The sequence below is a fragment of the Meriones unguiculatus genome, chromosome 1 (genome assembly GCF_030254825.1).
Source record: "Meriones unguiculatus strain TT.TT164.6M chromosome 1, Bangor_MerUng_6.1, whole genome shotgun sequence".
In the NCBI taxonomy this organism is placed as follows: domain Eukaryota; kingdom Metazoa; phylum Chordata; class Mammalia; order Rodentia; family Muridae; genus Meriones; species Meriones unguiculatus.
This window is the reverse complement of record NC_083349.1, coordinates 2,201,139-2,273,227: the sequence shown is the minus strand read 5'-3', so window position 1 is coordinate 2,273,227 and position 72,089 is coordinate 2,201,139. Positions and strand designations below refer to the sequence as shown.

The 72,089-nt window shown below is 42.8% G+C and overlaps 1 protein-coding gene across 1 annotated transcript; it reads right to left on the bottom strand.

The window, feature by feature from the left end:
* Positions 1-50,674: 50,674 nt before the first annotated feature.
* Positions 50,675-71,332, bottom strand: Glipr2 (GLI pathogenesis related 2). Its single transcript, XM_060378670.1, has 5 exons — positions 70,980-71,332; positions 59,844-59,952; positions 59,399-59,502; positions 57,411-57,488; positions 50,675-51,243 (listed from the first exon to the last, which is right to left on the bottom strand). Exons 1-5 carry the CDS (start codon positions 70,990-70,992, stop codon positions 51,083-51,085), a joined length of 465 nt encoding a protein of 154 aa, XP_060234653.1. The 5' UTR covers positions 70,993-71,332; the 3' UTR covers positions 50,675-51,082.
* Between the last annotated feature and the right edge of the window lie 757 nt (positions 71,333-72,089).

Genomic DNA, 72,089 nt, shown 5'->3' with positions numbered 1-72,089 from the left:
GAACTGAGCTGTAAGAGCAAGCAATATATTTGATTATAAGGGTGAAAAAAAATAGGTAGCCTTTTCCTGATTATCTTAATATCTTTTGAATGCCAAGGATTCATGCGCTAGCTTTCACTTTTGAGAGCAAACTTGACAGGTGGCCTGTCTCAGTCAGAACCTGTGATCCGCAGGCATCTGACATCTGGATAGGGCACGTCATGATTTCCCCTGCCATATGCTTGAGTTCTTATTGGAATGAATAACCACATATTTCAAATGGCCTGAATTCTGTCCAGGCACTGCTTTTTATCAGCACAGTTGGCAGAAATATGACTCTATACTCTATACAGCATCACTCTATACTTCATCAGCATAGAAATACTCTGCAGTAAGTGTCTGCGATGGGATAATTAATCTACAGTGAAGTAATGTCATATGGCTCAGGCAGAAGTCAGAGTGATAAGTCATCTGGTTAAGGTAACGCTGATTCGATTTGGTGTGTGAGGCACCTTATCTCTGTAATTTTCTATCCAAAAAAATGGATCGTCAGAAAAACCATAAGGAAAATTCACACAAACACGATGTGAAATACACACAACAAAAGGGCTAATCTAGTATTACAAAATTGTCAAGAATATAGCAACCAATGTCTTAAGAAATGACATCCTTTAGGAATATTTGCGTGATCTGTATGTCTAATTATTGTTGATGGGATCATGGAAAAGTAAAAGTACATTACATGTCAGTTTACTTAATTAATTAATTAATTGTTATGGCGCAATGAATTTAACCTAGGGACTCGAGCATGCTGGGGAAGGTGCTAACCCTGGTCTGCAGCAGCATCTGAAGCTGTCTTTAATTCTGTCCCTTTGAGAACAGACTGCTGCGCTGAGGAAAGTATAGCCAGAAACATCAGTGCAAACCAGTCATATGTGATCTTACAAATTCTAGTAAATATAAAAACTATTAATAAATGGGTTAAAATACATTTTTCCATTGAAATTAATATTAAAACTTCAGTGTTTCCTCATATTTCTAGACTTCACATTCATCTGCATAAAATCTTTTTAAATTATTATTTTTTTATTTTTTGAGAGTATAATTACATCATTCTGCATTCAACTTTCTCCCTCCAAACACTCTCATATACTTCTTTCTCTCTTTCAAATTTGTGACCTCTTTTTTTCGTTTATATATATTAATAAAAAACAAATATATATATATTCCTAAATACATAATACAACCTGCTCAGTCTGTATAATATTACTTGTGTGTATATGTTTTTCAGGGCTGGCCATTTGGTTTTAGATAATCAATTAGTGCACTCTTCTTAGGAAAGGCTATTTCCCTCTCTCTCAGCATTTCTCTTTATAGTTCTTTAGGTAGGGTAGAAGCCTCATGCTCTTTCTCTCACCCACATCAGTATGTCTCTTGGCATCATCCTTATTCACTTCATATTTAGGCAGTGATCTTGGTGAGAGTTTATGGGTATAGCTTCTGATGTTATTAGAAGACACAGTATTACAGCAAACTCCCTGCTCCTATGGCTCTTACGATCTCTCTGCCCCCTCTTCTGCAATGCTTCAGCTTTATGTGTGGAAGTTGTGCTATAGATGTGGCCATTAGGTCTAGGCTCCAGAGCCCTGCATTTTGGTTGGTTGTGGTTTTCTGTATTGGTCTCTGTCTGTTGCAAAGGCAAGTTTCCTTGATCAGGTGTGAGATTTACACTTCTCTATGGGTACAAGAACAAATATTTATGTGGTGGCTAAGGATTATGTTGATTTAGTAAAGTGATGGTTGTAGTGTCTTCTCCCAAGATTCATGACTTCACTAACCCTGGGTAATTAATGCCAGGTATGGTTTTCCTCTTATTGCATGGGTCTTAAAGGACTTAGTAAATCATCATTAACTGCCAAGGTATGTTTGCCACTACTGCATCTGTACTGTTACTGTGAATGGATGTCACTGTTGTGGTTCATAGGCCCTGTTCAACTAATACATCAGTGACCCGTCCCCCAGGTCAGTCGAATGAGACCCTAAGAGAGGGGGCGAGAATGGGGTGGGACAAGAGACACCAAGAATGGAGACAAGAGGAATCTGATCAAGTCTCATTTAATGAAGGCAAAGCATACACTTATATGGCAAAGAGTCACAAATGAATCTTCTCATAGTATCAGTATTTGTGTCAACTGGCAAGGTATCCAAGAATTCACTCAGGGCTACACAAAAATTATTCTCCGGCTCCCAGGCTTGCACGGAACTTGCTATCTAGTTCTCAGGAACAGAACACCCCTCTCCCAAGAACTGCCAAGGACAGTCCCGGAATTCTAGGTTAGACCCCCATCTACCACGGCCAGGAAGCAGAATTCAAAGTACCACACTCCTAAAGTTTCCCACGGCAACAGCCTGTCATCTAATTTATGGGAAAGTCCTTGCTGGCAGAGAAATAGGAACTAAAGCTTGGTTAGTAAAGAAAATGGCAACAACCTCTAAAATGACTGAGCTAGAGTCAAGCCAGAGTAGCCATGTCAGAAGGAGCTTCCCACTGGTCCCCCCTCTTTTTTATTTTTTCAAAAGAACAAAAATGCCGTGAGGTGATTTTAAAAAGAGAGGTTTTGGGGGGTATGTGCCTGTCCTAGGTTGGAGCCCAGGGTCCCAAGCCCTTCTTACCCGTCATTGGAAAGTCCAGCAGATTTTTAGGCTGGATTCCTGTCTTAGGTTGGAGGGGTGCATATGGAAATTTTTAGCTCTCTTACCCCTTGTTGACTAACCAGTCCATCGCCTCAAAACAAGAGAAATTAATGCATGCAATATCAGCATGACCTCAATAAAGGTGAATACCTCTAAATCTCCCCACCGGTCATGTCCAGTTTGTGATAATGGACCTAAATAGGCTGCATTTTAATGGCATCTAATTGTTGCTTTAAAAAGGTCATGATTTTATTAAAGAGAAAAGGTCCTAGTGATAGCAAAATCAATAAGCCAACTAGAGGTCCTAAAAATGGGAGGAGGTAGGGCAGAATCCCATTTAATCCACTCCATAGTGGATTGTCAAACAGCTCTTTTCTTCTCTTTTCCAGGTCATCTTGTAGCTTCTTTATCTTGTCTCTGACAATGCCAGATTTATTGGCATAAAAGCAACAACATTCCTGTAAAACCAAACATATTCCTCCCTGTTCTGCAGTAATCAAATCCAAACCTCTTCTATTTTGCAAAACTACTTCAGCTAAAGAATCTACCTGATCCTGTATACCCTGAATAGTGCTAGATAAAGTTTGTACATCATCAACCAATCCTGCTGACCCGGTAGCCATTGCTGCTGTTACACCTAAACTAGCTAAGAAAGGAAAAAAATTGAACTACTCTTTTATGTCTACCAACTATATAACCAAGGCTGGGTACCGGCACAGGTTCATCCCCTGGTGTCAATATTAGGGAGAAGAGAGGCTAAAATACATAACCCTGTCCAGTTAGAGGGTAAAAACATATAAGCCCTATTATTATCACACACAAAAACGGAATTATTATAGGCACATAAAGAACTAGATACATTAATTAATTCTACACAGTTGGCAAAAGTAAGTACCCCTAAATCAACTTCAGCAGTACTATCAATAAAAGACTGTGAAAATAAACAAGAAGAATTTCCAAAATTTATGGGTTGTACTTGTAAAGGGGGAATAATCATACAAGAGGGTCTATCACTATAGGTACTATTAGGTGCAGGAATAGCAATGCCCTTGGCTCATACAAAGCCAACACTCTTGAGCAAGAAGTGGATTAGAATCATTAAGCAACGTATAAGTAGCCTAAAGAATATCAAAGGTTTGGGGATCAATAGCCATACTTTCTCTGGACTTAGGCAAGGCCAAAGGATGATAATTAAACTGAGGAAACAAATTTTCTGTTAAATCTTCTATTTTCTTTTGAACGATGGCTTGTCTAACCTGATCTTGAGGTCCTCCTCCATCAGAAATATGTATGGGAGGTATCAAATTCCAGCATACTGGCTGACCTGGAGTGCCAAAACAGGGTGATTGGCTGTACTTGTTGGTACTATCAAAAACTTGGGGTACAACTAACCAATCACCTCCAAATGTTATAGTATAGGTCCTAGTTAAAATAGCAGTAAAATAGGTTTTGTTATTATTTCCAGTACATTGTTGCACAAAGGTGTAACATGAGCTATGCATAGACTGATAAAAACTGGAACAAGGACAAGGCCCAGGATGACCATTGACCTTAGGTATAACTTTTGGCTCATCTACACATCTTTATCTGGCACCATTTTGAGGATCTTCCGAATGGCCTAAGAATTGATAGGCCGTATAAGTGGGAAAATCCACAGTTTTAAAACTTCTGGCTGCAGAAATACCTGCCAATTTTCCTCCTTTGCATTCACAGGGTTTGCTGTAAATATTGCCTGTGCTGCTTGAGGACTGAAGGGTTCACCATGAACATGTATCAGCTGGACGCAAAGGATCACAGTCCATGGAAACAGTTGTTTCTGTTCCATCATTTCTGTGAACAGGGTAATTCTTCTACCCTGGACTGATGAGTATTATTATTACCTATATGCTTTATTAATCATTCCGGCAACCATCTGGCTGCATCCATCTTTTTAGAATAGATGCAAACTGCTCCTCTGCTCCATATCAGGACAGGATCTGGACCATGCCATTTGTTGTTCAAAAGATCTTTCCATAGGACAGTAGCAAACTGTGTTTGTGTATCCATGTGCCAGAAACGTTCCGCAGCTTATCCTTATTTCATCCTTATCCAAATTTTAAAAATTTAAAATAAAAAGTATATGGGATATAAAATTTCTAGGAGACCCTTTGATGGGGTACCACTCCCTCTCTTTTATTTTTTAATGGTATTTTTTATAGATAAATGTGCCCTTTCCACTATTTCTTGTCCTTGTGGATTATAAACTATACCTGTAATGTGTTTAATATTAAGTTGTTGACAAGATTTTGAAAACATATTTTCAACATAGCCAGGGCCATTGTCTGTTTTAAGTGTTGGAACTCCCAACACAGCAATTGCTGATAGCACACAAGCAATAACATTTTTTTCCGGCCTCACCAGTTTGGAGTGTGGCAAATATAAACCGACTCTAAGTGTCAACACAAACATGAACGCATTTTAAATTTCCAAATTTAGGGATATGTGTAATATCCATTTGACAAATAGCGTTAGGTTCAAGGCCACAGGGATTGACCTTAAGATGGGGAGTAGGCAAAAGGACAACACAGGAAGGACACTGTTTAACAATTTGTCGTGCTTGTTCTCTGGTGATTTTAAACATAAGTCTTAGAGTATGAGCATTTAAATGATGGAGTTGATGGGCTTGAGTGGCAGCAGAAATACCTGTTGATAAATCAGAGGTAACATTACATATAATTTTTGTAGCCAAATCAGCTTTATAATTACCTTTGGTTAAAGGTCTTAGAAGGTTAGAATGAGCTCGTAAATGTCCAATGTAGAAGGGATAAGATCTTTTTTTTTTTTTTTTTTTTTTTAATAAGCATTTGTAATTGTTTAAATAACAAGGCTGAGATATTCCTGATTCATGTTTTCCCAAACCTTTTCCTGGTCTAAACCCCTGAGAAAGCATTTCAGCTGTAACTATATCATTAGGGCTGTACATAGTAAGCCCTATTTGAAAAAGTAAATCCCTACCACAAAGATTAATGGAAAGTCCCTTGATAACAAAGGGTTATATGAATAGTCCCTTGATTTCTCTCTTTATCTTTTCAAGTTAGAACCTTTGTGCTTTTTTTTTCCAGATTTTGACTTTGGCCAATACCTTTTAAATTAGTTAAAGTAGGAGAAAGGGGCCAATCGGATGACCAGGCTTCTTTTTTAATAATAGTAACATCAGCTCCAGTATCTATTAAACCTTGAAATTCTTTCAAGGGTCAATATGGGTTTGGTAGAAGAAATAGATTGTACCCAATATGCATCAGAAGAGCCAAAACCTCCTGAGCCACGATTAACATATATCTTATTATTTGTAGGCAATAAGGAAAGTAATAACAATTGTGCTATTCGCTGTCCTGTGGGTACAGTGGTAATATTTTGAGGAGAAAAAGCCATAATTTTTATTTCACCCTGATAATCACTACCAATTACACCTGGAAATATTTGAAGTCCTTTTACTGTAGAACTACTCCGCCCTATTATTAAACCCAATGTGTCTAGAGGTAGAGGACCATAGACACCAATTGACAATGTCTGAACTCCCATTTCAGGGGTTAATACTGCGTGGGTGGTGGAACAGAGGTCCAATCCTGCACTTTCTAGGGTGGCTTGGCAGAGGTCAGAAATGGATTGCTGTTTACTTGACCAAATCTGACTGGCCATAAACCTGCTTGGGTTTGGGTGCCTGGGGCTGGCCCTGATTCCCTTTTCTCTGAAGACGTGGCAAAACCTGTCTTTGAGCGTCAGTTTTGGATTTACATGCAGTAGCCCAATGTTTTCCTCTATGGCATCTTGAACACAGTTTAGGAGGAGAATTTTTGGCTCCTGCCTGTTTGTTACTTCTACAACCTTTTTGCAAAGTGCCTAATTTCACCACAATTAAAACATCTTCCTTTATTTTGTTGAGTTAAGAATTGTTTGACTGTATATTCTTGTAGGGTGGCAGCCATAGCTAGGCCTTATTGATAGGCAGCCCCAATATCAGAGCATAATCTAATATAACCTGATAAATCTGTCTTTTTTCTATAAGGCCGAATTGCTGCTTGGCAGGCTGCATTAGCATTTTCATAAGCCAATTGGAAGTCCACTCTGAGTGAATACCCTTTTTGTATTACAGTAAAATTAGCATTATTATTATTACCTATTCCTTAGATGCATGTTTTAAAACCAAATTTTAAGTAAATCCATATAGGCAAACTTTATAGTTACCCATCCTAGGCTTATCCTTAAAAACAAAACAAAACAAAACAGATAAAAAAAAACTTAAACAAAAAGACTAGGTAAGGCTCAATCTTATACTCAACTGCAGTCCTTAGCATAACTTTAAATCTGCTCTATCTAAACTAAATTCAAAGCAAAACTTTTAATCAGACACAGTTAATAAAGGGGCTAGCAAATCTTATTAAACCTACCATATTGCATTAAAACTTAACAGCAAAAAAATTAAAGGACAAAAGTTTAATTTAGCATTAAACAGAGAACTAAACTTAGCCTGTAGTCCTCAGTAAAGATGGACTATTCTGGCCATACCAAATCTATAGGTCAGAAAGAAACAGCATTAAATCATTTATTTAGGCACTGGCAGCCAGGCATATATTTTATATAATGGTTAACAATTATCTGAATATAACCCTGCATAACCCTGAGCTAGCTTGGAACTGCAGTCCTTTTTTCCCTTTAAAAGAGCATAAGAGAACATTTTGCATTAAAAAAAATCTCTAGCTGTTTAAATGAAAAACATATTTTACAGTTCTTTTTCAAATCATAAATGCCCTCTGGCTTTTTATAATACACTAACCTTTTGTAACATTTTTATATACCTTTAGGTTTCTAGCTTTATTTTTCTGTTTTAACCAGACATTTTTATTTTAGACATGCTATTGCTTTTTTTTTTTTGTTAATATCCCTTCTCTTTATTATTTTAGGTTTTTTTTTTCCTTCTCTCTTGCTTTTTAGATAACATAAAGACTTTCATTAAAATCCTCTTGTGGTTTCTTTCAGTAGGCCAGAATATACTAAATCATTTTATGGGTCTTTACCATCCTGACACGATACCTTGTAATAACTATAGTTTTCTTAATTGGCTCAAACGGCATGGCTTGTTTTCACTTGGCAAATAAATAAATTAATAAAATAAATACCAAGGGTTTTTTTTCCCTCCAAATAAGAAACTGTTTCAAGTTTTTTGTTAGACTGACCAAGGGTTATTATTTTAAAGTACCCGATAACTTTTAAAATGTTTTATAGAATTTAACTCCAATGGTCCAGGACCAAACTCAGAGGTGTTGATTTAAACTGTCTCATGTCCAAAAATTTCATCAGTCCAAGTCCACAGAGAAACATACACACAAGAAACAAAAATTTCTGCCATTGCCACTGTCGGAGTAACCAGAATACCCAGATACCAGGACTTGACCAACCCCTACCGGACACAAGTCCCTCAGATTCCAGAAGGAGTGGACCCCTTCATGGGCACCCCCCCCCCCCCACACACACACAGAGAGATTCCAGAAGGAGCAGAACCCCCATGGCCCTGTCCACAGCTTCCAGATGGAGAGCAGGCTCCAGCAGCCCTCTTTCCATACAGAGCAGGGTCCCAGTGACTCCCTCCCCAGGTCCCAAAAGGAATAGAGCCTTTATGGGCCCCCTGGGGCCCTCTCTTGGCCCCCTCCCCGGGAATTGGAGCGTCCTCCAGATTCCCTGACCTGATTGGAAACTCTCCGAGCTTCCCCAGACCTAGCGAGCAAACCGAAACCAGAAACCAGAACAGACAGCTGGCAGACAAAAGCGAAGACAGAGACAAGGACAAGAACAACTGTGGTACCTGCTCCAAAATCATTTTCTGCTCTCAAATTGCATAAATCTCCTTGAACTCCCACATGAACCTTAGAAATACTTTTTTCTGCCTGTTTAGCTGCTCTAATTTCCACAAGTAATTCTTTAGCTTGTAAGATTAATTTTTTTTTTCATTTTAACCTTTACTCCTCACATCTTTAAAGCATCTTTTAATCCTTCTATAAAGGTCTCATGCTTACTCATTTCTTGTCTCATAATCTATGATCACTTACTGGACTGTACCTGTGAGGCAGGCTCCTACACAGTTGTCATTTTTCTCATCTATTTCTGGCCGCCTTCTCTATCAGCGTTCTTCACCAAATCCCTCATGTTCAGGTCCCACTTGACCTGTCCCGCAGGTCAGTCGAATGAGACCCTAAGAGAGGGGGCGAGAATGGGGTGGGGCAAGAGACACAAAGAATGGAGACAAGAGGAATCTGATCAAGTCTCGTTTAATGAAGGCAAAGCATACGCGTATATGGCAAAGAATCCCAAATGAATCTTGTGTCAACTGGCAAGGTATCCAAGAATTCACTCAGGGCTACACAAAAATTATTCTCCGGCTCCCAGGCTTGCACGGAACTTGCTATCTAGTTCTCAGGAACAGAACACCCCTCTCCCAAGAACTGCCAAGGACAGTCCCGGAACTCTAGATTAGACCCCCATCTACCATGGCCAGGAAGCAGAAACTCCTAAAGTTTCCCACGGCAACAGCCTGTCATCTAATTTATGGGAAAGTCCTTGCTGGCAGAGAAATAGGAACTAAAGCTTGGTTAGTAAAGAAAATGGCAACAGCCTCTAAAACGGCTGAGCTAGAGTCAAGCCAGAGTAGCCATGTCAGAAGCAGCTTCCCACACATCAGACTCACCCATTAAATAATGCGTGCCCCACATCCCTCTAAGCAATTGATATTTTCTGATTGGAAACTCCTAACACAGGCAGCAACAACAAATATGAGATTGCTTTCTAGGGCTTTATGTCACGGACACACTGAAGTTACTTTTTGGCATTTTCTTATTTATTTTTTATTTCTTTCTTTTGCATCCCAATTATAGACCCTCCTCCCTTCTTGTCCCACCCTCTCTCCCAGAGTCACCTTTCTTCCCTCTCCTACTCCTCAGAAAAGGAACACATCTACCCCAGCACATCAAGTTGCATCAGGACTAAGTGCATCCTCTTCCCTTGTGGCCTGGTGAGGCAGCCCCACCAGGAGGAAGTGATAGAAGAGCAGGCAGAGTCTATGTCAAAGACAAAATTGGCATTTTCTTTATCACAGCACAGTACATTCATTCACATAGCTTTTTCCATATTACATAAGTATACATACAATAAAATAGACTCTGAATTCCATTCTTCAGATATCACCACTTCCTAATCTCACCATCTAACTACTTTTGTCATTACTGCCTCCAAATACAAACTTATTTTTGATGTTGATCTCTCCATATGAAATGGATGCACAGGTATTCCCGAGGAAATGTAGAATTCTACACATTGAACGTGTTTTTCCTCTCTTTCATTCATGAAAATTTTTTTTTTTAATTTATGTTCTTACAGTGTTGTGGAGAGCCTCTTGTTTGTCAGGATGCTTTCTTATTGAGCTCTCAGTGAAATAAACATGCTTTCACCCTGGCCTTCACCTGGAGACAGGGATAGACAGGATATTTTGCCAAGTTCACTTCCTTTTGTTTGTGTGAGGATCACACAGACAGGTGGTGAAGGTAAACAAGTTTGACCTCTCAATGAACTTCATTGTATCAAAGTGCTTTGCTCTGACTATAAAAAGGAACTGTGGAATAAACCCGGGTGCCTAGTTTCTAGTGGAAGCCCTCTCAAACAGATCCCACATGTAGTGTTTTGTTTTTTAAATTTTTCTTTCAATTCTCACTCCCCACTCAAGAACTGTTGGACTCTGATGGCGGGCTCCAGCATAATGTAAATTCTAACTCATTAAATTAGTCTCATTTTCTATGAGTCACCTTTTGTTCTTAATGATATAATTAATTAAATTATGATGCTTATTTTTAAAATGTAATTTCAGTTAGAAGTTGACAAGGACATCAAATTTGAAGGCTTTAGGAAAAATATTATGATTTGAATGTGATTGAACTCTTTCCCCATGGTTCATGTGACTGGTGATTGCTTGTCAAGATGGTGGCATTCGAATGTTTTCTGAAAGTTCTGGTAGGCAAAACTTAAGGGCTCTGGTCTCAGAGGTTGGTTAGTATTTAAAGTCTTGACTGCTCTTGCAAAGGACCTTGGTTCATTTCCAAGTGTGTAAGTTAACTCACAACCACACAGAATTCCAGCTTGAGAGGACCTGATGCCTTCTATTCTGTTCAGGCACCTGAACTCTTGTTCGCATATCTCCACACAGTCACACACACATACACATAGTTTTAAATTAATCTTTTAAAAATGACTATATATCGATGCTGAATGTGTTTAGGAAATTATTTATGATATCCATTAAAAGTGAAATAAAAACAAAAAAGGAACACAATGAAACACTAGAATAGGTCCACTAGAATATAAAAACACTGATAGCACCAACTTCTGCTGAGAAGGTACAGCAGAATACAGTGAGTGAAGAAAAAAACAAAACAAAACTTAGGTACTTATAAAGCCAGGTAAAAGTTTCTAAAAGCACAAAAGATGCTTATTATAAAGCACAGTTGCCAAGTTATTTAGAATTCATAAAATTAATTTAAAAATCCACACTCTGTCTATACCTTTTCAAAAGCAACTTAGCTGAAGCTCATTCACAGAGTGCTTACCTAGCATGTGTAAGGCCCTGGGGTCAATCATTAGCACCTCAGGAGCACTGGAAACAAAAGCTGACAATACCGACTCTCTCTGTCATGTCTAGAAGTGCACACGTTTTGATGGGGATTGTGTTGAATCTGTAGGTTGCTTTTGGTAAGATGGCCATTTTTTCCCCAAATAAAAGATTTTTACTATGACAACATGTTGTGTAAGTCACACACTAAATTGCTGTATACGGGGAGACATCACAGTCCAGGAGCCATGGCCATGCTGCTGCAAGGAGGCCTTCAATAGTGCTGTAGCTTCTTGACAGGGTCCAGACAAACACTAGTAAATCATCTGTTTTAGCTTCCTGGGCAAGCAGATTAAATCAACTTGACATTGCAGCCTTACAAAGCCAACTTGCCATTGACAAACCACTTTTAAAAGGGAAACTTTCGTTGATCTTCCACGTAGGCCATCCACAATCTCCGAAGAATTGTCCCCTTGTGACAATTCTTTGTGGTCCAAGCTTATTTGCAACCAAGAGATGTCCCTCCCCAACTAATTTCACTCTCTCTCCCAGCCCCCCCTTTCTTACCCTTGATCCCCATGCCCGTACTCCTTCCCACCACCAGCCCCCTTTTCCCTATTCCTGATCCCTATTCCATACCCTCCACCTCTCCTACCCACTCCCTCCCTCCATTTACTTCAGACGTCTATTTTCATTCCCCTTCTGAGTGAAATTCAAGCATCTTCCTTGGGCCCTCCTTGTTACTTAAAGGCTTCTTTGGGTCTGTGGACTGCAGGATGGCTTTCCAGTACTTTATGGCTAATATCCATGTATAACTGAGTACGTGAATGTCTTTCTGGGTCTTGATTACCTCACTCAGGCTGATATTTTTTAGTTCAGTCCATTTGTCTGCAAATTGCATGATGTTTTGTTTTTAACAGCCGAGTAGTGTTCTATTTTGTAAATGTATCACTTTTTTTTCAAGACAGGGTTTCTCTGTGTAGCCTTGGTTGTTGCTTTGTAGAGCAGGCTGGCCTTGAACTCACAGATATCTACCTGCTTTTGCCTCCCTGAGTGTTGGGATTACAGGTGTGTACCAGCATATTCATTGTACCACACTTTCTTTACCCATTCTTTGGTTGAGGGACATCTAGGTTGTTTCCAGTTTCTGGCTATTATGAATAAAGCTGCTATGAACAGTTGAGCAAGTGTCATAGTAGTATGCAAGGAGCATCTTTTGAGCATATACCCCGGAGTGAGTGGTACAGCTGGGTCTTGAGGTAGAATTATCCCCAATTTTCTGAGAAACATTTAGATTGTGTTCCAAACAATCCAAACTTGGTGGTACAAGTTTGCATGCCCACCAGCAATGGAGGAGTATTCTGCTTGCTCCACTTTCTGCCAACATGTGCTGTCACTTGAGTTTTTGATCTTAGCCATCCTGACAGGTATAAGAGGGAATCTCAGAGAATTTTTTCTTTGCATTTTTTACAATAACGAAGGACACTAGACATTTCCTTAAGTGTTTCTCAGATGCTGATGATACAATTGCAGAAGCCCATACATCTTTCAAAGAAAACATCAAATCAGAAAAAATTCTGATACAAAACATCCAAGAAATCAAGGATACCACGAAATGAAGAAACCTAAGAATAATAGGAATTGATGAAGAAAAAGATTCTGGTCTCCAAAACCCAGAAAATATTTTTGAGAAAAATCATATAAGAAAATTTCCCTAACCTTAAGAAAGAGATGCCCTTAAACATACAAGAGACTTACAAAATATCAAATAGACTAGACCAGAAAAGAAATTCCTCCTACCACATAATAATCAAAACACTAAATCTACAGAGTAAAGAAAATGTATTAAAAGCAGCAAGGGAAAAAGGCCAAATGACATATAAAGGTACACCTATCAGAATCACTCCAGACTACTCAAGAGAAACTGTGAAAGCCAGCAGGGCCTGGATGGATATAATTCAGATAGTAAGAGACCACAGATGACAACCCAGACTATTATACCCAGCAAAACTTTCAATTAACATAGATGAAGAAAACAAAATATTTCATGACAAAACTAAATTTACACAATATATTCACAGCAACCCAGCTCTACAGAAGATACTAGAAGGAAAACTCCAACCCAACATGATCAAATCCACCCACAAAAACACAAATTCACAACCAAAAAGCAAAAGAAGACAAGCACACAAACACACCATCACCACCAACATCCAAAAGGAGGCTAATATCCAAAATATATAAAGAATTCAAGAAAATAAACTCCCCCCCAAAAAACCCAAATAATACAATTAAAAATGTGGTACAGAAATAAACAGAAAATTCTCAGCAGAGAAATATCGAATGCTTGACTTGAGAGGCATTAAATCTGAGTGGAGGTAATGCATCTCCAGTTGATATAAAGCCATCCAGCACATGTGACTGCCCTTCTTCATCACTGTTCATTATTGGATGAAGTAGGACAGGAACTCAATCAGAGCAGGCACTGGAGGCAGGAGCTCTGATTTAGAAACCACAAGGGTTTCTAAATGCTGCTTATTGGCTTGCTCATTGTTGGTGGCTAAGCCTGCTTTCTTATGGACCCAGGACCACCCGCTCATTGGTGGCCCCACCCGCAATTATCTTGGCCCTTCCACATCAGTCAGTGATTATGGAAACCCTCTACAGGCCTGCATATAGCTAGATCTTATGCATCTTCTTCCTCTCCAGTGACTCTAGTGTGTGTCAAATTGACATAAAACTATCCAGCACACAAAGAAATATGAGACAAAAAGTTTACAAATGTTTTAGACAATATGAAAATGTTCAGAAATTGATAATAATAATTTAATTAAAGTATAATACAATATTTGCTCAAAAAGTCTCTAATGGTTATTAACAATATCTCATTAGGATAATGATAGTAATATAACATGCAGGCAAGTCAGTAGGAAAGATCAGAAATCTGAGAAATTTCTTGTATTATTACCAAAGGTCTACTGCATCAGCAAATTTACATTGAAAACCAGAGAATACTTAATTACTTATTTAATTAGTATTCTAAAGTCGAAACATTATACAAGTAAATAATCTCCTAATCTATGAGTTTAGAAGAAAAGTAATTTGCAAAGGTCTGAATTTATACCTATTTCTCTGAGCGTTTCAGATACACGGTAAAAAAAAAAATCTCAACAGTGCTGACAATGACTTCCATTTGTCCTCACCATGTCCAGCCCTGATCGAATTTATTGTATCAGAGAGGTTTGTGTGCAGTTGATAGGCTGCTTGTGTTGGCATTCTGGTGGGGCTAGTGACTACCTCTGTACATTACATTATCTTATTAATTGTCCTGATAAAAGAGGAGCTAGCAAACACAGAGAGATCATTGGGAACTGAAGAGCAGACTCCAAAGATGTACATTCTCCGTTAAATGAATGCAGGCCAGATAACTATAGACCTCCATAAAAGGATTTAGAGGACACTCAGTGGCCATTCTGACTGTGTACAAAGAAAAGATCACAAGTTCCCATTCATGGAAATAGAGACCTCAACTCTAAGGTCACAGGCAAGAGTGGAGAAATATGCTCAAGATCAGGATACAGCTAGGAGTAGAACCATTTTCACTACTGACATACAAAAGAATAAAAATGGAGAAAACAATTCAGGATGATTGTTAGACACCAGAACAGTGTCTTAGAAAACTTACAGTTGCTCCATTTTATCTATTTTTTTTAATCCAGAAAAAAATAATACAAATTTGTTTAAGTATATTCAGAAAAATGTTTGTGAATTGCATTTTATAAGACAAGATTGTTAACTATTTGTAGTAAAAATGCTATTTTCTTTCATGAGCTAATTTGTTTTTATTATTGATTTTATAAAAAGTTGAATATTTTCACAAGATACAATTCTTTCATTCATCATAGACAAGCCAGACACCTATGGCTCATGTAACTACAAGCATAGTCTTTTCACATATGGGCTTGTTGTTGAATGAGAAAAACACATACAATGTACATTGGAGCTCAAGCTGTGAAAGTAGAGAGCAGAGGAAAAGGAGAATCACAGAGGCATTAGTTCTGATCTAGTAAAAGGGACTTGACTCAGCATGTAAAGACACCCAAAATACCCAAGCTGCTAGGCATATGGGACAAATTTGTAATTTTATCTGAGAAATATGATCATTAGGAAATTAGATCTACCTTGAATTGCTGAATTGAGATATAAATTATTGTATCAAGATGTAAAAATGTTAGATCTGTGGCCACCTATGCTATGTTAGTTTCAAACTAAATGTGTTACCACCCCCAAATATCTGATGATGTTTTACACCTGAACACATTTCTCTCTCCACTGTCCTTAAGTTTACTTAATACCCCCAAGATTTTAACAAACACACAGTAACTGAACACAATTCACCTTTATATTTTATTTTGTAAATTTCTACTTGTTGTCTTTCTACCGATTTTCTCATGTGTTCAGGTCTTTACAAGTTCTATTTCTCTTTTTCAGGGTCTTTTTTAATTGATACATAGAGATTTGGGATGTCTGTATGGAATACACATGCTTTATATTCTCTATAAAGATACACTTGAATATTTGTCATTAATTTATCTAAGGAAGTCAGACCTTTCTGATGCTATTCCTTAATCTTGCATACACCAGAAAAGCTAAAAAACAAAAAAACAAATAAAATAAAAACAAAACAAAACAAAAACAGTCCTAAGTGGCCACCCTCATTGAAAGAGTATCTTGGTGAGCAGAGCACATCAAAAAGCACTGGAAACATTTATAGCAAACAGGTGAACATTTAAAATTTCTCTGAGAAATAAAAAAGATTAACAAAGAAACACTGAGATAAAAAAATGAGATGGACAAAGCTATGTGTACAGCAGAAAAGTGCTTCTAAAATTTAATGATGACAGTCCTGTTTTTAAATCAGCTGCATGTAACAGAGTCAATAATTACCACTCTAGCAACATTCTAGGTGCTCAGGAGTCTCTGCATTCAGTGGCCTCATTTCTTCTCACAAAAGCACATCTGAGCTTAAGACAATCCCAGAATTACCAGGTCACACTTAGATTAAAAGACCCATACTCTAAAATCATAACACTGAAAATACTCAAATCACCTGGCATTACAAGTTTAAAAAAGGAAGATGATGAAATTCCAATATTATATGAGGAAAACAAAATGAGTAACATGAAACTTATGACTTCTCCTTTGAAAGAGGAAAAGAAGAGAGAGTATACTTGAAGAAATTTAAGGATGGAAAACAGGGATTATGAAAAACACAAGGAAGTTTCAATCCATTCAACGTATAAGTCACAAGAATTCTGAACTCGTAGAGTAAATAATTGTACTTACTGTATGTGAGTATTCTGGAGATCATGGCACATTTATAGGAGGAAATTTGTTGCCTGTGTAGTAAACGTGAAGAGGGAGAAATGCACCAATTGTCACATCTCCTTTATGGTAAAATTTTTTCTTGATTGTTACATAGCAGCCATTGTCAGTAAAGGCATACACAAAACTGGGAGAATATAGAAGCTGTTGGTATAATGTTCTTGTGGAATGTAAACAATTTACTCTTGTTTATCCAAATGCTGATTTCTCTACCCCACTATCTGTTTCAATCTGGACATTGCATTATGATGCTTATTCTAAACATCACCTCTCTCAAGTTTGTGTAAATGTGTCACCATTTGTTCTCTGTATTGTCAATTAAACAACCAGCTCCAATGCTTTACAATGGAGAGGATAGGGGAGGACATCCTGGTCTTGACGGGAGGAGAAGGGAGAGGGAAGAGTCAGAGAGGAGAGATTGGCAGGAAAGGACATGGAACCACGAGGAGAGATGAACTGGACCTAAGATATGACTAAAAAGCAGATATAATGTGGGAGGAAGCTATGCAGGCTTGGAGGTTTAGGATGGAGTAACTATTGTCCAGCTTTGTGCTCTAGGTTAATTAAATAAATCCTAGTCTCTGTGAGGTATTTGGGTATATAGCTGGTTTAGGAATAACCACTGTTTAACTAAAAGATAAATCAATATTAAATGTTAATAATCAACAAGAAGAAGCCCAAAGATAAGAATCCAAAGCATCCTCTGAACACACATATCTTCTCAGCCATAGGACTGGTGGATTTAGATCTAATGATGCCCAGCAGCTATGTATTCATCTCAAGTGTTTGTGAAAATGCTGCTTCTAACTTTGTTAATGATCTCAGGTGACACACAAATTACCCTATGTTCTTCCTGACACTTCTGCCACTGCCAGTGAGACTTCTAAAATGCTTTCTTCCCTTAGGCTCTGCATCTGAGGTTCTGCGTTCTGCTTAAAAACATGCTACATTAGAAGTGCCATATTAGGCGAATTGGAGAGGTCCCCAAAATGCCCATGCCATGCATGTACAAGGAACCAAAGAATCAGCTGAGTCTACTCTTTCTATGGACTATACATGCCTCAGAATTCTCTTCTGTGACACGTTTGCATCTGTAGAACAGTATGATGTCTGCACCCAACACAATCAGCTTATTTCTCACTTTGGAATAGCCAATAGTCCTGCTACACTCCTCATTTCCAAATTATCGACTTTATTTCAGTGCAAAAATCAAGCCCCCTGTTTACATTATGAGATTTGAACTTTTCCTCCTACATTAGTCTTCGATTAGAAGTGCCATTGTAATCCAGCCCTGCCTCTAGAGCAGTGTGTTCAACCACTGTGTATCCTGCCCTGAAAACAGTATAGTGTGTAAGAAATCCTTCTCTGTTCAGTTAAAAGGTATAATAATTTAAAGCTATCAGAGTGTGACTTTTCACCTAACATACTGAGGGATGATATCCTGAGCAGGGCTCTATTTCCTATCTATCAGGAGTTTAGGGCAATAAATGTACTGTGTATTGTGATATGATAATGGGAGGAAGGCCCCCTCAGATAGATTGACACCATTAAGAAAGGATGGGTGAGGGAACAAAAATCTGAATGAAACAACAATAAAACACTACATGAAGAAATGTCAACAGGTCAAACTGTATCTTGCTGTGATATTTTGTTCAGATTAACAATATACAATGAGTAAATGATAGACAGAACATGTCAATTATAAGACTGTATGCAATGAAAAGGGCAGAGACACCTGCTGCTGAGCAAATCACAGTTCAGTGCAATCCTGGGTAATAGTACAAATTTGTGTGCCAATCAACTCAAAACTCCTCCTCCCTCAGAGTACAGAAACAGGAGTACAGAGGACAGAGAACAGGAAGTTCACTGACAAAAAGATCGGAAACATTCTTTGTTGTATGATAACCATGACAGTTAAACATGTGGGTTTGAGGGAATATTTTGGTAACAAGGCATTTTTAAAATATTTTTTTCTTTCTTGGCATTTTATGACAAAAATCATTGCTACAATGTCTAAAGTGAGTGACTATGAAAATACCATATCCTCATTGTTGATACATACATCATAGTCCAAGAAGAACTTAAGATGTAGCAAACTAGTTTCTTACAATTATTTAAGGATAAACATTGAAGAAAAAGGAATAAATTAGCGACTTAGCAAGCAGATGGTATTGACTGTGATAATTAGGCTCCTGTGCTGCCTTTTCAGATATAACTGTGAAGCCTTGAGTTTCAAGTTCCTGTCTTTAGCTAGAAGTGCAAACTATGTTAACATTATGCTTATTCTCATACCTGTCAATTTCTGAGTTATGAGAGCAAAGTTCATTTTCTTCTTACCCTGTATTTCTCTGAGTCTCACTCAAAACCTCATACAACAGAACCTGTAGCAACCATAACTGGCAGACCCAGGAATTTGTAGGCACCACATGTGAGTCAAAGAAACTTCAACATGCCTTACTAGCATTTTGTAGTTGCCTCTTACACATTTGAGACCCAGGCCCACTCTACACTGCCAGAGGAAGCATTTTGAAGATTATTTGTTCTAGCTGTTGAAAGCACTGGCCTACAGCCATAAAAAAGAAGACTGGAATCAAGGTATATCCTTAAATATCAGACAGCGTAAATCCAGGCCCCAACATTGTTGTTGGAGAAGTGTCTCACTTTTAAAGTCATTTGCTGCTCTTCTAGAAGACTTGGAATCTATTCCAAGTGACGACATACTGGCTCACAACTTTCTGTAACTAAAATTCCAGGAAATCCAATGCCTATTTCTGGCCTCAGCCTGTAAAAGACATTCATGCAGTGTACAGATACACATTAAAAAAAAAAAAAAACACCAATGCACATAAAATTCGTAAAAATTGTTTAAATGTTCCCAAGACTGGAATGAATTACCCATCCTCAACACTGTAAACACCACTTTGAAAGATCAAAGGTGATTTTGGAAAAAAACATTGCAACCAACAAACTAACTCAAGATGGGTAAATCCCAATGAAGAAATGATATCATTATGTTTTAACTAATAAAGAACTAATTTTTAATACAGGAAAAACCAAGGTGACATATCACCTCCAAAAATTTCAAAGCCCTTGGAAATGCCCCCCTAATGATAAACATATGGAAGAAATTAGAAACAAATAATTCAGAGAATGACTATAAATATTGTCATTCTTTGTCAAAGTACTCAAAGAACACAAAGACAAAGAAAATTATATGGGGAGTTCAATCCATGACATGAAAATAGAATTTGAATTTTTAAAGAAAACCCAAATTGAAACAATGCCATTAAGAAATATCCCATTAGAACAAACACAAGCCTCTGAATAAGGGCATATTAACTAATCATGCCAAAAACAGAGAACAGAAGACCAAATAGAGGATCCATATCAATCAATAGCAGGTAAGGAGAAACTTAACAGTGTATATGAATGGAGCATGAGAGAGTTTGGGGATACCAAGAAAAGAACACATTTCTGAATTATGATCATAGAAAGAGAAGGAGAAAACATTAGCAAAGGCATAGACAATATCTTCAGTAAAGGTATAGAAGGAAATTTTGCAAAGCTAATAAAAGTCATAAGAGGACTACAGAACACTAAATACACAAAACTAGAAAATATTTCTCCATGATGTATTATAGTTAAAACATTAGAAAGACAAAATAAAGAAATGGTATTGAAAGTTGCATTGAGAAATATCAAGTAACTTAAGAAGCCTATTAGAATAGTACTGGATTGTTTGACAAATCTTTGAGCTCAGAAGAAAATAAAAAATGTACTTTAACTCATGAAACATTGTAATTGATAACCTATACTGTTACTGTCAACAAAGATTTGTATTAAATGAAGGAGGAATAAACATGTTATGGTAAAATATTAAATGAATTTATGTGTACAAAGACAGCTAATATTTCAGTCTGAAGTGAAGGATAAACACAACCAAGATGTCACAAGTGACAAATAAATATTGCATGTACAATGTGTATTTATAAAAATGTCCAAGAAAACAGCATAAAAATCAAGAAAATGAAGAGAATCAATACACTTATTTCAATAATAACTATATTACTGGTCTCAATTTCACTAAAAATTAAAAAAAATAGAAGACTAGATAAGAAAGAGGTTTTTTTTTTTTTTTTTTTTTACCTCTAGGTACCTCCCCTCAACAACAAATATGGACACTGTGGTAAATGGTTACAAAGAATTCCAGGCAAATGGAACCAGAAAACTACTATGTATACAGATACTGACAAAATGTACTGCAAGGCAAAAGTAGTCAATAAATTGAAGGAGGCACTTCATACTCATTAAAAAACTCCACTATCAAGATATTGGAATCCACAGTATATCCATACAAAACACAAATGCACTCAGTTTCATAAAAGAAACACAGTTATATCTGAAACAGCAGTTTTACCCAAGCACAGTGGTAATCAATAAACCTCTCTTGCCAATAAGCAGGTTATCTGTACATAAACTAAACTGAAGGAGCTTGGAGATACAGCACATACTTCATCAAATGTACCAAATAGACACAAGGAAAACTTTCAGACACTGGAAAAGAAATCAGAAAATGGCAAGACTACACATGCTCATAGATTTGCAGAAATAACCTTGTGAAAATGACTAATCTGCAAGAAGCAAGCCATATGTTTAATGCACTCTCCACCAGACATTCAATACAATTCTTTAAAGAGACAGAAAATAGCCTTGAAGTCCATGTGTAAACAAAAAAGACCAAGAATAACAACAACAACAAAAAATTCTAAAAACAAAAAACACTGCTGGAGGTATTGCCATTCCACTTCCAGGTTAAAGAGATTGTTGGTGTAATGTTCTCTTAAAATGTATACACCTTAACCTTGTTCATTCATATGCTGATTTCTCCCCCTCCACTCTCTGGTTTCAATCCTGATATTGCATTGTGATACTCATTCTAAGCATCCTGTCTTAACTCTTGTGTAAACAGGCCAAAATAAAGCAAGTAGACACAATGTTGAGCTGGGAAGAGCCAGAAGACAGGAAAGAGGGGAGGAGCTAGAGGGCAGGAAATGAGTGGGAAGAAAAAGGGCAAAGAGAGCTTGGAGAGAGAGCTAGAGGAGAGATCTTGGAACAGCGTGGAGAGATAGACTGGACCTAAGATTTCACCAAAAGCAAGTATAATGTGGGAAATCTAAATGTTAGGACACTGTGAGGGCTTGGAGGTTTAGGAGGGAGTAACTATTGCCCAGCCTTGTGTTCTAGGTTAAGTAAATAAACCCAGTCTCTGTGTGCTGATTTGATTATACAGCTGTTTAAGACTAACAGCAGGATTACCAGAAGATATATTAATAGTAAATCTCGACTACAACAAATGGTGCCCAACTAATCTAAATATCCACACCCTTTAAATCATACTTAAACATAATTTGGTGGGGGGGAATAGGCTGCCAGTGATACAACCAAACTTAAAACCTAAAAACTCCCAGGTCAATTACTGTCTCTTTAAGAGAGACTCTTAAACAATTTCAGGAGCAAAAGACAGCCTCCTGTGGGCAGACCTGAGACTTAACAAAACTGGCTGCTGCTGCAGTTTAACTGACGGGTAAACAAGCATGGCTCCTTTTTACTGTAGCTGGCTCAACTGGCTCAGCTCTACAGCCATGGCAGGAAAGAAAGGAACTGGAGGCAAACAAACATCTAGACAGAGTTTGGCCTAAACTGCATCTAAAATAAAAAATTGCCATGGCAGAGGGTGTCTTAATCTCTTTTGGCTTTATTTTGGCTGTTATAGTCATGGATCTGGTTGCAATATGTTTAATGGTGATGGTTCCTCTCCATGCCTTCTCTGAGAAAGTTCAAGGAGAAAATGGGGAAAAACCAAGGATTGGAATACTAAGTTACAGACAATAGTACTCATCCTAATAATTAGGTTAATAACAGCTAAACTCCAAAGCTCTCTGGCTGCAAGAGATACTTTGCAAGATACTTGTCAGCTCTTTCTGGTAAGGGTCTGCCAATTCACTGAAATATCAACAAAAAATAACCAGCTGGGCTTTGTTTGTTACAGTGTAAATAGGCACAATTGACACAAAATTTCTTGTCTTTTAGTTTGATTTTCATTTAAGGGCTTGAGTTACAATGATACTGATTTGAAAAAAAAAAGTATATGTATTTGAACAAATTGATAAAGGATGGCAACTCCTGCTGTTTAGCAATTTGCAGAGATACTCTAAAATTCAAAATAACAAAATTTTCTTTAAGGTTACCATGTAAATTTCTTTTTCTTAATAATAGATGTTATATCCTTACTGGCCTAAAGGTTGGATTCACATCATTTTTAGGTTTATGTAAAGACATAATGTCACACTGCTCTGGAAACTACCTTATCCTTTTAAACATGAGACATTTTCATGGGGGAAAAATGCTGGTCATGCCTATGTAAAAAGACACAAGAGGCTTAAAGATGGCAAAATACATGCCAACCTAGTTTAGTCCTAAAAACTCAAAAATTTTATTCATATGTTTAAAAATCAAAACTGTCCATCCTATATCAAAAAGGGGGGAAGCCAAAGATAGCCAAAACCAATGTAAAAATCCAGGTACAAGATGCGTAGGATATACTTAAATGCAAAGGGTGGAGAGAGTTTATATGCTAATGCTAATAGAGTTTATATAAAGTTCGGCTATAAAGGCATAACTGCCCATCCTGTATAAAAAAAGTGTAAAAAAGTATACAGTATAAAAAAAGTATTAAAAAAAGCCAAAAAATAGCCACTATCAATATAAGGCCCAGGTACAAGATGCCTAGGGTATGCTTAAATGCTAAAGGTAAGAGGGAGTTTATATAGAGTTTGGCTACAAAGGCACAACTGCCCAGTCTGTATAAAAAGGGGGCAAGCCAAAAAAAAAAAAAAGCCACTATCAATGTAAAGCCCAGGTACAAGATGCCTAGGGTATGCTTAAATGCTAAAGGTAAGAGGGAGTTTAAATAAAGTTTGGCTATAAAGGCATAACTGCCCATTTTATATAAACAAGGGGATAGGACAAATAGCTACAACATATATAAAAATCTAGGGCTAAACCTCAAAACAGGTACAAGATACCTACAGTATGCTTATATTCTAAATTAAAAAGGAGTTTATATAAAGTTTACTTAAAACATGGATTTTCTATTGCTCAAGGCAACCAGCTTGTCTCTCTAATGGGAGGCTTCTCTAGGGAAATAGGTAGCAACTTGGCCTAATACAACAGGCACACAAGAGCCCAAAGTGATATTTTAATCTATCCAAACTTGTTTTGATTTCAACACGATAATGATTGTATGTTCAATAATAATGGTAACTTATATTGCTAATTCCTTTACATTGGAACAACTCTAAAACTGACTGAGACATAAAAATGTGTCTCCAGCCAAAACTTCAACAATACTTGGCCAATAAATCCTTGGCTATAATATCCTCAAAAAGTATTATGCTAACCTTTTAATTGATATAGATTAAATTGGCTTAAAGTTTAGTTTCATCCTGCACATCTCATACATTTATAATTTTAGAACTCTATAATGCTTGTGAGAAATTATATGTTTGCAGAACAAAAGAACTGGACACCAGAGATGCTGGATCAAACCTAACAGAATCTTTCTTCAGCACGCTGAGACACTGACACATCTGTTCCAGCATCTTGCATGTTCCAGCATTCTGCCTGTTCCTGCCTCAACTGCTTCAACTGCTGTTTCTCATCAAAGCCTGCTCCCAAAAGAACTTTGAAGAAAGCTACTAATCTTAATTGGTCCAGCATTTTAGACTGTTCCAAAGAGGACTTTTATTAAGCCTGAAATTTCTCAACATTCAAAGACTGGACCACAAATGTTATTCCTTGCTTAATTAACCATTTTTTCCCAATTTTATTTGGGCCCCCTACAGGATTTCTGAATGTCCAAAATATCAGCTAGAAGAAATCCAGGAGAATGGTGTCCAGTTTTCTTAAAGGGGGTTGGGTATGTTTTGGGTTGTTTGCTATGGCTATGAAATTTTATTGTCATTGGGAGATGTTTACTGTCAATGGTCTTATTCAAAGTGAAACAAGGAATATACAGGGATATCTTATAGAAACAGAAAAAAAAGGTAGATTATTGAATCTACTCAACTTAAGAGTTTTATTTGTTATTCTCAAATAAGGTTAATTTTAACTCTGGTATAGGATTTGCATATTGATGCAAAATAAGTATTTTCGATGCATTGGTATAAGCTTTAGTATACTGATAGAAAGTCAAGGTTACTTCCAATACTTTTAAACTGCTATTAAAAGGTGGTTAGGATAATAGGTGTGCAAGTTAATTGTTATTCAACTCATAGTGATGTCAGACACTAGTCTAATTTATCATAAGAGTATATATCCTAGGTTTCACAGATAGATATGATTTTGTAGACAGATTGATTACATAAAGATAGGTAGTCTTCAAAAACTTCAGAGACCTACAGAATATGGTATTTAAAAATATTTTTATTATTTTAAAGATTCTTTGGCAATGAGACAAAAATCTTGTGGCAGCATCACGCCTACCTGAAAGAAGATAATGAGCATCGAAGAACCTCCTTATGGAGATAGCTTCAAATGTGGCAAACAAGCCACTCGGGTAAAGAAAATACCCTCACTTCATGACAGACAAATTCTCCCAAACATAGGCAAACTTAAAAGCAGGACAAGTCAACTGCCGAACTCTGCCAAGACAGGGTAGGCAAGTCCTAAAAATTTCCTGCTTCACATATATCTGTCAAATATTCTGAGGCAGGAGGCTGAAGATGATGCTCCAACGTTACAGAGAGTTATGAATGACTGTTCAGGCAGCAAACTGTCTCTGTCAATTTTTTATTTTTTGGAAGCTGCTAACATGAACTTCCTATTTACTCAAGTAACTAATTTTATTCCTTCTCAAGTCTCTGATGGGGTTGAAGACCAAATAGGTATAGGGCCACAATTAAGCTTGAGTTGTTTAGAAGTTAAGAAATCCTGTCATATAGGTAATACCAATAAGGATAAAAGTTAATTTAGGTATAGAACTTTTAACTTGTCAAGATAGATAGGATAATCAGATACTTTCTCCTATGATACCCTCACCATGTGATAAATACACATGGACTGGACATTGCACATGTAGATTTTACCTAACAGTTTTCATAATTATTATTGTATTGAAAGAAAATGAGCCTTCTATTGGACTTAAAGGGGGAAATGTTGGTATAATGTTCTTTTAAAATGTATACACCTTAACCTTGTTCATTCAAATGCTGATTTCTCCCCCTCCACTCTCTGGTTTCAATCCTGATATTGCATTGTGATACTCATTCTAAGCATCCTGTCTTAACTCTTGTGTAAACAGGCCAAAATAAAGCAAGTAGACACAATGTTGAGCTGGGAAGAGCCAGAAGACAGGAAAGAGGGGAGGAGCTAGAGGGCAGGAAATGAGTGGGAAGAAAAAGGGCAAAGAGAGCTTGGAGAGAGAGCTAGAGGAGAGATCTTGGAACAGCGTGGAGAGATAGACTGGACCTAAGATTTCACCAAAAGCAAGTATAATGTGGGAAATCTAAATGTTAGGACACTGTGAGGGCTTGGAGGTTTAGGAGGGAGTAACTATTGCCCAGCCTTGTGTTCTAGGTTAAGTAAATAAACCCAGTCTCTGTGTGCTGATTTGATTATACAGCTGTTTAAGACAAACAGCAGGATTACCAGAAGATATATCAATAGTAAATATTAATTACCACCTACAACAAGAGGTATAATAAAACAAACAAACAAACAGCTGTCACTGGCCTGCAGTGACACTTGAATACCACCTGAGTGAGGGCTGGGGAAGAAGAGCAGGGCGACACAGAGGACACCAAGTCTAGACTCTGATCAAGGTGTCGATTTAATAATAGTAAAACAAGCACTTATATAGCAGAAAATTACAAGCAGTTTCTCATGGCAGCAACTTCACTTGGCAAGTGTCCGAGGGTTTACTCAAGGTTACACAGAATTTGCTGTCTGGTTTCCATGGTTGCACAGAGTTTATTATTTGGTTCTCAGGGCCAGAGTGCTCTGCTGTAGGACTGCCAAAGTGAGTCTCGGAGACACTGAGCTTTAGATTAGACCCAAGTCTGCCAGAGCCAGAAGGCAAAATTCCACTGCTCAGACTCAGCACCAAACAGCAATACGCACTCCAATTTGGCTACCAATTCCATATTGGCTGCCACAAACAACCAGTATGGTTCTGGCTTAACAATGGGTTCAGTGGCTGCTGAAACAGAATTGAGAACCTTAACAACAATAAAACACACCCCTATAGCCATACTAGCTTTGAAAATAAGCTGCACATTTAAGAAATAACAGCATCTGTAATAGTGCTTGCTAAACTGTATAGCTCTACATAAAAAGATACTAGATCCCTATCTCTCACTATTCACAGTACTCAACTCCAGAATTATCAAAGATGTACTGCAACATAATCAAAATATCCTAAAACAAATAAAAGGGAAAATAAGGAATAGCCTTGACTTTTCAGGGAAGGACTTTCTGAACAGGACGAAAATAGCACAGACACAAACATAAAGACCATCAATTATTAAATGGGACCTCATAAAACTAAAAAGCTTTTGCACCACATCCTTTAGGTGATGAATCAGCCTACAGAATGGGAGAATTGTTACCAACACTTAGGAGGTTTGTATCTAGAATGTACAAAGAACTCAAAACATCTAAACATGAAGAAAACAAACAACCTTATTAAAAGTGGGGCATTCATCAAATCAGTCTCACAGATAAAACATAACATGCTGAGATTTTTAAAAAAATTAGCACTTTATTTTTGTTGTTGTTGTCTCTTCATTACATGCTAACTGCAGTTTCCTGTCCCTCCACTCCTCACAGCAGCAATCCACCCACCTCTCTTCTCACCCACATCCATTGAGACTCCATTTTCCTTCAAAGAAAAAAGAACTTAGTCCCAGAGATATTCACTAAATATAGCATAGCAAGTTACAATACAACTAGGTAAGGCGATGCAATAGGAGAGAAAGGGTCACTAGAGCAGGCAAAAGAGTCAGAAATATTTTCCACTCTCACTGTTGGGAGTACCACAAAAATACCAAGCCAGTTATAATAAAGTATATACAAAGGACCTAGCTAAGAGGACCCCTACAGTGTTTGTGGTTTTTGCTGCAGTCTCTGTGCGCCCTTATGAGCCCTGCTCAGTAGATTCTGTGGATCGTGTTCTTGTTGTGTCCTTGATCCCTCCAGCTCCTACAATCCTTTCACCCACCGGGGCTCCCCTGGAGACACAATTGTGTTTGGCTGTGGGTCTCTGCATATGCTCCCATCAGATGATGATGTCTTCCTGCTAAAACTGGGCTAGGCACAGATCTGTGAATATAGCAAAATGTCTTTCATTGACACTTTTTGTCATCCATGTTTAGCTCTATCCTGTCTCTCTGGGCTGTCCTGCCTCCTGTTCATGGTCATCAGCAGAGTCAGGCATGGGCTTCCTCTCACCGTACAGGCTAAATTTGGACCAGTCATTAGCTGACCATTTCCAGAAGTTCTACAACATCATTACCTAAGTACAAATCACAGGCAAAGGCTTTTGGGCTGGATTGATGTCCCAGTCCCATTGCTAGGAGCCATGCTACAGAAGATGACCAGTTTACACTTTGTATACCACAGTATTAGGAAACTTCCCTAGAGTTACTCGTTTTAGATTCTAGGGAGTTTCCATTGTACTAGGTTCCTATCTCACCCCCAAAAAACTGTTTGATATTCTTAGCTATTATATACAATATAGGATAAACAAAATCTACAGACCTAAAGAAGCTAAACAACAAGAAGGACCCTAGGGAAGATGCTTAATCCTCATTCAGAAGGGCAAACAGGATAGACATCGGAAGTGGGAGAAGACAGAGAGCAGGACAGGAGCTTACCACAGAGGGCCTCTGAAAGACTCTTCCTAGCAGGGTATAGAAACAGAAGCTGAGACTCATAACCAAACTTTGGGCAGAGAGCAGGAAATCTTATGAAAGAAGGAGGTGATAGAAAGACTTGGAGGGGACAGGAGCTCCACAAAGAGAGACAAAAATCCTGGGCCTGGGGGGTGGGGAGGGCTGCAGAGACTGATGCTCTGACCAAGGACCATGCAAGCTTCCATATTAAACCTAGAAACTTCACTCAGAAGGTCCATATTAATGAACTGAGCCTAAGCCAATGTGATGTTACTCCAGCCATTATCCCACACCCTTGAAATCCATTCCTCAGATTTCTGTTTAAATGAATTAGCAAAATCATTAACTTGAGCACTTTAGTGGTGTAGCACATCTCATTAAACTTCGCATCTAAGAGCCTTCTTTGCTCTAAGTCCAGTTGCATGTCCCTCTGTCCTCCTCCCCCTTCTTCCATAAGACTCCATGCGCTCTGCCCAAAGTTTGGCATCTGCTTAGATCCCCTGTTGGGTGGAGCTTTTCAGAGGACCCTCTATAGTAAGCCCCGTCCTCTTTCCTCTATTCCACCGCTTCTGGTGTCTATCCTGTGTGACATTCTGAATGAGATTTAAGCATCCTCCCTAGGGTCCTCTTTAGCTTCTTTAGGTCTGTAGATTTTAGTATGTTTATCCCGTATTATATGGCTAATATCCACTTATAAGTGAGTACATACCATGTGTGTTATTCTGCTTCTGGGTTATCTCACTCAGGATGATCTTTTCTAATTCCATCCATTTGCCTGCAAATTTCATGATTTCCTTGTTTTTAATAGCTGAGTAGTATTCTGTTGCATAAATGTGTCACAATTTCTGTATCCATTCCTCCATTGAGGAATATCTAGGTTGTTTCCAGTTTCTGGCTATTACAAATAAAGCTGCTATGAACATGGCTGAATAAATGTCCTTGTTGAATGGTGGAACATCTTTTGGGTATATGCCCAGGAGTGGTATAGCTGTGTCTTGTCCAGTTATAGTTCTCAAGACAACTATTGGTGGGCCCTGAGGGACATCAGTATTTTCTTGCCTGGCTAGTCTAGTATAGAATGAATAATAAATTTTCTCAGTGAAAGATGAGAAAGGCATGTTTCAAGGCATAGGACTTTGGCTAGAGGGACTACTTCTTCAGGTAAGAAAACCCTTGAGAATCTAACACTTCAAAGTTCTCAGCTTCAATAGGATCCTCCTACACATTTCCATTTCAAGTTCTACAATCCTATTCTTTACTAGCTCAGGAGCCTCTGTGGCTGAGACTTGAATATTAGCTGTAACTCAGCCAAACTTACAGTTTTAGGATATCTTGATTTTGTTGCAGGCCCTCTTTGATAATTCTGGAGTTGAGTACTGTGAATAGTGAGAGATAGGGATCTAGTATCTTTTTATGTAGAGCTATACAGTTTAGCAAGTACTATTACAGATGCTATCATTTCTCAAATGTGCATTTTTCAAAGGTCGAATGGCTGTAGGAGTGTGTTCTGTTGTTAAGCCAGAACCATACTGTTTGTTTGTTTGTTTGTTTGTTTGTTTTTACTATACCTCTTTAATATAACCTGAATGTGGAATGGCAATACCTCATGGTCTTTGCTTCAGTCTCTGTGAGCCTCTGTGAACCCTGTTCAGTTGATTCTGTAATGTGAATAGAGAGAGATTGGGCTACCTGAATCCTGAAAGATGGTAAGGGAACCTTTGGCCTATATGAGGGAGTGACCCCAACGGAGAGGCATCAATTGTTCCACAAACAAGAAAGTAAGAAAAACAGATAGAGCTGCCTCCCTCACAGTCTGAAGGTGTAGGCCTGTAGGGTGGGGGACATTCACCTTTTTTACTTTAACCAGATGATTTATTGCCCTGCATTGGGTGCCAACGGTCATTCTCCATTAAGTAGGGGCCTGGGTTGTCTTTCTTCATTTGGCAGGGCCAATAAATGCCACTCAGGAAGCCCAGGATTCTGAAAGGTTCCAAATCTCAGGAACAGCTAGAGTGCTTGAGGGTGAGGCCCATACACTAGGCTGGAGTATGAAAAGAGTTTTCCACTAAGTGTTACACTTTAGCTCTTTTAAATGAGATTGCCAGTATCAGAGGCAGTGGAAATTCAGAAGCCTGTGATGATACCAAAGTGTTACCGTTCCTTGGTTAAGCTGGTGATAAGCACAGTGGAGGGTTTGGGTGGAAGCCTGTGCCTGTGGGCTCGACAGACTGGAAGACAGGTCCAGTGAGGTGCAGGCCCAGCCTAATGCAGGCCTGGTGGGTTCTTTGCGGAATGTCAGGAAGGACACACCTGGTGAATGGCAGAACAACAGCCCGCAGCACATGGCAGACTGATCAGCAGTCAGGCCCTGGGTGGTCCAGAAGCACAAGGTGGCCTGGAAGGGCGGCCGCCTGGTTGGCAAGCTGGGCTGGATCTCCAGGGAGGAGGGGAACCCTCCCTCCCCAGAATTCTCAAGTGGCCATGGTGGAAAGCTGATGGTGTCATGCAGCATGGAGCACGTGACACTCAGCACGTTTATTTCACGTGAAATAAAGGACTTAATAAACCTCGGGCAGTGGGAGGGGTTTCGAGGTTGAATCGATGAGTCAATGTTTGAGTCGATGGGGCCGGAAGTGCTAGGAACACTTAATTTACATGTAAAGTACAACACCTCCTTTACATGCAGGAGCACAGGAAGGAAAACACGAAGGAAAACACAGTGCTTTATTATCCTGTGGGTGGGAGAAGAGCTCCAGGTACAACTGAAGGGCATTGCTGAAAACTAAGATCTCCTTAGCACAGGGTGGGATATTTCCAGGAATTCCGAGATGCTTGCTGAGCAGGTTTACTTATCAAAAAAGGGTCCACCCTGTAATCTTCCCTGGGGGCTTCGTGATGATCCATACAAGATTTGGGGTTACCACATCAGGTGAGAGAGAACACTGCTGAGAAAAGGGAGTCCATTTTAATATACCAAGATCAGTTGGCTGTCCAGAAATGCCAGACTTCAACCTTAAAAGCAGAGTTCCACATGTATCAGTTGACATATATCAACTACATAAGGAAGGCACCTATTCCTAAATCCTGATTAGTGAAAAAAAAAAAATATATATATATAGGTGTAACAAGTTGCAGCACAGATGTTTATGGTTTTCAAGCTTCAAAGCTCTGTAAAATCTGGCTCAGGAGTGGAGGTGTGTGCTGCAGTTCAGCTCCCCAGTATGTTCTGTGGTCCCGATCAATCAGCAGTGGCTTGATTGCAATAAATTCTTGCCAGCAGGTGTTCTTTTATGAATCTGGAGATTACTGTGCTGTGCAAAGGCTTTACGACATTGATCACATCCATAGGGTTTCTCTCCAGTATGTGTTCTTTTATGTATTTTGAGATGACTGTGCCATGCAAAGGCTTTACCACATTGGTTATGTTCATACCGTTCCTCTCCAGAATGTGTTCTTTTATGTATTTGGAGATGACTGTGTTGTGCAAAGGCTTTATCATACTGGTTACATTCATAGGGTTTCTCTCCAGTATGTGTTCTTTTATGTATTTGGAGACTACTGAACCAGGCAAAGGCTTTAATACATTGATTACATTTGTAGGGTTTCTCTCCAGTATGACTTCTTTCATGCCTGCAAAGATAACTGGCACATGTGATAGCTTTACCACATTCATTGCACTGATGAATCTTTTTTTTTCTTTTTACACTTTATTCACTTTGTATCCCCCCATAAGCCCCTCCCTCCTCCCCTCCCGGTCCCATCCTCCCTACCCCTTCTTCATGCATGCCCCTCCCCAAGTCCACTGATAGGGGAGGTCCTCCTCTCCTTCACTGATGAATCTTTTTATCTGTATAAATTAATCTTACAATTTGGTTAAATGGTAAAGAGGAATCAGATCTCAAGGTTTTATTACTTTGTTTACTTTCATGGTATTCCCTTTCATTAAGGGTTGCTTTGCATCTTTGAAGACACCTACGATGGTAGGAGCATTTACTACACAGCTCACATTTATAGCATTCCTTTTCTATGAAAGGACTTTCCTATATTTGAAAATAACCAGACGAACTCAGAGCTTTACCACACTGATTGCATTAATAAATTTCTCTATAGCGTGAGTCATACTACATTTGCAAAGAAACCAGGGCAAAAAGAATTTCCACATTGCTAGTATTCATACGGATTTCCTGCAGTATGCATTTGTGTATGTTCCCAATGAAGATGGGAAATCAAATAACTGTAAACTTATATAACATTCAGAAAGTCTGCTCAAAGTGGAGACTACTACATATCTTCTAGCTGTTCTGGGAGGGAGAGAGGTACACTGCTTTCATATCCCTATGCACATATGGCTTGTGGGCATTATGACATATGATACACCTATTAAAAGAAGAGTAAAGAGTTCCCCATTCCAATCACCAGTTTGACATTTTGTTCCTCATAGACATGTGGTGTTCGTAGTAAGGTTTCTCCACAACAACATTGTTGACTCTGATAAACTGCCCCTCTCACTAAACTTAGGAACATTACTGAATGCATATGAGTATCAACAGCTTTACTGTGGACTATTTGTTTATTAGAAGGGTTTGGAGAGTGCATGGAATCTTATGAAAGAAAAGGGAGATAGAAAGACCTGGAGAGGACAGGAGCTCCACGAGGGGAGCAACAGAACCAAAATATCTGGGCACAGGGGTCTTTTCTGAGACTGATACTCTAACCAAACACCATTCATGGAGATAAACTAGAACCTCTGCTCAGATGTAGCCCAAAGCAGCTCAGTATCCAAGTGGATAGTAAGGGGAACAGGAACTGTCTCTGACATGAGCTGGCTCTTTGATCAACCGTCCCCCTCCCGAGAGGGGAGCAGCCTTGTAAGGCCATAGTGGAGGACAATGCAGCCAGTCCTGAGGAGACCTGATAAGCTAGGGTCAGATGGAAGGGGACAAGGACCTCCCCTAGAAGTGGACTTGGAGAGGGGCACAGGAGGAGATGAGGGAAGGAGAGTGGGATTGGGAGGGAATGAGGGGCTACAGCTGGGATACAAAGTGAATAAATTGTAATAAATAAAAAAATAAAAATTTAATTTAAAAAAGAAGGGTTTGGGCACGTACTTATCGCCTATTCAATGTATATACCTTTTGCAATATTCAAATTGTATGAGACTAAACAGATTGGCAGTTCTACAGCATAGCTCTAATGGGTATATATTGGTTCCTTGTCAATTTTCTTAAATGAATGCCTTGCAAACCCAAATCAGATACCTGACATCGAGGTGCATGGTTTTGTGAGAATTTATTAATCATCGATACACTTAAAGCAGCACTTTTTTTCCACTGTTGCTTTTCTGTAAAACTTCCAGGACACATTAAAATTTATTCAGAGGGATATTTGTATCAGCTTGCACATGAAAATTACCTTTCATGTTTTCTAGATCTTTGACAATGTTCTTCAATAGTGTGGTCTTCCCAATTGTGGCCTAAAATATAATACCAGAAAATATATGATATATTATTGGAAATTAGGAAAAAATTTAAGCTACTATCTTCAGTGAATCTTAGAACCATGCTGATTTATCCACCTCATTCTTCTTCATTCTCAATTAAAAATTAAACAAAAGCATCAATAACAAAGAGGGTATCCCCTTATTTGAAAAGTGAAAGAAAATTTACAGTCTTACCTGTAGCCATGAGACTCCTGTAGGCTTCCAGCATCACATCTTTGTAGAGACTCTTCTGGGAAGGATCCAGCAAAGCCCACTCTTCCCAAGTGAAGTTCACATGCACATCATCATAGATCATTGCATTCTAAAATATTCCCATAAATGTGTGCAAAAGAAAGCATGATACTGACAATGCTGTAAACATATTCTTTATTGAAAATATATTCATATAATTCTGGTGCTTCCTCCACTTATTTATTGACACAAAGGTTCTAATGTAATCATCAAGTCATTTTAGAAGAAAACTGAATAATGAGGTTCATCTCTGTCATAGCCTTGCAGGAGAAATGCCAATCAATGGGGGGTGGGAGAGCATCAATAGTACTGAGCACCAGGGATATTGCATGAACAACTACTAACCATAAGAAAGAAAAGATGGGCAATCTGGTTGTATTGGCTTATACCTGTAATCCTAGCACTCAGGAGGCAGAGGCAGATATACCACATTGAGATGGATGCCAGCCTGGTCTATGCAATGAGTTCCAGGACAGTCAACGGTACATATTAAGACCCCAACTCCCCTACAAAAAAACTCAATCAATCAAACAAAAAAGATAGAGAGAACTCAGAGGTGTTTACTGAAGTTTCTGCAAAAAATTATACATTCACTCCAGTTCTATATTCATCTTCCAGAAACCTGAAGTGCCCCATTTTAAACATAACATTAATAAGATCTTAATAAAAGGAATGCTTGTCTAGACAGTTACACGTGAACAGATGAAGTTATTAGCAATGTAAACAATGACCTGAAACACGCACCCCGGGGCAAGACAGACGGCTCAGCAGTGAAGAGCTCTTCCTGGTCTTGCAAATAATTGGGCTCAATTGCCAGTGCTTACATGGGGGCTCACAACTATCCATTATTCCAAGGTCAGGGGTTCTGAGGATACCTTCTGACTACTGTGAGGCCCAGGTGCACATCAAGTGCATATTCATGAATACAGGCCAAACACTCAAATTCATTCAAAAAGAAACTCAGGACAAACACAGCAGATAGGAAGAATGTCACACCTACAGTCTCATTCCTCAGAAGGCTCTGGGAGTAGTAAAGTCATGAACGCACGACTCCCTTGGAAATAGAATCTACTCCAGCAAATTCAAAATTCAAGATGTGGATGAAGATCAGCATGACAGCAGATGCTTGCATGTACAAAAACCTACATTCTAGGCCCATCAGCCAATAATATAAAAACAGAAAAGCCAGGCATGTTGGCCCACATCTAATGCCAGCACTCTGGGGCCACTGGGGTCAGGGAGATCTCTACATACCTACTTGCAGGATAGCCAGGGCTACACAGAGAAACTCTGTCTTCAAAACCAAAACAACAAAATTAAAAACATAAAAACATCAGGTTACCAAAATAGCTTAGCATTAAATAGTAACTGCTTCTGTATCTTATTTGATTTAGGCATAGAGTCTATAATAATGAAGGCATGACGGCATGAGATGGAAGCTGACTGATCAATTTCAACTCCAACGAAGTAGACACAAAAAAAACAGCTCCAAGTTTGCCATGGACCGCCCCGTCGGGTGCCCCACATTTGCAGGAGAATCAGAGAATTCGGATATCAGGAAGGCACAGATAGGCGAAAAGACAGAGACCACACCAGGTAGTTGGTTTGGATCTTCTGCGCTTTACTGAAGTCAAGCCAACACTTTTATAGTAATCTTACAAAGAAGCACCTTAAAGTTGACATATCCCCTGGAACATTTACAAAGTTTATATTTTAACTGAAGGCGATCTGGTAAAAGGCAGTGTCTACAAAAAATCTTGGCCTAACAGCCTCTTAAGCAGAGCAAACGTAGAACTAGTGACTTGTTTGCCAATTTAGCGAGTAGAGGGCCAGGGGCTTGTGGTCTGTTTACATAGTTTATTGTTAGTTAATTAGGGGTTGTTAATAATCTTCTGAACTAGGTTGGCTAAAGATTTACAACCCCCCTGGAGGTAAGCATTGTGGGGAATTCCTCCTGTTTGGCTTGCTAAGGATTTACAATCCTTCCTTAGAGATAAGATGCTTGAGCTAGCCTGTCCTTAAAACTTATAGTATAACACAAAACTTTTTGACCTCCTATGTTTGCCTATCTTCTTTCTGCCTCATCATAAGTACCTGTGTTAGGTAATAGTTTTGTAGTAGTTTTACTGCAGTGGGAATATCCAGAGCATTTATCCTAACAGATCCTGATTAAACATTTTCTATAGAAAGCCCTAAAACTCTTGTCCTTTTACTACCTACAATGTTTGGTTTTTCCACAAGCAATTCCTGATGCTGAATCTGACTTATTACCTCTCCTAAAATTTTATTTTCCTTCTACTCTTATTTGCTAAAGCTTTTAGTGATCTATTAGAAATGTTTCCTTGAATAGTTAATTGTACTGTTTCAAGAATCATAGAGAAACAGCAAAAAAAAAAAAAAAAAAAAAAAAAAAAAGGGCTCATCAATTCCAGTCTTGCATCTGAGAAAGCAGGATTATAAGAGCACATCTTATTCCAATAGGGTATTTTTGCTAGTGACTTCCAGGGAGCTAATTCCCATAGGAAACGTGTCTCCTTGTCTGTTTGCATAATTTTATGCTTGCATAGCACATTTTTATGCTACACAGACAATTTCTGGAGTTAGTGTAGCACAAGTTCACCCAGAATCCCTCAGTCCCTGTCTGCTGTAGGGCATGGCAGGCATGCTCCACCCTCTACCCTGAACTTACCAGCCCAGGGGTGGGGGGATTTCCCCTTCTCCTTCACTCTATAATCCAAACATTTTGGTTCCCTTCTCTTTCTCTTGATGACTCTCTCTTCCTTCTTTCTGCATTTACTCTCTCCTCTGCTCCCCCCACCTTGTTCTCTCTCACCCCTCTCTCTGCACATGCTTCTCTCTCTCTATCCTCTCCCCCTGCATGGAAGCCAAGAGCTGCTTCCAATAAACCTGCACTTATATACTCTAGCTTGTCTTGTATTAGCTCATTTCACTGTTTCAATGTCAAACAGGAAATTTGTTGAGTCTATTGACACTCAAATCCCATCCCCAGTAAGGAATCTAGAAAGGCTCCTACTGCAAAAGCTTCCAAAAGTTCCCCTAAAGAAAGACACAAAGGAGAGACAAGTGTTCAAACACATCATCCTATTTAGGAGGTTTTTTTCCCCCTATCAATGACATTCTTACTCTGTCCCAATAGGCTCATGGTCATCCCATGATGAAAATGCATTTAGTCTTAATTCAGCGATCCTGACAGTCTGCAACAGTCCCTACACTGTCCAAATGTTCAAGGTTTCTTCTGACAATCTCTTGATTGTTAAGTTCAGAAAACAAGTTTTATCTTTCCAACATTCGATAGCACATTCTATTCTAACAGAAAGGAATGTGTACACAGTGAAGGAAGACTTGACCAAGATAAGACACCCAGCAGGGCAAACACCAAATCCCATAGCTCTGTCTCAGACACACAGAGCTTCAGTTTCAGAGGGTTTAGATGTCCCTATCCCCGAAATTTCTCAGACATCTCTCAGTTTGGTTACTTCTGCTCCCTATATGCACCTCTCCATGGCAGATTTCTCATGGTGTAGGTGTCTCAGCATCTTGTGATCTCAAAATGCAACTCAGGCTTCATACTCAGCTTCATGCCATGAACTCACAGTTTCCTCATTGGACTCTGACTCTGCCAAACATAAATGGCTGGAACAGTGCTGAACTGACACCACAAAGAATCCGTGGCCTTAACTTTTGCATCTTTCTCCCTTCCGGAACCATTACAGCATGGCTGATCCTGTCACGTTTGGCTTCTAAATTGTGATTATACCACGCTTGGACCACGGATGCAGCAGGTCTTATATGGCGTCCTTCCTGGGACTATAAATCACTTTACTTACTCCTTCCATTAATTCAAGGTGTAGCAGGAGGGAGTGTTAGGACACCTTCTAGTCTTCCAATCAAGAGCAAGGCCTTTCCTTCTCTTTAATGGTGACCATCGCCTTGAAAATTCCCACTTATGAGCCAGCCATGGTGACACACAACTTTGATCCCAGCACTCAGGGAGGCAGAGGCAGGTGGATCTCTGTGAGTTTGAGGCTAGCCTGGTCTACAAAGTGAGTCCAGGACAGCTACGGCTACACAGAAAAATCCTGTCAAAAAACAAAAACAAAAGAAAGTCCCTACCTACGTAAGCATTTAACTGCCATCTGAAACTACCTAGTGCTGTTTTTCTCTATAAACCACAGACTGGGCATTTATTTCTGCCCAACTTGTTGCTTCTTTTCACTGTTGTCCTGAACGAGTCACTAGTAATAACTACCCCTTAGCGTCAATATTCCATCTAGGAAATCAGCCCATTTCTAAATTCTGCCTTACTCAATATCAGGTCATGGGCAGAATAAGGAAGAATTTGAGCCAAAATATCACACAAAGGACTTCTAGCTACTTTTTTTCGTGGAGTCTATTTTCCACTGAAATCCTGGGACCTTGACTTCACTTTTTCTGTTTGAATTACACTCAACACTCCAATCTTCTAGGCCCTACAAGAATAGCCAATTAAGCCCTGTGCACAGCTTTCTATGCACCTTTCCATCTCAAATCCTGATGTTTTCCACATTCCTCTAAAAGAGAACATTCCTAGGTTCTATGCAGCAGAAAAACCATGTCTTGAGTACCCTTTATCATTCTAGCTTGCTTTTCTGCTGCTATGATTAAATCCTCTAACCAAAAGCATCTCAGGTAATGAATGAGTTGTTTGGATGGTTCTGTCAGATTATTTTGTCCATTATTTCTGTCCATTATTTTGGTTATGAGTATAAAAACTCAAGCTAGAGAATGAAGCCAAGAACGAACACTGTTTTCTGTCTTGCTGTCTTGCTCGGTCACAGTCTCATGCTCAGCTAGCTCTCTTATCTAGCCCAGGCTCATTTGCTTAGGGATCTTGCCACCCTCAGTGGAAGAAGCTTCCCACAACAATCAACGCAATCTCTCACAGACACAGCAACCAGCCACTCTAATGAGGGCACAGCCTTAACTGAGGCTCCCTCACATGACTGTAGGCTCTGAAATGTTAAGAACTGAAGCTAATAGGGCACAGACAATAATGTATGAGAAAGTGAAAAACCCAAAACCAATATGTTAACCATATCAGCCACTTTAAGTAGCAAAAACCCAAACACTGATGATTGCAAAACCCGGAAAACATTTGCCAAGAAATGAGAACAGGGGAACCTTTAAGATCAAGAAGAGAAAACTAAAACCATTTCTCCACAAAAATTCCCCAGACCAACAAAAACTCAAGGAATTCATAACATAATACAATAAAATTTCAGAAGACAAAAATAGATGAAGGTCTATCATTTTCCAGAGAAACAATGATATAATTAGGTTATAATTAATAAACTCACACAACATAGATGGCACCACTGATAAAAAAGGAGACACAGCTAGACCTATTAATATAACACTGCTCTTTAAACAAGAACTACAGGATTATGATCAAAATCAGAATCAAAGCGCTCACTGGCCGGCACCCACACCGTGTGCTCTGGTTCTCTCCTTCAACAGTAAGTGGATTGGGGTGGAGGGCTATGCCAGCTGGAAAGACTGGCTTAAAGCATATAAATGTTTCAACATTGGAGAGAGTTATTTTGACTACTAAAAGTATCTCATTCTCTCAGGATAAAGAATACTTCTGTTAGGATCGCTTAGATACAATTTTGTTTCCCATGATTGATGATTAGATATAAGTCCACACCAGTGTGAGAAAACAGAAACTTTAAAACCAAATGTAACAAAGCAGATTTTTAAGAAACAGTGCATTTGCACCTACACAGCTTGTCTTGCCCTAACTGCTTTATAAGTCTTTTGAAAACAAGTCCATCCTCATTTTGTGCGTATTTTTGTGCATATTCCAAGGAGAATATTTGCTGAGTGACCTGCCCAGCCCACACAGTACTTTTCATCCAGTAATCAAAAAAAATCTTTCACAGATCAACAACAACAAAAAGCTAAATGAATGATCCCCGAGAACCTGGTGTGTCAGTATTTAGACACTGGCTATGGGACTGGGTGGGATTCCTCCAGACCTTCCCACTGAGACCCAACCAAAACTCAGGGTTGCCCTGGTGCTGCGGCTTCCTCTCCCCTGTCCACAGCTCCTCTAGATATCACAGACCATCCCCAACTGTCCTCTTCCTGCCACATCTGTGTCTGAGCCACCAACCGCAGGCAGACACCCCCTGCTCAACCACAAGCCATGCCTGTGTGAAGACTAGGTAGTCTGTCCAAAGACCTACCCCACTGTTACTCCAGACCAGTTCTCACAGCACCTATCAGAATTACACCTGTTCTCCCAACGAAGACTCGAAAAGCCAGAAAGGCTTGGACACGTGTGCTGCAGACACTAAGAAACTACAGATGCCAGCCCAGACTACTATGCCCAGAAAATGTCCAGTCACCATAAATGGAGACAAGAAGACATTCTGTGATTAAATTCAAATTTAAACAGTATCTGTCTACAAATACAGCCCTACACAAGGGGCAGAAGAAACAATACAACCCAAGAAGGTTAACTACACACATGAAAACACAGGAAATAAATAACCTCACATTAGCACAACCACACACACGTGCACCCCCCCACACATACATCCTTCTACTGCATACAATAAATACAGTCCAAGGTGAAGGATAGACACTACATCAAGGGAAAGGGTTGGGAAAAGATATTCCAAACAAATGTACCCAAGAAACAAGCTGGCACAGCCATTTTAATATCGAACAAAACAGACTTCAAACAAAAAATTAATTAAAAGAGACGGGGAAGGAAGGACACATATTCATCAAAAACAAAATGTCTACCAAGATAACATTTCAATTAACATCTATGCCCCAAACATAAGAGCTCTCATCATTGTAAACAAAACAAAACAAAACAAAACAAAACACCCCACTTCTGCAGCGTAACTCACCCCTGACCCTCAGGCACAAAAACTAACAAGAGAAATGCCCCCAGCTGACTGCTGTTAAACACCTAACGACCCCAACAGATACTGACAGAACACTCCACCCACACACAAAATATACCTTCGTCTCCGAAACTCATGGAACTTTCTCCAAAACTGAAGACAGTCAAACACAGCGTAAGTCTCAACAAATACAACAACACTGAAATAACTCCCTGAATCCTATCAGATACAAGAACACTGAAATAACTCCCTGAATCCTATCAAACCACCAAGAACACTGAAATAACTCCCTGAATCCTATCAAACCACCAAGAACACTGAAATAACTCCCTGAATCCTATCAAACCACCAAGAACACTGAAATAACTCCCTGAATCCTATCAAACCACCAAGAACACTGAAATAACTCCCTGAATCCTATCAGATACAAGAACACTGAAATAACTCCCTGAATCCTATCAGATACAAGAACACTGAAATAACTCCCTGAATCCTATCAAACCACCAAGAATGAAAGCTGAACATCATCAACGGAAACATCAGAAACCTTAAAAACTCACGGAAACTGAAACACTAACTCTCCACAGGATGAAAAATGAGTCGAGAGGGAAATAAAAGACTGTATAGAATCCAATGAAAATTAATACACAGAGCACACAAACTTGGACCACAAAGAGCGGTCCCCGTTCGGAGGCTCTCGCTGCTCGGCTGCCGGCTCCTCCTCGCGTGGACAACGACCCTGCCCTCACCACGTCGAGACTTCGGAGTTTGCCCGAGGTCCCCTCACAGCACCAGCAGCAGCGCGCACACGCACACGCACACGCACACGCACACGCACGCAACCTTTCAAATCTGCTCACGGAGCAGCGGAACCTGTAGCATCACACCCGGAATAACCCCTCCTCTCCAGACCGCCTGGAGGCGCTGATTGGCCAGTGTGTCTGGAGTGATGCAAGTTCTTAGGGTTACAGCGAGTGCTGAAGGGACACAGCAGAGAGGCTTCCCGAGGCTTCCAGCCCAGGGCCAGACCTTTTCAGTAGTATTTCTGTCTGTCCTCCAGTAGTAGCCTCCAATAGTCTGTTGTGAGCCCCCGTTTGAACCGGAAGCCCCATTTGAGACCCCACTACAGCCTGATAGAAGATTTGGGCTTTTGCCAAGACAGGCTTCAGTCGCTTGTTAAAAAGAGAGCAGGCGGTAAGTCCCCATTTCCCAGAAATAGATAAGCATTTAGTAGAAAAACCACAGAAAATGGGCCGCCAGTCAAAGGCCGCCTGGTCATCTGCTGGACCCTCTGCCGGACCATCTGGCAGTGAAGATAGGGTCGTTTAACTGTTAGGAATAATTCCCCCTGAGCACCTATAGAAGAAAGCTGCGAGCTCAATTTGGGAGCTCTTTGGCCATTTTGCTTTGCATAGGCAGGGACCCCAGTGCACTGGATTTCTGCAGAATAAACCGCTCTTTGCTGCTTGCAGACTTGAGTCCGGGTGTTTTCTTCAGCGAGCTCCGGACCCAGCCCGGGGTGGGGGGGAAGCACCACTCCGGCTCCCACTGCTCGGCCCCCTGTTCCTCCCCTATGCTCCGCAGGTACCCGCTTGGAGATTACAGTACTGTGGAGGCACTTCCCCTTCCTCTTGGGATCAAGGTGGAGAGCTAGCAGAGCTCATCACTCAATGTGCAATGGCGTCATCAGTCTGTCCCACTTGTGGAAGGGTGCCCCAAAATATTAACAGTTAGAGAAATTCTAGGAGACAGTTTTTGTTTTGTTTCATGCTAGGTTCAAGTAAACTGTAGCCACTTTTCACCTGGTGGGGATGGGACAACCCTGGGAGGAAATCTGTGTAACAACCACTGTGGAGCTGTGTGTGTGTGTGTGTGTGTGCGTATGTATGTATGTATTGTTAGCCAGCACTTCTTCCTCAGTGAGAAAATGAAAACAAAACCACACACACACAGAGAGAGAGAGAGAGAGAGAGAGAGAGAGAGAGAGAGAGAGAGCGAGCTAGAGAGCTGAAGAATCAGTGTTAGCTCCGGAAGAGACTGAAAGAACAACCCCCGACTCAAGTAGAACGCAACAACAAAGAGCGTTTATTCTGCAGAAGTCCGGCATGCTCGGCTCACCACCTTCACAACATGGCGGAGGGGAGCTGAGGCCCCTTTTAAAGCCAGAGAAGGGAATTCCTGCTGTGGCTACATCACCTCGGTTGGTATTGGTGATCATGGAGGTTGTGTGACTCTGGTCAGGACTCAGGTGCTTTCCAAACCTGCAGTTAAGCCACCTTATCTTCCCCAGCCCAGATGTCTTGGCTGTTTCTGACTGGTGGCCCCTTTTCTGTTTATCTTTCAGTCAACTCTTAGGCCTGTTCTACCTAGCAGGAAAATGAAAGCCATCATGGAGTTGGTCAGGCTTATTTAGCCAGGCTCTCTCATCCAGCCACTGTTCGGTCCACATTGCTGGACATCTCAGCTGGTCTTCAGTATACACCAGAATTCCAAAGGAGTAGGCTCTAATGCCAGAACAAACAAACAAACAAACAAACAAACAAGAACTTGCTAGCCAGAGGTAGGGAAAGCAGTTGAGAAAGAGCTACCGACTGTCTTCAGTGTCCTATATATGTGCAGGCTGGCACCAGAAGCTGTGGCCTCCATTAAAGCTGGATCTTATCACCTCAAAAGATCCAGATTAGAAACGGCTTTTCTCACTTCAAAAGCTATAATTAAGAAAAGTTCCCCACAGTACCCAACTCTTTAGGTTTTAGTTAATTCCAGATGTAGTAGTTTGACTACCAAGAATAGTCATCACAACAGCCAAGACAGAAGAGCTGAGAAAGATTTTCCCCCCTGTGGCAGCCAAGGAGTGCATAGGCATCGTTTCCAAGGCGATGATTTTCTTCAAGAAAGAAAGCATTGAGATTTCATTCAGTGTGCTTCACGTGTAAGTTTGTCTGCTCCTGAGCATGCTAAGTTAAATCCTCTTCTGACGTATAAAAGCAAGTCATTTAGGACATTCTTAGCTCAAAGTCATGCAGAAATATATGTAAATTATAAAAAGAATGGACAGAAATGACTCTGGAATGTTCGTCTTGTGACACAATGTCTTAGCTGAAAATCAAGTAAGTAACAGTGTGAAAGTAGATTTCTCAGGCGCCAATGCTACCTGTTAATTATGATGTGTGATCCTACAGATAGATGCATCAATGCCACAATTCTCACATACAACAGACAGAGATCCAGAAAACAACAAGGAAAACTCACCTATTGGCACTGTGGACACTGTTCTTACAGGAACAGCTATCCTGGGCTATTCTAACCCCACAATAAGGCTGCTTTTGCCTCTGAGAAGGCTGGCTCAGAGGAAGGCCACAGCTGCTTTCATGAAGGACCAGGAATTCATTTTAACTAGTCCTGACTGCTGTCTGTCTCAGGGCTGTGCTGAATAGAACTCTATTTTTTAAGCTTTATTTTAAATATGTATTAAATAAATTATATACATATGTATTATATATACATTTTTATATACATATATATGTATATATACACACACATATATATACACACACACACATAGCCCTGTATGTGTCTGTGTACAATACCAGCAGAGGCCAGAAGAAGGCAGGAGATGCCTGGGAATGGAGTTACAGCAAATAGGTAGCTTCCATGTGGTTTTGGGGATGAAACCTAAGTCCTCTGGAACAACACCCATTTTTCTTAACTACTAAGCTATCCCTCTAGCTGCTTTTTAATTTAACATTTAATTTCATACATTTTAATTAAAATGCATTATATCACTTTCCCCCTTCCTGTCCTCTCTTCATCCCTTCTCAAATTCTTCCCAACCAATTTCTTCCTTGTTAAGTATGCATGAATAACTATGCTCAAGCAACTCAAACATATGAATAAAACTTGCTGAGCCCATTTCTGTTGTTTTCAGGATTGAGCACATTGCATTGGATAAACAATTAGGGAGCTCATCCTTTCATGGGGTTAATTCTCCCACTTGTAGGAGATTTTTCACTCTTTTAATGAGTAACAGGATGCTGGGGTCACACAGGTCCTTGCACCCTCAGGTCACCAGGGAAACCAGGAATGTTAAACACATAGAGGCCTCTCAATGAGTGAGATAAAATACTTTCATTCAATCCAAAAGGCTGGGAGTGGATTTTGTTAATGACCTGGTGACCGCTTTGCTTTCTGTGGAGGTACACCTCACCTGCCTTTTGCTACAGAGGCAGACCTTACCCGAATCCTCCAGAACGACTATCGCAGCCTCTCTCTTCCCACTCTTAGAGGAAATGTCCTTGTCCTTCATGCTCAGCTGACCTCTATGCTATTGTTCGGAGTCCACATTAAATTCTAGGCCTTTCAGCTATAGAACCCGCCCCGGGGTCACCTGGACTGTGCAGGCACATCTTAAGCTTTATTGTGCACTTGGAATGGAACTGATTGTTGCCTGGAAATATTTCCCCAAATTGGACTATTTTAAATATGCTGGCACTGAGCTGCCCAGCATTTGATTCCCCCAAGTCTGACCTAGATAAAAGGGAGTACTGAAGAACTGCAACAATGCAAAACCTCTTAAATTCACTTCAGGTGTTTGCCACCATTGCCCATACAATTGTTTTCAAGAATGAATATTGCCAAGCATGGTAGCATAGGCAACGCATCCTAGCACCATGGAGGCAAATTCATATCCATACATTTGATGCCACACTGGTCTATACAGTCACTTCCACAGTATAACCAACCTCAAAAGGACCTTAAAGATTTTAAAGGTGAACATTATTGTGGTATCAGAACCAGGGAGCAACCATCAAAATGTTGTAAAGTAAAATTTTATTCTGTGGCCAGGCCAAACTTATGGCCTCCTCTGAAGTAGGAGTGGGAAGCGGCCCTGATTAAAATCAGGGCAGACTTTTTATAGTCAAGCTCAAGGCTGAGGAATATGGCAAGTGGTTACAATGGAGCTATTAGACAGTTCTCAGAACATACCATGAACAGCGGAAACAATTTATAAAGTGTGAATATCAAGATTATAGAGAAAGAACAAGTCAAAAACACAAGCTGACCTTAACTTGGGACATGGTTAGAGAAAACATCATAGGGAACAAGATAGAAATAAATAAAATTTTAACATGTTTAATTAGAAAAAGGAAGAAAAATGGAGTCGGCTGGCCTTACCAAGTATAATTTTGATTTGTTTTCTTTGTTTGAGGGTCTCATTTAGAACCCCAGTTGACCTTGATCCACTAAGAACACTATAATGTATAATATATATTGGATCTATAATAAATATCAGTATATATTTAATCCTGTGCCTTTGGACCATCATTCCTAGCATGATGGTCTTCTACAGAAGAGGGGTCTGAGAAATTATTTGATATTGGTCTGTTAGAAATAAAAGAGAATGTTCTTAACAAGGTTGCTTCCTTATGGAAGTCTAGACTTGTCAATCTTAGGCTTGCTCCTGATCTCAAAGGCATGGGACTGATGCTAACTGCTCTAGTGTCAAAGCTAGGAAAAAATCTGTTGTTGGTTTCTGTAGTTGGAAGGAGAGATTTTCTGTGTTCTGACCTTCCATAAAACACTCCTATGAAGTTACCTTTTAGTGCTGCCATAAAGCTTACCAGGGCCAAAGCAAATTACAATTGAAGGCATCAAATTGGGATTACAATTACAAAGGGTTAGAGGGAATGATGGCCACATAAACACACGGCAGCAGGAAGAGCTGAGAGCTGACATTCTGAACCCCAAACAAGAGGTATCAAGCAGAATGGGCACATTCAAAATCTTTTAAATCCTCAAAGTACACCCATGTAACACACCTCTTTCAAAAAAGGCCACACCTGTGCTCCTTCCCAAACAGTTCCACCAAATGGAAAATAAGTATTCAAACACACGGGCCTATGGGGGCCATTGTCACTTAACCACACATCTTTCTCCAACTCTGAGGTAGTGAAAACTACTTTTTATCTGACCACACTCTACCGTATTCTTAAGTGAGGCTGTTATGTTTCCAGCATGCTACAGAGTAAACACTCCACAAAGAATGAGAGCATAGAGCATGAGCAAACCAAAAAGTACAGCCAGGAAAACATCAAATCTTGTGGCTCCTTGTTGCATGCGCTTGAGATTATGATGAAATTGCCTGTACTCCGAAGGACTTAGGTGTTCGCACTTTTCCATCTCTATCATCGGAAGAAAACATAGCTCCACTATCTGCCTGCAGCTTTCCTCAAAGCTGTTCCTCGCATCCTGAATCTCTTGTGTATGGTATTCTATTTTATTTTATTGAAAGTGGATTGGGACTGGAGAGATCATTCAGTTGTTAAGAGCACCATAAGAACCAGTTTCATTCCTAGCATTCACAGGCAGCTCACGATGGGCTGTAACTGCAGTTCCATAGATGCCATAAATGTAAACAGTAGATTTAGGTATGAGCAGATACCTGGCATTGACTTGGGTGATTATATGAGAGAGATTTTCTGTAAGCCCTGACACATAGATTCAAAAAATAGTGATATAAAAATATACTTCTGTGCTCCACGGGAACATGAGAAAGTTGTTTGAGTTGTTGTCCTCTGACAGTAACTGACATGTGCTGTAAGAATGAATGGTATATTCTAGCTGATAGTTCCATGGGAAATACTCCATTACCATAGGGAAGATTTGGGTACAGTGTTGAGAATTTAGCTCAATGATTGGTTCTAAGGTCAAGAATTAGAGAGCAAATAGAAACTCACAACAGCTAAAAATCCTGAGTACTTTACAGCAATCCATTCCTCAAAGGAGGATCCATTTTCTAAAGGTTGCAAAACTGCAAAGCAGCATTGCCAGCTTGGGATCCAGTGTTCAAACTCATTAACTCTGTTAATTCTGGAGCCAAATATCAGTGACCATGACCTAGTAAAACAGATTAATTAATACAAAGTCCATGTTCCTATATAATAACAGTTTCATAGGCGTTTTTACCTACAATAAGAGAATAAATGAAGCTATGAATAAATGCATTTAAAGTATGTTAGTGGAAGTATGATATACTTGTGTTACATCAAAGTAGTGACATTTCTCATATAGACTTCAAATCAGACTTCATGACAATTTCAGTCTATCCATGGGTGAACACTAAGGTAGAGTGGCAACAGGGACTAGGAGCCTCCTAAAAATTATATAGACCCGAGGAACAGCTTACATACAATGCCACCATGGAGTTCAGTGTGTCCTTTCTTCTTGGTTTGCTTGGCCCACTTGTAAATGAGCCTATTCCTAACCCTCTAACCCTAACCCTAACCCATCACAACCCTAACTTAAACCGCTAACCCTAACCCTCTAACCCTGATCCTGACCCTAACCCTGAAACCCTAACTCTAACCCCGATCCTGAACCTAACCCCTAACCCTAAATCTAATCCTAACCCAACTGGGACACAACCAGCAGAGCAGAGATGTTGGATACTGAGGAGATCCAGTCCCCAGCCCATGACCTAGAGCTCCCCTCTCATGCCTGAGAAGCCCAGCAGGCTTCAGGAACAACCAGAGAATGCCAGGGGCAACCAGATGACTAAGGCCTGCACCAGAACACAATCAACAAAAGCCAGAGCACCGTGGGAACATACTCTAGATAACCTAACCCAGCCAAAACACAGAAAACAACCTTAAAACTATGCTTATGAAGGTCTTTAAAGAGGAAACAAATAAATTGCTTAAAGAAATACAGGAAAATAAAATCAAACAAGTAGAGGAAATGAATAAAACGGTTCAAGACCTGAAAAGAAAATAGAATAAAGAAAACAAAAACCTAGGAAATCTTGGAGGTGGAAAACTTAGGGACGAGAACAGAAACCACAGAGGTTAGCATCATCAACAGAATACAAGAGAGGGAGGAGAGAACCTCAGGCGTAGAAGATACAGTTGAAAAAATTGATACATCTGTCAAAGAAAATATTAAATTGAAAAAATTCCTGACACAAAACACCAAAGAAATCAAGGACACCATGAAAGATGAAACCTAAAAAAAAACTAGGAACAGAAGAAAAAGAATATTCTTGGCTCCAAGGACCAGAAAATATTTTCAACAAAATCATAAAAGAAAATTTACCCAACCTAAAGAGATACCTTTAATCATACAAGAGGCTTAATAGATTGGGCCAGAAAAGAAATTTCTCCTGCCACATAATAATCAAAACACGCAATGTACAGAAACTAAGGAAAACATTCAAAGCTGTAAGGGGAAAAGGCCAAGTAACTATACAGGCAGACCCATCAGGATCATACCTGACTCCTCAACAGAGACTGAAAAAGCTAGAAGGGCCTGGGCAGATGTCTTGCATACCCTAAGAGACCATAGATTTCAGCCCAGACTACTATACTCTAACCCTAAGCCCTAAATCCTCACCCTCTAACCCTCTAACCCTAACCCTAACCTCTAACCCCAACCCTCTAACCCTAATCCTCTAACCCTAACCCTGACCCTCTAACCCTAACCCTCTAACCCTAACCTTCTAACCCTAACCCTCTAACCCTGACCCTCTAACTCTAACCCTGACCCATAGTGTTCCCTGTGAAGTCCTCCCCAGTGTGGTCGCTGTATTGTCTTCTTCAGTGCAGTCACCTCCCCAGTGAGGTCACTGTGATGTTCTCCCCAGTGAGGTTACTGTATTGTGCATGCAGTGAGTTCACTGTAATGTCTTTCTCAGAGAGGTCACCATATCCTCCCCAGTGGGGTCACCATAACATCCCTCACCAGTGGGGTTGCTGTGATGTCCCTCCCAGTGGGGTCACTGTAACATCCTCCCCAGGAGCCCAGTGTGAGACTGTTCACCATGTAAGGAGGACCAGCCAGCCCTGCTCATCATTAGGCCAACAACCCCTTTATGTTGGCACAAAGATACACCATCATTTCAGGGAACTCAGTTGAAACACTGACTTGGTCCCACCCCAGTAGACCCCATTAATCAGCTCTTCAGAGAGAGAGGCAAAACACAGAATCAAGTTAGTGTTCTTAATCTCCCTGTTTGGGCCTCTTCTCAGGAACACATTCAGGGAGGAAGCCAGCCAGGCGCAGCTGTAGTGACAGCTGCAGAGGACAGGCCTGGGTGGTCACTGCCTGCAAAGCTGGGAAAGGACAGAGGCTGTGGGCTTCCTCCAGGGCCTCCAAGTCAGCTCACCCTCACCCCTACTCGACTGAGTTCATAGTCTAGGCTTTGGACAAAAGCCCAGACAGTGTGAGGGTCCACTGAGGTGCAAGCCGGAGGCAGGGCTGCATTCCAAGTCTAGCCCCACCCTTGAAGCCAGAGGATGCGGGATGACATCATTCTTCCAGCTGAGAAGGAAAACTCTCACTGGCTGTGCAATGGAGCTGGCCACATGTTTCTAATGAAAGCTGCTTCATGTCACATTTAAAGGAAGGTTTAATACTCTTCAGTGATCAGCCTAAAGGAGATTACAACGCAGAAGATCATGTAAAACAACCTCACCTCTCAGAATGGCAAATATTCAGACTACACAAAGTCCGAGGATGGATATTAGAAAAAAGATTCAAAAGAAGTCTGTTTAAAAAATAAAATAAAAGATGCCAGAATTACTCTTACCCAAATCTAAGTAACTGTGTCTGGGTAAGCCCTGGATGAATGTTTCAGTTGCCCACCCTTGAATCAGAATGAGCTCACTCGCCGCTGTCTACCGAGTGTGTGAACAAGAGATGCACAAGTACACACACCCACAGGGACAGACATTCTGCTTTTTGTTGTTCTAATGGCACATGTGTGTCTCCACCGTTTCATTACATTTGGTGGTGTAAGTTACTTCTTTGGAGGCGGGACATTTTCTTCGAAAAAGCCCTGGTTGACAACGTTGCCTGCTGGAAAGTATCTGGCCACCACAAAGGAGGAGCCGTCACTGGCAGCTGCCTTGCCCACACCCATCTTCTTTGTATTCTTCCATACCATGGCTGTGAAGTGTCCTGTGGGAGACAAGGGGGGAGCAACAGATGAGTCAACAGACCCCCAAAAGGGCGCTTGAGGGATTCTCTCCTCAGGCTCAGGAATTTGTTATCTGCAGATGCCAGTCATGAGGAAGAAACACAGCACATCCTGTCAGTCACAGACTTCAGCCACCTCCACACTCTGGTGTGGCCTTTCTGCTGTCACGAAAAGGCACCGGGGTCACAGCAACTGTGACACCACCAGGCACCCACCCTTAAACGTGCCCCCAAACTCAACTCTTTAGTTTTTAATTTTTATTTATGTGTATTAATGCTTCGCCTAAATGTTTACAATTCCCTAGGAGGTCAGAGGAGGGTGTCAGACCCCTGGGATTGGAGTTATAAGTGGTTGTGGATCATGTGGGTGCTGGGAACTGAACCTGAATCCTCTGCAATAGCAATAAATGCTTTTATCCGCTGAACCATCTCTCCAGACCCACAAAACAACCTCTTAAACATCCCTGTGTTGTTTTCTGATGATTTTTTAAAATCTATTTTCTTTGACCTCTCAGAAACATTACTACAGTCAATATCCCTTTTCGAAGCTTTCTCCCTCATTGAGTTTCATGACAGTAGTCTCTTAACACCCCCCAAGTCTCCATCTTGGTTTTAGTCCCCCTTCATCCCCTTAAACCACGCTTCTCTCTCTCTTCCTTTCTCTCTCTCTCTTTCTCTCTCCCCCTCTCTCTCTCTCGCTTTCTCTCTCTCTCTCTCCCTCTCTCTCTCTCTCTCTCTCTCTCTCTCTCTCTCTCTCTCTCTCCACTTCTTTGTTCAGGCAGTTTCATCCTTCCCTGGCTCTCAGATGTACTTCTCCAGCTCAAATCTCCACTCTGTTCCAGACGCAAACACCACACATTTCCATTCGGATGACTCACAGATACAATCTAGCCAAACCTCACTCTCGATTTTGGTCCCCCAGACTTACTTCTCTGCTGACTTCCAATCTGTATCAACAGTGCTGTGGGGCTCTGCTGGATAAGGCTGAAGTCAGTCTCCACATAGCCATTTGTTTGCTCTTGATCTGTGATGATGGACTCTCTTTTCTCAGTGGGGTGCTAACAGTCTCCTCTGATCTGGGTGACCCCAGGTCTTGTAGGGAGGTCACATAGCCCTCAGGGCAGGTTACAGGCCAGACCCTTCCCTGATAAGGAAACTGCTCTAGCAAGCATCCAGGAATCTCTAGAAATGCCCCACTCTGCTAAGGATCTTAGTCCAGCAGTGGCCTTCAATTGCACTGGAGATCTGCCCCCCACCATAGGATAATTAAGGCCTGTGTTTTCCTTCTTGTGGATAAGACCATTAAGTATCCCTGACCACAGCGAATCAAACACATTCACCCTCGAAATCCCTCCCTCTGCCCAGGGTTTCTATTGCCCTTGATCTCACATGAATAAAAGCACACTCTTTCTCACTTCAAGCCCGCCTGAGGTTCACCATTTATCCTCCTCCAGGTCTCACGGGGCCTGCCTCTGGCCTGCTGGACCTGGGCCTCCCAGGGCCTGGGCCTTACCAGGTCTGTGTCTTGGCTGCAAGCCGACGAGGCATGGGCTTTGGCCAGTACCTCTGCCATGCTTAGCACAGCAGCTTGACCAAGAGCTGTTAACACCATAGGCTTTGGAATGCCCCAGCTTCCATTGCCACTGGCAATCTCATGCTAAAAGAGCCAAATTCTAACACTCTGTGGAAAACCTTTTCCACAGCCCAGCTCAGTGCTCTCAGGCCTCACCCTAAGGTGCTCCAGCTGCCCTGGGAAAAACTGAACCCCCTTCTCTGTCTGGAAGCCAAGTTCTAGGGCACAGCATCTCTGTGCACTGCCTGAGGGATGAACCTGCATTATTCCCTCTCTTGATATTCCTCACAATTCCTACCGCTAATTCCTCCAAAATTCAACTCTAAAGTCTAGATCCAACCTATGTTCTACCAAAACCTTGGCTTCATTCATAGCTTTCTCTCTTGGAACAGTGCAACATCCCCTGAGGGTTCTTAGAATCCACTTTTGTCCTCTAACTCACTGGGAAACAAGCGACTCAGCGAGCTCGCTCTAAGACGGTCACAGCGGTATATAGCTAACTTCCTCCAGTAAAATTCTTGCACTCATTTCTAGTTGCACCTGGAATGAAAGCTAATCCTTGGACCTGGTGGCCGCCTTTCCGCTCCCTGAGCACAGCGAGCTGCTTCCTAGTGAAGGCCCTTTTGGAAATGAGCCCTTGCTCAAATCAGCCCACGTGTGGAAGTTTTGGTTTGTTTTTCCACACGGGGAGTCGAACCCAAACCTGTGCAAGCCATAAGCACTCCACCGCTGTAGACTCTCAGCCTTGGGAGGTCTGTTGACAGTCTCCCGTCTCTGAGGTCTCTGACTAAATGTCGTTTGTTTAAATAAGCCTTCCACAAGCACCCTTTTGTTTACCAAACATCTCTCTCTCTGACCACACCCTGTCCTCGCCTTCACCTAAGACCCTCACATGGCAAAGAACAAGTTCCCTTCTTTTTTCTTTCTACCGAGCTGGAGTTTAATAAAGGTATTTTTAATCGGAAAGGAGCAGTACCTAGAAGAAAGCAAGGCGTACACAAGGGCTTGGGCTTCGCAAATAGAAAGCCACAGAAAAGACAGACATACTGAGCATGCGCACAGGCTACCCAGCAGAGTCGTAGTCATCTGGTATCCAAGACAGACATACCGAGCATGTGCACAGACTACCCAGCAGAGCCGTAGTCATCTGGTATCCAAGGGCAGGCATTTAGCAGATGTGGCAACCATCAACGTCTTCACCACCCCCTTTTTAGTCTTAAAAGCTGGGGTCTCTGAATCTCAGAGAGGCGTCAGGTTAGATATGGAGGCAAGAATGACCTTGACCTTCTGATCACTGAGCCTCACCTCTCCTGTGGCAGGCACATGTCAGCACACCAGCTTTTATGCAGTGCCGGGGATCAAACTGAGGACCTTTTGTGTGCTAAACAGGAGTCCTGCCACCACAGCCAGCTCTTGTGGGGCTGGGGGGTGAACCCAAGGCCTCCAGCATGTTAGGCAAGCACTCTACCTGCTAAGACTTACTCCTGCCCACTCATTTCTAGTTTTACTTACTCTTTGGCCCTCCCTGGCTTTGAACTCAAAGATTAAGGCCTCAATCTCCCAAGTGCTAGTATTATAGTACTGAGCCATCATGCCTGGTTCATGCTTAATGTTTTAAATTTAAAATAACATTTGTTGCTGGACCTGGTGGTGCGCAACTTTAATTTCAGCACTCAGGAGGCAGAGGCAGACAGATCTCTGAGTTTGAGGCCAGCCTGGTCTAAGAGCAAGTTATAGGACAGCCAGGTCACATAGAAGCCCTGTCTCAAAAAACAACAGTAACAAAACAAAATTTACATTTGTCTGTGGATGTGTGTGTGAGAGACTTGTGTGTATAAATGCAAGTGCCCACACATGAAAGAGTGTGCATTTGTGTGCATGTGAGTGTATGCACACATGTATGTGGGGGTACATGCACATCTCCAGCACTTAGGAGGCAGAGGCAGGAGGATCATGAGCTCAGAGCAATCTGGGGTACACAGCAAATTCAAACTTCTTTAAACTATACAAAGAAATCCTATCTTAAAAGATTATTTAAGAAAAAGAAAGACTGCCTGGGTACAACTTCCTTTACTTAACTTTGAACTTGTGCTGCCCTCAGTCTATAAGGTGTGGTTTTCGGCTCTGAACGGAGAGGCCCTTCTGGTGTGGGCAGCCTTGATTGGTTGTGGATCACAACACCAGGCTCTGGACACTTGCCAGGCACTCTTGCTTCTCTCTGTTTCCTGTAGGACTCAAGCCCTTTCTCCCACAGGCATCTCTAAAGTGACCATGGGCTTTGACCATTGACCATTTTCTCTCTGTTTCCCAGAGGAGGAAGCAGTCATCATTTACTGGTTGCCAAGCAACCAGCTAGACAGAAGGTACTCATCAGCGATGATGCATATGGCAGCTTCTTCAGTCCTGAAGGGGGGCACTGAGCAATCTCTGTGGGGGTTTCTGTTTGCACAGGATAATACCGTATGGTATTCAGAGAGGAATTAAGGGACACAACTTCCTTAGCAACTTCAAATACATGCTGGGTTCTACCACTAACTTCCAACAACAGTTCCTTTTTCTTTTCTTCTTTGTCCTCCACCCCTTAAACAGATCACATCCCCTTTCTGGGTGTAGACCGAACTTCCCAGAATATGCATTTGAAAACCATACAAAGAAAAAAAATGAGACAACTTTCTGTAATGATACGAGACACACATACACACACAAACTTGGGATATCTTCAGGATGGCACACAAGAAACCAGTAGCTTACGTCACTTTCAGAAGCTTTGTCGTGTCAGATTAGTCCTCACTTAAAATAAATAAACAAATTTACTCATTTAAATAGGACAGAACAAAGTAATTATATTAAGAACATTTCGTTTGTTCGTTTGTGCAGCACACAGCAGGGACAGTGCACTCATGGGCAAGAGGCTGGCTGAAGAGGGCCGTCAGTCCAAGTGCCTCGACATAAACTCAGGGCAGGGAACCCCAAGACAATGCAGCAAGAAGCTAAAATTGAGAGACTCAGGCAGGAGGGGACGGCAAAGCCCCACTGCCATCTTGTGTCATTTGTCCCCAGTATTGCCCAGGCACCAAGCCTGAGTGCAGGGGCCGTGGGAGAGGCCCAGGGTAAGAACACGAGCAAAGCCCTTCTCTTTGTGGGTCTCAGTGCTCTCCTTCGCTGAGTGGGCAGATGAGGGCCTGCTTTCAGCTGCCGTTGGAGGCTGCTGTGGCTGTGGACAGTCGCTTGGTAAGCATCAAGTGGGGCCGCATGCAGCTCCAAGTCCAGCAAGTGTCTGGTTTTTCAAGAATCTCATTCGTGGGGAAAGCAAGCTATGAGATGAAAGTGTGGACACTATTAAAAGGCCATAAGGCTCTGCCTACACACCCTTAATCACTGCTCCCTCCCCCTCATTCAGTGGCAAGGTCATTGTCATCTGAAGCTCTGGCAGCTGCTTCCTGCACCTCAGCCTGGCAACCTGGGGCGGAGTGGGGGGGGGAACGACTCTGGGAAGTGAGGACTGGGGTGGGGCTAACTGAAAAAGAAATGTCCCAGATCTGCACCTAGAGTTACAAGAACGCTTCCTGGACAGGGTGAGCAGTAAGCCACAGGAAACAGTGAGAATGTGTCATTTCCTGCTTCTGAAGAAACTCTCCAGGGGATGTGCAGCCCTACCCGGTAGATGGGATGGTGGGGCAGGTGCTGGGGCGGGGAAGGAACTCCCCCTTCAGTTAGTCTCTCTGGTGCTTTGGCCCCCACACACATTTCTTCCTTCCCTATCCGGGGCCCAGGAGGGGGTCTGAGTCACTTCTGAGGAAAGACAGGGTGTGAGGCCAGCGAATGGGGCAGAACGACCTCAGAGCCCAGACCTAATAAGACAAATGTTTGCTGCTCAGGGCTTGAGCTGAAGATGCAGTGAGAAACCCTGTCTCAAAAAAAAAAAAAAAAAAGGCGGACAGCAACTGAGGAGGACATCAGACATCAGCCTCTCAGCTCCACGTGCACACACATCTACACTTGAGTTTGTGTACACACACGTATCTGTGTGAGTCTGTCCTTGGATAGGGGGAGAAAAAGCATGACCCAAGTTCATACAACAAACAGCAGTTAAGAAAAGCCTGAGCTTTTCTGAATCTTAGACTCATTTAAGCCACAGCCTAAATGCAAGAAGGGAAGTGTGGAGAATGAGAAGGGGAGGAGGAGGCAGTGTGAAGGAGGTAGAGGTGGAGACTAGCCTGACCTTCACCAGACTGCTTCCAGTGAGCCACAGCAGCGTAACTAGTAGAGCAGTCCTGAGGCAAGAGGATGGGCAGTTGGTCAGACATGCTCAGATACCAGGTCAAGAAAGAAACGCTGCTGTAACGCCCTGAACTTGGAGCTGGCGGTGTGGTGTGGGGGTCCAGGATCAACATGCTGGGAGTCCTCAGATAAAGAGGGGGTACAGGTCTGGGATGAGCATGGGTGGGGTGAGGTGGGCAGGTGCTGGGGAAAGAAAGCTCTATTTTCTAGGCAAAGTTAAGTGGAAGAAGTATGTTTGAACCGATGCAAAAGAGTGAACTTTCTGAAGACAGTCAGCCCAGACTCTGCCACTCACCAGTGCCCGAGGTGAAGCCAGGCTGCTGGAAGTTGTAGTTCTTGATTTCACTGTACCACCTGTCAGCCACTTCCTTTCCTGTACAGAAAAGACACTTGTGAACTCGGCAATAAATCCACACACACCATCCATCTCCCCCGCTGGTCCTCAGGCCGCCCATTCCACACTGGATATCTGATGAAGCACCGAGGAGGTTAAGGGTTGGGGTTACTCCCAGCAGATTCCTGGGGACTCAGGAAGAAGACAGAGCCTTCGCTCTGGGTGGAGAAGAGCACTGGCCTGGGGTCCAGGGTCCCCAGATGAGGTAGCCTACATCCTGCCACTGAACTATCGCGTCATTCTGGCAAGGCTTCGTGCTCTGGGTCTCTGTAACAAAAAGGTTGAACACAGTGCACCCTGAGGGCCTTCTGGGGATATTCTGAATTTCTGGGCGGCTGTCCTCATCCCACCCAGGATCTGTTTCTAAGATACTCACAGGAATAAAGGCAGCTGAGCCTGTAGGCCAAGGGTCATCACTGCGGCTAGAAGGGCCCTCATTTTGAGTATCCACTGTCAGCAGTGGTGTGAGGAAGCATTTCCTTGGGACCTGGTGATCTCAGAGCCGCAGCACCAACTCAGGACACAGGTGTCAAGGTGAATCACACTGGGACCTTGTTACAATTTAGAGCCTGGGGGCTGGAGTGATGGCTCAGAGGTTAAGAACACTGGCTGCTCTTCCAGAGGTCCTGAGTTCAATTCCCAGCAAACACGTGGTGGCTCACAACCGTCTGTAATGGGAAATGATGCCCTCTCCTGGTGTGCATGAAGACAGAGCATTCATGTACATAAAATAAAGAAATAAATAGTCTTTTAAAAAGGCAATTTAGAGTCTGATTAAAGCAAGTCCTAGGAGGTCTAACAAGTTCCCTAATGCTGGTTCATGAAGTACCTATCGGTGACACCTGGTCAGGCCCGAGTCCTCTTTCAGATCCACTGAATTGGTTTCTCTAGAAGAGAGACCCTGGGGTTGGAAAAAATTTAAAGCTCTCCAAGGACTCTAGATATAACTAGGAGACATCAACCCCAAATGCTTTGTGTAGAAACAGGAAAGATCAGGCCAGGGAGAGTAGTGACTCGATCATTGTGCCCTGGTTTCCAACACAAAGACAGACAGGGTAGAACAGCATCCCTGGGGACCAGTCAAGACCCCTTCCGGGCAGGACCCTTCTCCCAGCCGGGAGAGGTCACAGCCTTGGCCCACAGTCTCCAGGCTGAGGAAGAAGCCCAGAGGCCTCCATCAGCTGCCTTCCAGGGACATAGCTCTTGGGGCCAGGGCAGCTGGTGTGTGTGTGTGTGTGTGTGTGTGTGTGTGTGTGTGTGTGTTAGCATGCTAGGAAAACCAGGCAGTATGGAGAATCCCCATGGGAGTTCTGGGGAATGCAAGGCTGGAGAGTCATTTTCTTCTGGCATTTGGAGAAAGCTCCAGGGATCGTGACATCTCTCACTATTTTCCTAAAGAGCTACCTCAGGCTTGAAGGAGCCAAGACTCAAGAATGTTAACTCAGTGGGGTGGGTCATTCCCTCCCAGGCCTTGGGTGGGAAAAATCTTTTATTTTAAAGAAAAGAAAAGTGTTCAATTCTTTTTTTTTTCTTTCTGATTATAAAAGCAATACACCTACAGTATAAAGCACAAGATGCTCCAGCGGCCACAGAACTAGGCGGAAATGTGCAGATGCTAATGTCTCCAGCGCCCACGCCTCTGACCTGGACCTCTGCGCCAGGGCTGTCTAGCCTGACTCATCTCTGTTCTGGGCTCTCAGCCTCTTGGCTCTGGGCTAGCCACTGAGGTCAGCCAGAAGCAAGTGCAGAGAATTCAGGGGTTTCCTCTCCCTTCCTGGACCTGTGGTTACAGCACCACTGAACCATGAAGAACATGGTGTCAGGGGGAGTCTGCAGAGGCCTCATCCTAGGTCCCGAGTAGCAGAGGAGAGTAGCTGAGGGTGTCCTACCTGTCTGATCGTAGGATGCCCACGCCAGGTTCTCCCCACACTGGCCACGACTGGACTCCGGGCTGTGCTTGAGAATTCTTGTGCTGGCCAGGGCCTCTGAATACCTGCATAAGGTATCTCCTCTGAGCAGGCCCAACCCCAGGGACAACCCTCCTCCCCAATTCCGACTGGACATCTGAGCTTTGTATGGCTGACCCTCCTTCCCTATCTGGGCTCACCAGAGGGATGACGAAAACATCATTCCTGTATAGCTTGAACCTCCCAACAATCCCATTTTCAGATGACTCTTAGGAGCAAAGGGACCCACCTGGGCCAGCAGCAGAGAAGTCCCTAAGCCTGGCTATATCTGGACCCCAACCACATCCCTTCAACCACCCAGGGGCCCTCCATGACTGCAGAAGCAGCTCCACGAAGGACCAGAGCCTGATGGCTGCTGGGAACTCACTGCTGAGCTTCCTGGTTGAGCTTTTTGCAAAGCTTCAGTGGGGGGACACCGTGCTGAGCCCGGTACTCGTTGTGGGCCTTCAGGACCTCGTTATTAAACTGTTTGGAAGCTGGAATGACAGAAGAATAGACAAGAGCTCAGTACAGAGGGGAGACCCACCAAAGACATACCGGCACGCTCCAGGCCTCTTCCTCTTCTTCCTATTCCACAGGGCTCTGCTCCACCCCAAGGCCCATCCTACCTCCTTCCCTACCATCAACCCCCGCACCCTGTCTCTACAGATCAGAACTTGTGGCTTGTGTAGGATCTTCTGGGATGTGGTGGAGATTTGAATCTTTATCTGAGGCAGAAGCAGGGGAATTCGCTGCTTTGGATTGTGTTTCTAAAAGAGGCTGCTGGCTGCTGAGGGGTGCTGAGGAAGGGACATTGCTAAAAGAAAATGTCTGAAGGTGACTGGATACCTCAGACAGACTAGACCAATAGAGTCTGGGAAGAGCTGGAGTTGGGAGCTCAGGGAGAAATAGCTTAGCTAGAGTAGATGGTACCATACTGAACAAGAGGCAGGGTGGATGGAGAAAGGAGGGAGATTCTCTCACACACACAAAGGAGAGAGGAGAAAGGAGAGGGAGAGAGACAGAGACAGACAGAAAGACAGAGACAGAGTGACAGAGAGAATCAGATAGAGCCAGATAAATAAAAAGGACCAGTCATATATGGCTAACATCCGCTTATAAGTGAGTATATACCATGCATGTTTTTCTGGATCTGGGTTACCTCACTCAGGATGATAATTTCTAGTTCCATCCATTTGCCTGCAAATTTCACAATTTCTTTGCTTTTAAAAGCAGAATAGTATTCCATTGTGTAAACATATAACACTTTCTGTATCCATTCTTCAGTTGAGGACATCTAGGTTGTTTCTAGATTCTGGCTATTACAAATAAAGCTGCTATCAACATAGTTAAGAAAGTGTCCTTGTGGTATGGTAGAGCATCTTTTGGGTAAATGCCCAGGAGTGGTATAGCTGGGTCTTGAGGTAAAGCTATTCCCAATTTTCTGAGAAAGCACCAGATTGATTTCCAAAGTGGTTGTACAAGTTTGCACTCCACCAGCAATGGAGGAGTATTCCTCTTTCTCAACATCCTCACCAGCATGTGCTGTCACTTGAGTTTTTGATCTTAGACATTCTGATGGGTGAAAGATAGCATAACCATGCTGAAATCCACGGACCTAAAGAAGCTAAGTAACAAGGAGGAACCTAGGGAGGATCTTAATGCTCATTCACAAGGGCAAATAGAATAGACACTGGAAGCAGTTGAAGAGAGGAACAGGACAAGAGTCTTCCACAGATGTCCTCTGTAAGACTCCATCCAGCAAGGGATCAAAGCAGATGCTAAGACTCATAGCCAAACTTTGGGCAGAGAGCACAGGAAGTCTTATGGAGGAGTGGGAAAAGAGGGGGTTAGGATAAATGGAACTAGAGGTGACAAGAAGACCATCAGAGCCAATCAACCATGGCCCAGAGGGGCCTATGGAGTCTGAAATACCAACCAAGGACAATGCATGGTCTGGACCTAGGTCTTCTACATGTAAGTAGCCAATGGGCAACTTAGGCTTCATGTGGACTCACTAGTTAGGGGAGTGGGGGATATCTCTGACATGAACTATGTTGCCTGTTTTTTGATCACTTTCCCCTGATGGGATTGCCCTACCAGGCCACAGGGGAGGAAGATGAGCTGGGATGTCTGGGTAGGCGAGGAATAGGGAAGGGTGAAATGCAAAGAGAGGAAGGAGGGGCCTATGACTGAGATGTAAATTGAATTAATATAAAAGGGGAAACAGAGAAAGAGGACCAATGACAGCCGCACTGACAGATGGAGTAAGAGGGGAGAAAAGGATGTTGTGATGTTGTACGTGATAAGCTGTGTGTTGGGGGGACTGTGGCAAGGGACGAGCCCATGCCTGACTGAGTTATGAATTCAGCAAAGACATGATCCAGAAGGCAGCCAGGTGTGCTGGTACATGACTTTGATCCTAGTACTCAGGGAAGCAGAGGCAGGCAGATGGCTGTGAGTTCAAGGCCACCCTGGTCTACAGAGCAAGTTCAGGACAGCCAGGGCTACCCAGAGAAACTCTGCCTTGAAAAACAAACAAATAAATAAAGTTTTAAAAAAGCTTCAGGAAGCTCTGAAAGAGCTATATATGTTTCTAGCTTCTTTCATTGATTCAATGCTTATCCCAAATCATCCATCAGTCCATCTGAGCAACCACGGTTCAGCAAGCGCCCACCTGCTCTCCATCTAACGTCATGCATTATATGTTCCTCCATTTCCAGCACTTACCCACCCAGCACATACCCATCCAACTCCTCAGTCATATCGACCCACCCAAGTACTGGCCATCAATTCAGTCCAACTCTAACCTACTTATCTGCTCCCTGAGCACTGTCTCACATGATGCTGACATAAATCAGCCAAATCCTGACCTCAAAAGCTCACACAGAGAATAGTGATGTTCATGTAAGCAGATACTAGTAATGATGGAAGAGGAGCCTGGAGCGAGAGAGCGGCCAGGATTAAGACCACACGCCATAAACAACAGCCTCGAGAAACTAGGAATCGGCTCCTTCTGTAAACTCAGTGCTGAGGAGGCGAGTGAGCACCAGACCGGTCCCAGCTGCCAGGAGGCTGTCTTTTGGTGGCAGTAGAGAGTGTAATCACAGTCATGAGGGAAGTGCTCAGGGCTAGCTGTAGGCAGGAGGGAAGAAATGCGGGTCATCATTGGTCACCACAGTGTCCTGGGATTTCTGACAAATTACAGAGGAAGTAGTCTGCCCTTGGGGGCTGCAGGGTCCCGCAAGGTTGCATAGATCCAGTCTCAGGATAGGGTGGGGTGGGGCAGGGTTGGAAGGGCTCTGAACCCATTTGTAAAGTTTGGGGTAACAGATGGAGATTTGAGCAGGGGTAAATGTGGTAACAGTGCCAAGGGTGGACTACAACTAGAAATCCTCAGGTGGCCAGGAAAAGTCCACACCCTTATGACTCGAAAGACAGGTTTCAGGTCTCCCGAGGTGGGAGGAAACAGGTGGTGTTTAATAAGTACAGAGTTTGCAAAGTAAAAAGATGCTGTAGCTACCTCACAGCAGTGTGATCCACCTGACACATGGGGCATAGACTTCAGGTTTGGCATGCTCGTGTGGACACGAGGACATCAAATCACAGCCTTTCACAGACACTGGGGGTGGGGAGAATAGGCGCAGGGGCTCCCAACACGAGTCACACGTGGGCTCTCTGGCAGTGAGCTAAGGAGCACTCAAGACAGTATGGCCATCAGAACTGCAGGCCCCTAGGCCCTGGGTGCCCCACCCTGCTTTGCACAAGAGGCAGGGGGAGGGTGTGAGGTGTGTTTGCAGGAGGCAGGGGCCCTGTGGGAGTAAGCACATGCTGGCTCTTTATCCTGGGGTGGGGTCGGGGTGCTCTGGTGAATTCTGGGGTCCTACAGTACAAAGCTGGAGTCAGCAGGTAGAAAGGGGAGATGACAGACGCCAGGCAGGACTATGAAGGTCCTTTCTCCCACTGAAAAATGCTACTGGAGCTTTAAGGGAACAAGCCAGAGCTCTGGCAGCCCCCAGATGTGAGGGTCCATCCATCTGCAGAACTCCAAGACGCCATCCCTGTCCTCACTACTCCAAGGTAAATAATGGTGGAAAGCAGAGAAAGGTGGCAATGTGGTCACATTGGGGTCAAAGTGTATATAAGGAAGTGGTTTTGCTCAAGGTTTGACCCACATGTCAAGCTTTTTCAAGTTGTCTCCACTCTATGAAGTCTCTTCCTGGAAAGCAAGTCCCTGCCCCTGACTGGCACTGGGGTTGCAGCCTTTTCCTGGACATTCCGATTCCTTGGGTCCACTGTCCTAATAGTTTGATATCTAAGGTCTGTATCTCTCTTTAGAAAATATGTGCTTCTGCCAGGAGTGTTACAAAAGCATTCTGAAGATTGGAGGGGGCATCCCCCCCCCACCAGAAAGTGTCAAACTATCTGTCACTGGGGCATGCAGGCCAGTTAGTCCCCATCCCTTGTAAGGTTCCTCAGGTGTGGCTGAGGGGGGCGGAGAACTGACCTGTGACCTTCAGGAGTTTCCCACCTTTTAGTAAATAGGGTAATAAAACAAGGGCGTGCATAAGCCATGTGATCACACTGAAGAAGGCACTGTGAGTGAGTGATAGCATAGCCAGGGCCACCCTGAGCTTCAGGCCCCATGTCTCAGGCCAGGGGAGGTATGGGACACCATGGAGACACTTTCGACATGGACAATGGACAATGCCATGAAAGCTGGAAAAGGTGTTCCAGGATCAGGAGGCAGGAGGAGAAGGTCAAGGATGCAGAAAGGGTGGGGTGAAAAGGTCCCAGGAGAAGGGGAGCCAATTTAAAGTAGCTTGGGTGTTGGGGTCAGCCTGAACTGAATCCCACTGTTTTGTAGGCCCTGCAGGCTCTTGAGCAGAGATGCATATAAGGCTTCCAAAAACTAGGTCACTGTTCTCTCAAAATGGGGGAAGTTCCAAGGGACAAAAGTGAAAGTTCTTGAACTAATACTAGATCAGTGCCAGAAGCTGATGCCAGGCACAGTTCCCAGCAGCAACAGACTCCCTCAGCTAGGACCACTGCAAGGAGGTCCCAGGAGAGGAGAGCTGTCTTAGCTGGAAGCTAGGAGGCCCTCCAGCCACTTATGGCTACCTTAGGTGTCCCTCCCACTCTGAGCAGGACAGGAGCCCAAGGAGGCAAGTTATCAATGGTGACCACACCCAGCCAGAGGCACACCCTACTTCTACACAAAAACCCAAGAACACAGATAAAGTCAAAGGAAAGCCGCCCGCCCACAGACAGGCAGGGGTGGCCCTCAGCTGTCCCACAATGGGCTGAAGAACAGGGATCCACAGAGAAGGAACAACAAGCAAAGCCATCTAGCCTGGGCTCATGCTTTCTCCTGCTCTTCTCCCACTGCCCCTCTCACCACCTCTTGGAGCATCCTTACCCTACCTACCTACATCACTAGACTAGAAAGATTGTGCTTTGCAAGGGAAGGAACCTGCCCAGACTTCCCTTGCTGGTCCAGGAGTACCATCAGAAGGGATCTAGATCTGAAGCAAGGCCCTGTTCTGGAAGTTAACCTCATAGCCCCTGGGTTACCAGATAGAGTGGCAGAAATGTCATCTAGGTGACACTTCACTTCCAGTGGGGGAGGGGAGCAGGACACAGCTGAAAGGATCCCAGGAGGGAAGAAGAGGGGTGGGAGGAGTGTATTTCTAAAGAGCCTCCTCAGAGCGGGGCCTGCCTCGCTAACATGGCTGCCGGAGACTGAGGAGGCTGCGAGGGCAGAGTGGATGGCAGGACAGCTGGATGGCAGGAAGTGCAAGGCTGGACGTTCTAGGAAAGTGAAGGAATTCTGAGGTCTGTCCTTAGCTCCAATACCCCTGCTTTTGGCAGACAGATCTCCCCTCAGCACCTTTCTCTCAGAGGCCTCATTGTCCTACTGCCCTCTCAGACTCCCCACAAAGGATGAGAACAGGTCCCTCCATCCTCATGACAAGAGGCTGGAAGGCAAATTGCTCCAGGCTTTGAGAAAAAACTGGTTTTGTATCTTTATGAAAAGTAGAAAGTAGATAATTGAAGGGAAAACAATTTTTAAGGTAGTGTTGAGTTCTTCCAAGCCTGGAAATTTGCCAAGTGAATGAATGAACAAATGAGTAAGTTATTCACAGCAGGAACAGAGACAGTCCTAGGAATAGATCCTGTCCTTCAACCCACTGGCCTAGAGACAAACCTCTTGCCCCTGGGCTCCAGGCTCCCCTCTGTGCTTAGAAGATATCAGCAGCAGTTTCAAGATGCCCCTGGAAGCAGGGGAACCATTCAAATGAGTCTGGCAAAAACAAACAAACAAACAAACAAACAAACAAACAAAGGGATGAACTGGAGCTGCTGGATTTGCCCCAGCTCATGTGGCCTCCCTACAGAGGTTCCAGGGGGCCACCTGGTAGAAAATTCCTGGCCTTCTGTTCTAACATCCTCTGCTAGGAGGAATCCAGTGTCTGGGACACCAAAATTCTTAGAGACAATTGAAGTATGGGGGGAGGGGAGGTCCCCACCAGCCAGAGTCCAGTTGGGATGGGGACTTGGGGTGAGGTTGTGGTCAGAATGTTATGAAAGCATACAGTTCAGAAGTCAAAAAGCTAGGTTCTGCACCCACGGAACACACACACTACACCATGCTCAGTCCTGGGATTACAGGCATGAGCCACCACAGCATGGTGCCCGGTTCAGAGCTAAATTCTAATCCTAGTGTGTTCACTTGTTGGTCCAGACAGTATATAATGAATTGACGGTGATGGTTTTCGGTGCCGTTTAAAAAATACCTCACTCCACTGCCTCGCATATGATAGGAGGCTAAATGATTGGAAATCACTAGTAGTCAAAGTTCCAGGACATCTGTTGCACACTGAGGCCCAGCAGGGACACCAGGGTTGCTGGCAGGACCTTGAGATCTTCCAGCACTGTCTCAGGCTCCCTGGCTTTGAGCCTCAGCAGCTGTATGGTGGCTTCATGGAATCACTCACAGCCACCATGAAGCTCTAAAAGTGTATCTGAGGTTAGCATGCTAAAAGAGACTGACATCTGTTCTGAGGACAAGCTGAGGCCCAGACAGCACGATACTGATTTCTTCAGTGGTCTTTTGGAAGCCACATAGACCTCCTATGTAAATGCGCATCTCTCTCTCTGAGAGCCACCTCTCTGAAGCCTCCATTGGTGGCCTGGATTTTCAGGCTTGGGTTTGTACAGAAGGTTCACTGTGTCTGAGCCATCCAGAAAAGTCCCTTTCTCTTTTGGGAACGTGGAAGAGGCAGACATGGGTAGGTTTGATGGATAGAGGCCTGGACCAGAGTACTAGCAAGTGGATGTGGAAGAGTGTGACACCCACTCTCCTGACTCAAACCAGCTTCCTGCCACCAGATCCCTCTGTTCTCTGCAGCCTGCATCAGCGCCATTCTGCAGGCAGCCTCGTGCCTCTGATCTTCCCTTTTATTCCTTGCAAGTTGCTACCACGTCTACCCAAGATTGTCCTCTGCAAGCCCATCATTGATCCTTCTCGCTGGCTCCCATTCTTGCCCTAAACCACAGCTTTCTAAACTGTGGGTAATACCCTGGGTGGGAACATAACTGAAAGTGGAGGTGGGGAAAATTTTGGCAACAATAAATGATTTTTGAATGCACACATCAAAAGTTGATTCAAAAGCAAACATAAGAAAGAATGAATCTGCCGGTGTTGTGGATATAAATATGGTTTTGTTTTGGTCCCAGGTAGGGATGTGGGGCTGACTCAGATGGTCCACAGCAGCAGACTCTTTGCCTCATGTGGGTTCTGAGAGGAGCTCTTTGCCAGCTGCTGATAGTTTAAATCTGAGCACTCTGGTGAGAGAATAAATGCCAGAGAGTGGAAGGTAAAAAGAACAAGGCTGCTCCTGCTTCCGCCTTGCTGCTCCTGGTTGTTGCTGAGACAAGAAGTTGGAGATCTCCTGAAAGGAAGATTGGACTGGCTCCAAGAAACCTGATGACCCTAACCAGCAGGAAGCAGCTAAGAGATCTGCTCCCCCCTCCCACTAACTCTTTCTCCTACCTGTGTTAGGATGGTGGGAAGGATTGGGGTGGAGTAGAGAGAAAGAGATATAAGAAATGTAAATGGGAGTTTTTAAAAAGTATGCCAACAGCAAACCCTGTCTCAGAAAAAAATAAAAAAAAAAAAAAAAAAGAATGAGTCTAAGGTGATAGTGCTCAGCCATGTGTGGCCAGTTTCTCTGCAGCCTTGGTTCTGAAGTCCTCAGATGAGGGCTGTGCCCTACACACACCATCACACCAGGCACTTCCTAAAGTAGCTCAGTGCCTTTGTCACGGACTTCAGTGTTTTCATGGCACATATACAGTGTTCTGCTCTTTCTTATAGAACCATAACGGCTTAATTATTGAAACACTTAATTATTAGTGTTTTTTCTACTGTCATTTCTCAGTCAAACTAGTATAGCTCTGGATTGCATTTTGTTAAAATGTTTAATCTTTTTCTTTAGACTTTTTCAGGGCGTGTGTGCACACGACAGTCTGTGTTCAGAGGTCAAAGGACAACTTGTGGTTCCAGAGATCAATTCCAAGTCTTCGGGTGTGGTGGCAAGCACCTTCACTAGTGACCCATCTTGTTGGCCCTAAAGTACTTGATTTTAAAAAGTTCCTGTTGAGTTACTCACTTGAGAGCAATAAAAAGTCACTGAAGGTCTAGGGATGTGGGTCAGTGGTAGAGTGCTTGCTTGGCAAGTTCAATCCCCAGCACCATAAACAAACAAATCAATGAATGAATTTTGGCCTGATTAGGACAGAAATTCCAACAAACTGGGTGTGATAGCACATGCCTTTAATCCCAGTACTCAGGATGCTGAGGTGGATGGATCTCACTGAATTTGTTGAGCCTAGCCTAGTCTACACAGCCAAGGCTACCCAGTGAAAGTCTGTCTCAAATGTGTGTGTTTCAAGAACTGTTTCAAAATAAGTTTCTTAGAGCAGGGGAAATGGCTTTTAGTAAATTCTTGCCATGCAAGCATGATGATCTAAGTTCAGATCCCCAACCTCTCTGTTTAAAAACAAAATAAGACAACAACAAAACATAAAGCTGGGCACAGCCTCCATGCCTGTAATCCCAGAGGAGGGTCCTGGGGTTCAATGCCAGCAAGTCCTGCTGAGTCAGCCAGCCCCGATTCAGTAGGAGACCAGGTCTCAAAAGGTAAGGACGGCAGCAACCAGGAAGACACCCACTGTCTGCTTCCAGCCTTCACACACACACACACACACACAGTAGTAAAATGGATTTCTATATGAATTATTAGCAGTAAATATTTGATTTGCACGCTTGTTTCATATGCCCTGGAGTTGCATAACAATGTGTTGCGTGAAGCTACTTCTTTCACAAGTTTGGCAGGGAGGCGGTCGTCTCTCGCTTCCTAGCTCTAGCATCTCTCTCAGACCCTCTCTCCTCTCCACGCTCAGTGGTACTCCGCACCCTGTAGGATGGCCTTCTGGATCTGATCATGTTCTTGAGGCTCCTTTAAGGAGCCCCTCACAGACGAGCCTCTCTCCTGTGTTCCCCCACCTTCCTTTACTTGTAGAACTTGGGGCTTGGATCATTTCCCATCTCTTCCTCAACCCAACCAGATTCATTTATTCATTTCACAACTCAAATGCACATTCCTAAAGATTGGGCTGTCCTCCACTGCACCAGGTCCACAGCTTAGAAGAGAGGACAGATGGTAGGAGGGAGGGGACACAGAGAGATGGGGAGGAGAGGTAGGAAGGTGACAGCACGTGTGCAGGAGCTGGATCAATCAATATGTATCTTTAGGGCGGGGGCAGGTGGCACGCCTTTAATTCCGGCATCAGAGCAGAGGCAGGTGGAGTTTGTGAGTTTGAGACCACTTGGGTCTACACAGACTAGTTTCAGGCTAGACAGAGGTACACAAGTGAGACCCCATCTTAATAAGAGTAACAATAAATATTAATAAAATGAAAGTAGCTTTAGAGACTGGACTGCCTCATGAGTCTAGAGAGGAAGGAGTTAATTTTTCTAGTAAAGATCTCAGTCAGCTTTCTCAGGTCCCATCGCCACCTTTCATCTCATTCTTTTGGTTACATGACATTTTCTTTCTTTCCACTGCAAAGGCTCATATGGGCCACCCTTTTTGTACAGATGGGTAAACTAGGCACGGAGGAAGGGAAAAAACCTTACTATCACATAACAAATGATTAGAAGGCCCAGCTTTGAAAGTTAGGCCTGCCACTAAAGCTGGAGGAAGAGCAGGTTAGGACCAGGCTGGGCAAGGCCACTTCCCGTGCACCTCTTGGAGGACAGATCCAAGAAGGGACTCAACCTTCTTCATCTGAAGCTGACAGTCCATTGACTCCATTGAGTAGTGTTCAACCTGCAGATCACGTCCCCCACAAGGGGAGTCGCACCTTGCATATCAGATATTTATAGTATGATTCATTACAGTAGTGAAATTATAAAGTACTTTTGTAGCTAGGGGTGCCAGAATATGAGCAACTGTTTTAAAGGGCCGCAGCATTAGGGAGGTTTGTGAAGCCCTGCTATAGAGTCTCTTCTGAGGCAGGAACGACCCGATAAACAGAAAGCCCTGGTACCCAGGAGAGAGACGTCTGTGGGTGACGATCTATTGCCCAACACCTGTGCCTTGTCTATGCAAGAGAGTGACTAGAAACGATACAGGGTGTGGGCTGGCCCTCTGAAGGAGCAAGGAGAGATTGGGGAGGGGATCCCCTTCACAGGAGCTGAGCACAGACCGGGAGGGTTTCAGGCTGTATGATGGGAGTGGGGAAACGACCCGAGTGCCTGCCAGCCAGCACAGCTATGTGGCAAAGGGCATGGTGCCAGTGGCCAGAGGGCCAGAGGGCAAGCCAGGGGCGACAGGAAAACTGCTTTTCAGAAACTTAAACCTTACAGCCACAATGGTGAGGACGAGAGGCAGCAAGGCAAAGATCACAGATGGAGAAGGTCTGTCCAGCACCCAACCCGGCACAGAGGGGACTCAGGAGATGAACCAGAAGGGAACGAAAAAGGATTCTCATAGCTGCTTGGGTGGGACCGGACTAGCTGCTTTGCAGCCTGAGATGCTGTCACAGTTTGGTGACTTTTTCCAGTTGTAACTTTGTCCTCCTCGGAAACAAAGCATAGCCACGCCTCGACAGACTCAAACAGCCATCCCCATCAGCGCTTGGAAACCCTCCCTGACGCAATCTCTGGCTCGCAGCCAGAGGGACCCTCCATTGCTTTCCCCCTCCTTTCCTTTCTCTGTCCTGGTGTTCTCACCGCTAAAGTTGAACCCAGGAACAGCCCCAGCTGCGCCTCTGGGCGCTCTGCTCCGCGCGCTCACCATCCCACCCCCAGGGGTCCCGCATTGCAGAGAGGGTGGTAAGGGACCTTCAAGGGGCTTCCAGGGGCTCCCAGGGGTCCAGGCCCCAGGACGGGCAGGGTGACTGCGAGGGTCCTGGAGTCGTCCAAGCACAGCGGCGGGACGTAAGGGTGGCTCACCTGACTTGCCCATGGCCTGCTGTGTGCGCTCCTCCGCCCGGCTGCGCTGCGCTGGGTAGCGGGTCCCAGCTGCTGGCCCCGGCCCGGAGGGGCTGGGGCGGCCGCGGCCACTCCCCTGGCGCCTCCCGGCCCCGCCTTATAAGGCAACAGCAGTTGCTGGCAGAGGCACGCGGGAGTGGAGGGATAGCGGGGGCGGGAGAGCACCCTTAGAATTCATTTGGCCGGGTGGGATTCCGCCGCTAGCTAGGGCGGTCCAGATGTGGGTGTGGACGCTGGTTCTGAGCGAGTCTCTCTCCTGGAGTTGAAAGTGCGCGCCCGCGCGCGCGACTTTGGGGAGCCGGTGCCTTCCTTGTAGTTCCCCGCGCGTCCTGCGCGACAGCTGCGTCAAAAGTCTGCTGGGCTCACTCGGCCTGGTGAGGTACGTTCCTTCCGGCGCCACTAGGGTCGGTACTCTCCAGTCTCAGTCTTCCAAGACATCACCCTCTCACGGCTCTTCAGTGTTCCTTTCCCCTCCTCAGTGACACTGAGCTCCAACCGCAGCTTCCTAGGACCCTCCCTCCGCGCGCCCCCAGACCCTCCACCTCCTAGGGAGGTGCCCACAGCCTGACCACCTGTACGATTAGGATTACGATTCTGTACCTTTGGCCCCAACTGCCTTTGAGTCTAGCCCAAGTTCCGCACTCTGGACTTGGATTCTCACCTCTCTAACCTTATCCCATGCTCCTGTCAAACCAGATTCCCCAGACATTGTTCCTGGGTTTGCTCCCTGTTCCCTCAGCAGGGGCTGCGCTGACCTGAGCCACCGAGCCCACACTGCAGGTTCTGTCAGTTTCTTCAGATCTCAGCAGCGGGTTTGCGTCACTAATCTTAGGACAGTACACACCTGGCATTGGAGAGACAGGTTCAGGCCCTCGCCCCGGAGAAGAGCACCAAGATAAGGCACAGCTTTGTGCCAAGGGACCTCTTCCTCCCTGGTGAGCCAGAGGCTCTGGAAGCCCTGTGGAAGGTGTGTTTTAAAGCTTTTCCGTTAGGACTGGGGAGTTGGCTCACGTGCGGACAAATTCGAAGCTCTGAGTTGGATTCCTGAAACCAACCCAATGGAAAGAGAGA

Coding starts and splice junctions, on each gene's coding strand:
- Glipr2 (XM_060378670.1), bottom strand. Junction 59,503..59,843: donor CTCAACCAGGAAGCTCAGCA/GTGAGTTCCCAG, acceptor TACCTTATGCAG/GTATTCAGAGGCCCTGGCCA. Junction 57,489..59,398: donor GGCATCCTACGATCAGACAG/GTAGGACACCCT, acceptor TTTTCTGTACAG/GAAAGGAAGTGGCTGACAGG.